Consider the following 72,089-nt stretch of genomic DNA (forward strand, 5'->3'; position numbering starts at 1 on the left):
AAACGCTAGAATTTGTTTCAGAACGTTTGTAAACGTTTCGATTAAATTGCTAAAAAGGTGAAACGTTTGGATTTGTTTCGTTTCGTTTGTAAGCTTTTGGCTTCAATCGTTAAAAAGGTGAAACGTTTGGATTTGTTTCGTAACGTTTGTAAACGTTTGGCTTAAATTGCTAAAAAGGTGAAACGCTTGGTTTTGTTTCGTAATGTTTGTAAGGGTTTGGCTTAAATCTCTAAAAATATGAAACGTTTGGATTTGTTTCGTAACATTTTAAACGTTCGGTTTTGTTTCGTAACTTTTGTAAACATTTGGCTTAAATCGCTAAATAGGTGAAACGTTTGGATTTTTTTTATAACGTTTGTAAACGTTTGGCTTAAATCGCTAAAAAGGTGAAACGTTTCGATTTGTTTCGTAACGTTTGTAAACGTTTGGCTTAAATCGCTAAAAAGGTGAAACTTTTGGATTTGTTTCGTAACGTTTGTAAACGTTTGCCTTAAATCACTAAAAAGGTGAAACGTTTAGGTTTGTCTCGTAACGTTTGGCTTAAATTGCTAAATATGTGAAACGTTTGGACTTGTTTCGTAACGTATTAAACGTTTAGTTTAAATTGCTAAAAAGGTGAAAATTTTTGATATTTTTCTTAACCTTTGTAAACGTTTGGCTTAAATCGCGAAAGAGGCGAAATGTTTCGTAACGTTTGTAAACGTATGGCTTAAATCGCTAAAAAGGTGAAACGCTTGGATTTGTTTCGTAACGTTTGTAAACGTTTTGCTTAAATTGCTTAAAAGGTGAAACACTTGGTTTTGTTTTGTAATGTTTGTAAATGATTGGCTTAAATCGTTAAAAATGTGAAACGTTTGGATTTATTTCATAACGTTTTAAACGTTTCGTTTAGTTTCATACGTTTGTAAACGTTTGGCTTAAATCGCTAAAAAGGTGAAATGTTTAGATTTGTTTCGTAACATTTGTAAACGTTTGGATTTATTTCATAATGTTTGTAAACGTTTGGCTTCAATCGCAAAAAAGGTGAAACGTATGAATTTGTTTCGAAGCGTTTGTAAATGTTTGGCTTAAATCGCTAAAAAGGTGAAACGTTTGGATTTGTTTGATAACCTTTGTAAACGTTTGGCTTAAATTGTTAAAAAGGTGAAACGCTTTGATTTGTTTCGTAACGTTTTATACGTTTGGCTTAAATTGCTAAAAAGGAGAAACGCTTGGATTTGTTTCGTAAAGTTTGTAAACGTTTGGCTTAAATTGCTAAAAAGGTGAAACGTTTGGATTTGTTTCGTAGTGTTTATAAACGTTTGGCTTAGATCGCTAAAAAGGTGAAAAGTTTATATTTGTTTCGTATCATTTGTAAATGTTTGGCTTAAATCGCTAAAAAGGTTAAACGTTTCAATTTGTTTCGTAACGTTTGGGCTTAAATTGCTAAAAAGGTTGAAACTCATGGATTTGTTTCGTAACGTTTGTAAACGTTTGGCTTAAATTGTAAAAAATGTGTAACGTTTAGATTTCTTTCTTAACGTTTTTAAACGTTTGGCTTTAATCGCTAAAAAGGTGAAACGTTTGGATTTTTTTCGTAAAGTTTTAAACGTTTGGTTTTGTTTCGTAACGTTTGGCTTAAATTGCTAAAAAGATGAAACGTTTGGAATTTTTTCGTAACCTTTGTAAACGTTTGGCTTAAATCGCTAAATGGTGAAACGTTTGGATTTGTTTCGTAACATTTGTAAGCGTTGTGCTTAAATCGCTAAAAAGGTTAAACGTTTGGCTTTGTTCCGTAACGTTTGAAAACATTTGGCTTATATCGCAAAAAAGGTGAAACGTTTGGTTTTGTTTCGTAATGTTTGTAAACGTTCGGCCTAAATTGCTAAAAAGGTGAATCGTTTGGGTTTGTTTTGCAACATTTGTAAATATTTGGCTTAAATCGCTAAAAAGGTGAAACGTCAAGATTTGTTTCGTAACATTTGTAAACTTTTGGCTTAAATTGCTAAAAATGTGAAACGTTTGGATTTGTTTCGTAAAGTTTTAAACGTTTGGTTTAAATTGCTAAAAAGGTGAAACGCATGGATTTTTTTCGTAACGTTTGTAAACGTTTGGCTTAAATTACTAAAAAGGTGAAACGCTTGGATTAGTTTCGGAACGTTTGTAAACGTTTGGCCTAAGATACTAAAATGGTGAAACGCTTGGATTTGTTTCGTAACGTTTGTAAACGTTTGGCTTAAATCGCTAAAAAGGCGAAACATTTGGATTTGTTTCGTAGCGTTTGTAAAAGTTTGTCTTAAATCGCTAAAAAGGTGAAACGTTTGGATTTGTTTCGTAAAATTTGTAAACGTTTTGCTTAAATTGCTAAAAAGGTGACACGTTTAGATTTGTTTCATTACCTTTGTAAACGTTTGGCTTAATTCGCTAAAAAGGTGAAACGTTTGGATTTGTTTTGTAACATTTGTAAACGTTTGGCTTAAATTGCTAAAAAGCTGTAACGTTTGGATTTGTTTCGTAACGTTTGTAAACGTTTGACTTAAATCGCTAAAATGGTGAAACATTTGGATTTGTTTCGTAACGTTTTAGACGTTTGGCTTAAATCGCTTAAATGGGGAAACGTTTGGATTGGTTTTGTAATGTTTGGAAACGTTCGGTTTAAATAGCTAAAAAGGTGAAACGTTTGGATTTGTTTCGTAGCGTTTGTAAACGTTTGGCTTATATTTCTAAAAAGGTTAAACGCTTGGATATGTTTCGTAACCTTTGTAAACGTTTGGTTTAAATTGCTAAAAAGGTCAAACGTTTGGATTTGTTTCGTAACATTTATAAACGTTTCGCTTAAATCGCTAAAAAGGTGATATGTTTTGATTTGCTTCGTAACGTTTGTAAACGTTTTTCTTAAATTGCTAATAAAAGGTGACACGTTTGGATTTGTTTCGTTACCTTTGTAAACGTTTGGCTTAAATCGCTAAAAAGGTGAAACGTTTGGATTTGTTTTGTAACGTTTGTAAACGTTTGACTTAAATCTCTAAAAAGGTGAAACGTTTGAATTTGTTTCATAACGTGTGTAAACGTTTGGCTTAAATCGCTAAAAAGGTAAAACGTTTGGATTTGTTCCGTAATGTTTGAAATCGTGTGGCTTAACTCGCAAAAAAGGTGAAACGTTTGGTTTTTTTTGTAACATTTGTAAACGTTTGGCTTAAATCGCTAAAAAGGTGAAACATTTGGATTTGTTTGGTAACGTTCGGCTAATATTGCTAAAAAGTTGAAACGCTTGGATTTGTTTCGTAACGTTTGTAAACATTTGGCTTAAATCGCTAAAACTGTGAAACGTTTTGATTTGTTTCGTAACGTTTCTAAACGTTTGGCTTAAATTGCTAAAAAGGTGAAACGTTTGGTTTTGTTTCGTAACGTTTGTAAACGTTCGGCTTAAATCGCTAAAAAGGTGAAACTTTTGGATTTGTTTCGTAACGTTTGTAAACGTTTGACTTAAATTGCTAAAAAGGTGAAACGCTTTGATTTGTTTCGTAAGGTTTATAAATGTTTGGCTTAAATTGCTAAATAGGTGAAACGCTTGTATTTGATTCCTAACGTTTGTAAATGTTTGGCTTAAATCGCTAAAAAGGTGAAGCGTTTGGATTTGTTTTGTAACATTTGTACATGTTTGGCTTAAATCGCTAAAAAGGTGAAACGTTTGGATTTGTTTGTAAACGTTTGGCTTTAATCGCTAAAAAAGTGAAACACTTGGATTTGTTTCGTAACGTTTGTAAACGTTTGGCTTATATTGCTAAAAAGGTGAAACGTTTGGATTTGTTTCATAACGTTTTAAACATTTGGTTTTATTTTGTAACGTTTGTAAACGTTCGGCTTAAATCGCTCAAAATGTTAAACGTTTGTATTCGTTTCGTAACTTTTGTAAACATTTGACTTATACCGCTAAAAGGTGAAACGTTTGGATTTGTTTCGTAACATTTATAAATGTTTCGCTTTAATCGCTAAAAAGATGATACATTTGGATTTGCTTCGTAACGTTTGTAAACGTTTTTCGTAAATTGCTAAAACACGGTGACACGTTTAGATTTGTTTCGTAACCTTCGTAAACGTTTGGCTTAAATCGCTAAACAAGTGAAACGTGTGGATTTGTTTCGTAACGTTTGTAAACATTTGGCGTAAATCGCTAAAAAGGTGAAACGCTTGGATTTGTTTCGTAACATTTGTAAACGTTGTGCTTAAATCGCTAAAAAGGTGAAACGTTTGGATTTGTTTTATAACTTTTGTAAACGTTTGGCTTAAATCGGTAAAAAGGTGAAATGTTTGGATTTGTTCCGTAACGTTTGAAAACGTTTGGCTTAAATCGCAAAAAAGGGAAAACGTTTTGTTTTATTTCGTAACGTTTGTAAACGTTCGCCTTAAATTGTTAAAAAGGTGAAACGTTTGGGTTAAACATTTGGTTTCTTTCGTAAGGTTTGTAAACGTTTGGCTTGAATGGCTAAAAAGGTGAAACTTTTGGATTTATTTGGTAAAGTTTGTTAACGTTTGGCTTAAATTGCTAAAAAGGCAAAACGTTTAGATTTATTTCGTAACATTTTGTAAACATTTCTCTTAAATCGCTAAAAAGGTCAAACTTTTGGATTTGTTTCGTTTCGTTTGTAAATGTTTGGCTTAAATTACTAAAAAGGCAAACCGTTTGGATTTGTTTGCTAACGTTTGTAAGCGTTTGGCTTAAATCGCTAAAAAGGTGAAACGTGTGGATTTGTTTCGTAACGTTTGTAAACTTTTGGCTTAAATCGCTAAAATGGTGAAACGTTTGGTTTTGTTTCATAATGGTTGTATACGTTTGGCTTAAATCGATAAAAACGTGAAACGTTTGGATTTGTTCCGTAACGTTTGAAAATGTTAGGCCTAAATCGCAAAAAAGGTGAAACGTTTGGTTTTGTTTCGTTACTTTTGTATACGTTCAGCTTAAATCGCTAAAAAAGGGAAACGTTTGGATTTGTTTTGTAAGTTTGAAAACGTTTGGCTTAAATCGCCAAAAAGGTAAATCGTTTAGATTTCTTTCGTATCGTTTGTAAACGTTTTGCCTAAATTGCTCAAAATATCAAACGTTTGGATTCTTTTCGTAAAGTTTTAAACGTTTGGTTTAGATTGCTAAGAAGTTCAAACGCTTGGATTTGTTTTGTAACGTTTATAAACGTTTAGCTTAGATTGCTAAAAAGTTGAAACGCTTAGATTTGTTTCGTAACGTTTGTACATGTTCGGCTTAACCGCTAAACATGTGAAACGTTTGGATTTGTTTAGTATGGTTTGTAAACGTTTGGCTTGAATTGCTAAAAAGGTGAAACATTTGGTTTTGTTTTGTAACGTTTGTAAACGTTCAGCTTAAATCGCTAAAAAGATGAAACTTTTGGATTTGTTTTGGAACGTTTGTAAACATTTGGCTTAAATTGCTAAAAAGGTGAAACGCTTGGATTTGTTTCGTAATGTTTGTAAACGTTTGGCTTAACCGCTAAACATGTGATACGTTTGGATTTGTTTCGTATCATTTGTAAACGTTTGACATAAATCGATATAAAGGTGAAACGTTTGGATTTGCTTCGTAACGTTTGTAAATGTTTGGCTTAATTCACTAAAATGGTGAAACGTTTGAAATTTCGTAAAGTTTGTAAACGTTTGGCTTTAATTGCAAAAAAGATGAAACACTTGGATTTGTTTCATAACCTTTGTAAACGTTTGGCTTAAATCACTAAAAAGGTGATACGTTTGGATTTAATTCGTAACGTTTGTAAACGTTTTCCTTAAATTGCTAAAAAGGTGACAAGTTTGGATTTGTTTCGTAACCTTTGTAAACGTTTGGCTTAAATCGCTAAAAAGGTGAAACGTTTGGATTTGTTTCTTCACGTTTGTAAACGTTTGGCATAAATCGCTTAAAAGGTGAAACGTTTGGATTTGTTTCATATCGTTTGTTAATGTTTGGCTTAAATCGCTAAAAAGATGAAACGTTTGGATTTGTTCCGTAACATTTGCAATGTTTGGTTTTGTTTCTTAATGTTTGTAAAGGTTCAGCTTATATTGCTAAGAAGGTGAAACGTTTGGATTTGTTTTGTAGAGTTTGTAAACATTTGGCTTAAACCGCTAAAAAGGTGAAACATTTAGATTTGTTTCGTAACGTGGGTTAAATTGCTAAAAATGGGAAACGTTTGGATTTGTTTCGTAACGTATTAAACGTTTGGTTTAAATTGCTAAAAAGGTGAAACGCTTGGATTTGTTTCGTAACGTTTGCAAACGTTTGGTTTAAATTACAAAAAAGGTGAAATGCTTGGATTTGTTTGGGAACGTTTGTAAACGTTTGGCTCAAATTGCTAAAAAGGTGAAACGCTTGGATTTGTTTCGTAACGTTTGTAAACGTTTGGCTTAAATTGCTAAAAAGGTGAAACACTTGGTTTTGTTTCGTAACGTTTGTAAAGGTTTGGCTTAAATCGCTAAAAATGTGAAACGTTTGGATTTGTTTCGTAACGTTTTAAACGTTCGGTTTTGTTTCGTAACGTTAGTAAAAGTTTGGCTTAAATTTCTGAAAAGGCGTAACGTTTGGATTTGCTTCGTAACACTTTATAAACATTTGGCTTAAATCGCTAAAAAGGTGAAATGTTTGGATTTGTTTCGTTACGTTTGTAAATGTTTGGCTTAAATCGCTAAAAAGGTGAAACGTTTGGATTTGTTTGGTAACATTTGTAAACGTTTGGCTTAAAACGTTAAAAATGAGAAACGTTTGGATTTGTTTCGTAACGTTTGTAAACGTTTGGCTTAAATCGCTAAAAAGATGAAACAATTGGATTTGTTTCATGATGTTTGTAAACGTTTGGCTTAAATTGCTAAAAAGGTGAAACACTTGGATTGGTTTCGTAACGTTTGTAAGCATTTGGCTTAAATTGCTAAAATGGTGAAACAATTGAATTTGTTTCCTAACTTTTGTAAAAGTTTGGCTTAAATCTCTTTAAAGATGAAACGTTTGGATTTGTTTCGTAAAAATTGTAAACTTTTGGCTTAAATCGCTAAAAAGATAAAACGTTTGGATTTATTTTGTAACGTTTGTAAACGTTTGGCATAAATTGCTAAAAAGTTGAAATGTTAGGATTTGTTTCGTAACGTTTTAAATGTTTGGCTTAAATCGCTAAAATGGGGAAACGTTTGGATTTGTATCGTAACTTTTGTAAACGTTTGGCTTAAATTGATGAAAAGGTGAAATGTTTGGTTTTGTTTCGTAAAGTTTGTAAAAGTTCGGCTTAAATTGTTAAAAAGATGAAACGTTTGGATTTGTTTCGTAACGTTTGTAAACGTTTGGCTTAAATTGCTAAAAAGGTGAAACGCTTGGATTTGTTTCGTAACGTTTGTAAACGTTTGGCTTAAATTGCTAAAAAGGTGAAACACTTGGATCTGTTTCGTAACGTTTGTAAATGTTTGGCTTCAATTACTAAAAAGGTGAAACGCTAGAATTTGTTTCAGAACGTTTGTAAACGTTTCGATTAAATTGCTAAAAAGGTGAAACATTTGGATTTGTTTCGTACCGTTTGTAAGCTTTTGGCTTCAATCGTTAGAAAGGTGAAACGTTTGGATTTGTTTTGTAACGTTTGTAAACGTTTGGCTTAAATTGCTAAAAAGGTGAAACGCTTGGTTTTGTTTCGTAATGTTTGTAAGGGTTTGGCTTAAATCTCTAAAAATATGAAACGTTTGGATTTGTTTCGTAACATTTTAAACGTTCGGTTTTGTTTCGTAACTTTTGTAAACATTTGGCTTAAATCGCTAAATAGGTGAAACGTTTGGATTTTTTTTATAACGTTTGTAAACGTTTGGCTTAAATCGCTAAAAAGGTGAAACGTTTCGATTTGTTTCGTAACGTTTGTAAACGTTTGCCTTAAATCGCTAAAAAGGTGAAACTTTTGGATTTGTTTCGTAACGTTTGTAAACGTTTGCCTTAAATCACTAAAAAGGTGAAACGTTTAGGTTTGTCTCGTAACGTTTGGCTTAAATTGCTAAATATGTGAAACGTTTGGACTTGTTTCGTAACGTATTAAACGTTTAGTTTAAATTGCTAAAAAGGTGAAAAATTTTGATATTTTTCTTAACCTTTGTAAACGTTTGGCTTAAATCGCGAAAGAGGCGAAATGTTTCGTAACGTTTGTAAACGTTTGGCTTAAATCGCTAAAAAGGTGAAACGCTTGGATTTGTTTCGTAACGTTTGTAAACGTTTTGCCTAAATTGCTTAAAAGGTGAAACACTTGGTTTTGTTTTGTAATGTTTGTAAATGATTGGCTTAAATCGTTAAAAATGTGAAACGTTTGGATTTATTTCAGAACATTTTAAACGTTTCGTTTAGTTTCATACGTTTGTAAACATTTGGCTTAAATCGCTAAAAAGGTGAAATGTTTAGATTTGTTTCGTAACATTTGTAAACGTTTGGATTTATTTCACAATGTTTGTAAACGTTTGGCTTCAATTGCAAAAAAGGTGAAACGTATGAATTTGTTTCGAAGCGTTTGTAAATGTTTGGCTTAAATAGCTAAAAAGGTGAAACGTTTGGATTTGTTTGATAACCTTTGTAAACGTTTGGCTTAAATTGTTAAAAAGGTGAAACGCTTTGATTTGTTTCGTAACGTTTTATACGTTTGGCTTAAATTGCTAAAAAGGAGAAACGCTTGGATTTGTTTCGTAACGTTTGTAAACGTTTGGCTTAAATTGCTAAAAAGGTGAAACGTTTGGATTTGTTTCGTAGTGTTTATAAACGTTTGGCTTAGATCGCTAAAAAGGTGAAAAGTTTATATTTGTTTCGTATCATTTGTAAATGTTTGGCTTAAATCGCTAAAAAGGTTAAACGTTTCAATTTGTTTCGTAACGTTTGGGCTTAAATTGCTAAAAAGGTTGAAACTCATGGATTTGTTTCGTAACGTTTGTAAACGTTTGGCTTAAATTGTAAAAAATGTGAAACGTTTAGATTTCTTTCTTAACGTTTTTAAACGTTTGGCTTTAATCGCTAAAAAGGTGAAACGTTTGGATTTTTTTCGTAACGTTTGTAAACGTTTGGTTTAAATTGCTAAAAAGGTGAAACGTTTGTATTTGTTTCGTAATGTTTTAAACGTTTGGCTTAGATCGCTAAAATGAGGAAAGGTTTCAATTTTTTTCTCGTAATGTTTGTAAACCTTTGGCTAAAATCGCTAACATGGTGAAACGTTTGGATTTGTTTCGTAACGTTTGTAAATGTTAGGCTTAAACTGCTAAAAAGGTGAAACTCCTGGATTTGTTTCGTAACGTTTGTAAATGTTAGGCTTAAACTGCTAAAAAGGTGCAACTCTTGGATTGGTTTCGTAAGGTTTTTAAACGTTTGGCTTATATTGCTAAAAAGGTGAAACGCTTGGATTTGTTTCGTAACGTTTGTAAATGATTGCTTTAATGTGCTAAAAAGGTGAAACGCTTGGATTTGTTTCTTAACGTTTGTAAACATTTGGCTTAAATTGCTAAAAAGGTGAAACATTTGAATTCGTTTCATAACCTTTGTAAACGTTTTGCATAAATCGCTAAAAGGTGAAACGTTTGGATTTGTTTCGTAACAATTGTAAACGTTTGGCATAAATCGCTAAAAAGGTTAAATGTTTAGATTTTTTTCGTAACGTTTTAAACGTTTGGCTTAGATCGCTAAAATGAGGAAACGTTTGAATTTGTTTCGTAAAGTCTGTATACGTTTGGCTTAAATTGCTAAAAAGGTAAAACGTTTGGATTTGCTTCGTAACGTTTTAAACGGTTGGTTTTGTTTTATAACGTTTTAAACGTGTGGCTTATATCGCTAAAAATAGGAAACGTTTGGTTTGGTTTTGTTATGTTTGTAAACATTTCCCCAAATCGTTTCACCTTTTCACGTTTGGATTTGTTTCGTAACGTTTTAAACGTTTGAATTTGGATTTATTTTGTAACTTTTTAATAGTTTGGTTTTGTTTCGTAACGTTTTATAGTTTAGCTTAAATCGCTAAAAAGGTGACAAGTTTGGATTTGTTTCGTAACGTTTGTAAACGTTTGGCTTGAATTGCTACAAAGGTAAAAACGCTCTGATTTGTTTCGTAACGTTTGTAAACGTTTGGTTTTGTTTTGTAACATTTGTAAACGTTTGGCTTCAATTACTAAAAAGGTGAAACACATGGATTTTTTTCGTAACGTTTCGAAACGTTTGGTTTTTTTTCCGTAACGTTTGTAAACGTTTGGATTTATTTCGTATTTTAAATGTTTGGCTTAAATCGCTAAAAAGGTGAAATGTTTGGATTTGTTCCGTAAAGTTTGTAAACGTTTGGCTTAAATTGTTATAAAGGTGAAACGCTTGGATTTGTAAACGTTTGGCTTAAATCGCTATAAAGGTGAAACGTTTGTATTTGTTTCGTAACGTTTTAAACGTTTTGGTGAAACATTTGGATTTGTTTGTAAACGTTGGTTTTGTTTCGTAACGTTTCTAAATGTTTATAAACGTTACAAAACAAATCCAAACATTTCACATTTTTAGCGATTTAAGCCAAACGTTACGAAACAAAACCAAACGTTTACAAAGGTTAACAAAACCAAACGTTTCACCTTTTTAGCGATTTCAGCCAAACATTTACAAACTACTGAACAAAAACAAACGTTTCAAATTCTTTGCAATTTAAGCCAAACGTTTACAAACGTTACAGAACAAAACCAAACGTTTTAAACGTTACGAAATAAATCCAAAAGTTTCACCTATTTTGCTATTTAAGCCAAAAGTTTACAAACGTTACAAAATAAAACCAAACGTTTACAAACATTACGAAACAAAACCAAACGTTTCAAAATGTTAAGAAACAAATCCAAACATTTCATCTTTTTAGCAATTGAAGCCAAACGTTTACAAACATTACGAAACAAAACCAAACGTTTACAAAGGTTGCAAAACAAATCCAATCGTTTCACCTTTTTAGCAATTTAAGCGAAACGTTTACAAACGTTGCGAAACAAATCCAAACATTTCACCTTTTTAGCAATTGAAGCCAAATGTTAACAAACGTTATGAAACAAAACCAAACGTTTACAAACGTTACAAAACAAATCCAAGCGTTTCACCTTTTTAGCAATTTAAGCCAAACGTTTACAAACGTTGTGAAACGAATCCGAACGCTTCACCTTTTTAATGATTAAATCCAAACGTTTACAAACGTTACGAAACAAATCCAAACGTTTCACATTTTTAGCGATTTAAGGCAAACGTTTACAAACGTTACGAAACAAAGCCAAAAGTTTACAAATGCTACGAAACAAATCCAAGTGTTTCACCTTTAATCCAAACGTTTATAAACGTTACGAAACAAATCTAAATGTTTCCCCATTTTAGCGATTTAAGCCAAATGTTTAAAGCGTTACGAAGCAAATCCAAACGATTTAAGCCAAACACTTACAAAGTTACAAAACAAATCCAAACGTTTACAAAGTTACAAAGTTTGGATTTGTTTCGTAATGTTTGTAAACGCTCGGCTCAAATCGCTAAAAAGGTGAAATGTTTGGTTTTGTGTCGCAACGTTTGTAAACGTTTAGCTTTCCCCATTTTAGCGATTTAAGCCAAACATTTTACAAACGTTTAAACAAATCCAAATGTTTCACATTTTTAGCGATTTAAGCCAAACGTTTACAAATGTTACGAAATAAAGCCAAACGTTTAGAAACGTTATGAAACAAATCCATGCGTTTCGCCTTTTTAGTAATTTAAGTCAAACATTTACAAACGTTACGAAACAAATCCAAGCGTTTCACCTTTTTAGTGATTTAAGCCAAACGTTTATAAAGGTTACGAAACAAAACCAAACGTTTCACCTTTTTGTTTCATAACGTTTGTAAACGTTTGGCTTAAATCGTTTGGATTTGTTTCGTAACATTTTCAACGTTAGTCTTAAATCGCTAAAATAGGGAAATGTTTGGATTTGTTTCGTAACGTTTGTAAACGTTTGGTTTAAATTGCTAAAAAGGTGAAACGTTTCGATTTACTTCGTAACGTTTGTAAACGTTTTGCTTCAATCACTATAAAGGGGAAACATTTGGATTTGTTTCGTAACGTTTACAAACATTTGGCTTCAATCACTAAAAAAGTGAAAAGTTTGATTTATTTCGTAACGATTGTAAACAAATTGGCTTAAATCGCTAAAAAGGTGAAACAAATGGTTTTGTTTCGTAACATTTGTAAACGTTCGGCTTCAATCACTAAAAAGGTGAAACGTTTGGTTTTGTATCGTAACGTTTTTAAACGTTTGGCTTGAATTTATTTCGTTACGTTTATAAACGTTTGGCTTCAATTGCTAAAATGGGAAAACGTTTGGATTTGTTTCTTAACATTTGTAAACGTTTGGCTTAAATCGCTTAAAAGGTGAAACGTTTGGATTTGTTTTATAACATTTGTAAACTTTTGGCTTATCTCGCTAAAACGGTGAAACGTTTGGATTTGTTTCGTAACGTTTGCAAACATTTAGCTTAAATAACTAAAAGGGGAAACACTTTGATTTGTTTCGTAACGTTTATAAATGTTCGGCTTAAATCGCTAAAAAGATGAAACGTTTGGTTTTGTTTCGTAACGTTTGTAAACGTTCGTCTTAAATTGCTAAAAATATAAAACGTTTGGTTTTGTTTCATAACCTTTGTAAATGTTTGGCTTAAATTGTTAGTAGTATGTGCCCTAGGGCCATTTGATCATGTATATTTGTAGAAATAATCCCAATGGCAAAGATATATATGTTCTAATTGAACTAAGTGTCTCATCAACTAAGTGTTCATTTATTACGTATTGTCCTTATCACATTGTGATAGAATCTATTCTTAAGGTGTTAAGAATATGAGTTACAGATTTTATTATACATGTGATCTAAATAACAGTTCATGATCGATGGGGTCCTACGAATAAGGGCATCGTATTATCCCGGAAAGATTGTCACCTCTGTTTATTCTCCTGATTAGTAAGGAGTTACTAATTATAGGAAGTAGTGAGTATCATACTTCTTGATGGAGATCAGGATAAACATGTGGACACTCAAGATGTTGAGTGGGTCGAACAAGTGACGCTAGATGACTTATACATGGTATTTCATCAAAGTCAATTTAATGTCATCTATTTCATAATTGTACATATGTCCTTTGACTTGCGGTGACACTATCTTGTATATAGGTGATTAGAGTTTGATACTCCTTATCCCTAGATCTTTCATAAGCTAGGGTCGCAGGATGTGTTGGCTCTAGTTAGTTGTATATGGAGATAGGGGTTTAACCAAGAGAGGATTTATCACTCCGGATGAACGGAGAAAAGATTCTATGCTATCTCAAATTGTTCTTGATGGATGATAAAACCTGCGCGGGTGTATATGACTTACTTAGAAAGTTGTTTCTAGTGGAAGTCATATTTATCAAGAATAAGAACTGAGATGAGGTCATATGATTAAGACAAACAGTGTTTGACTTAACCGTGACACTAGTCGAGATCGGAATCTTAGATGAAGGGAATTTTGAGTGTACGGTAATTATGAACATTGGTTCATAAAGAATGCATCGAAACATTCATATCTATTTGGGGGTCGTGATATGTTGCTAGACGTCACTCACGATCTACGAGAATTAATAATTAATGGGATTTAATTATTTAATATAAGAAAGGCGTTTCTTATGACTCTCGTTGCCATATAGATGTGAACCTAGTTAGTCACACACAATAGGGTGTGCAACCGATTGAGTTTACGAGAGATCGATTTCATATAGATACTAGCATATCTCGGAAATTAATCTAAGATGAAAAACAAGTATAAATTAGGGACTAATTTGTAAGAGTTATAAATTAGTAGGCACCTAATTGTATTTTATCCAAGTTAATGTGATGATGTCACGATGATGTCATGTGATGATATCACGATGATGTCATGTGATGATGTCACGATGATGTCATGTGATGATGTCACGATGATGTCATGTGATGATGTCACGATGATGTCATGTGATGATGTCACGATGATGTCATATGATGATGTCACGTGATGATGTCATGTATGTCTCTGTATGTGACACCTAGCATCCGACGTGTCAGAAGATGGCAATACCTATGCTTGATGTGTGACACCTAGCATATGATGTGTCGAATGGTGGCAACACCTTTGCTTAGCGTGTGACACCTAGCATGTGAGGTGTTGCATTCTTAAGCAAAGCTCTACCCTATAAATAGAGGTTGCCTTTGCTCATTCTAAACAACACCACACTTAAGAGACCATATTTGAAGGAGTTCAAGTAGTCATCAATCACAGAAAAGCTTGGAGAAAGTTTTTTTATACATCCCAGCAAAGACGTAATCGAGGCAAGAGTTTGAGCTTAGGGTTGCTCGGCAAGAGGAACTCTTGCAGATTACTTCAAGGCGAGGATTCAATCGGACGCATACTCGTGTGGACGAGCTTGAGGTCGTCGTACTATCGGGACTACAAGAATCGTTGGAGAATCGACATAGGTATTCTTCTTACGGTTTCTAGATGCGTGCTTTAATTACTAGATGATACGACGATCCATTTGTTATTGATATGATCAATTTCTGGATCCGAATTGTTGGAATTCCAATTTTAAATTGAAATATACGATTCGGACCCTCACGTCCCGCTGCACCAACATAAATCACTAAAAAGGTGAAACGTTTGAATTTTTTTCATAACGTTTATAAACGTTTTGTCTAAGTTGCTAAAATGTTTAAACGCTTGGATTTGTTTCGTAACATTTGTAAATGTTAGGCTTTGTTTTGTAACGTTTGTAAACGTTTGGCTTAAATCGCTAAAAAGGTGAAACGTTTTTTTTTTTTTCATAAAGCTTTAAATGTTCAGATTTGTTTCTTAATGTTTCTAAACGTTTGGCTTAAATTGCTAAAAAGGTGAAACGTTTGGTTTTGTTTCATAGCCTTTGTAAAAGTTCGGCTTAAATCGCTAAAATGGTGAAACATTTGGATTTGTTTCGTAACGTTTTAAACGTTTGGCTTAAATCGCTAAAATGGGGAAACGCTTGGATTTTTTTTGTAATGCTTGGATTTGTTTCGTAACGTTTTAAACGTTTGGCTTAAATCGCTCAGTTTATAAACATTTACGAAACAAATCCAAATGTTTCCCTATTTTAGCGAATAAAGCCAAACGTTTACAAATTTTACCAAAAAAATCTAAGTGTTTCACCTTTTTAGCAATTTAAGTCAAACGTTTACAAACTTTACGAAACAAAACCAAACGTTTCACATTTAATTAAACATTTAAACCAAACGTTTAAAAACGTGAAACGCTTGGATTTTTTTTCGTAATATTTGTAAACATTTGGCTTAAATCGCTAAAATGGTGAAACGTTTGGTTTAGTTTCGTAACATTTGTAAACGATTGGCTTAAATAGCTAAAAAGGGGAAACGTTTGGTTTTGTTTCCTAACGTTTGTAAATGTTTGGCTTAAATTGCTAAAAAGGTGAAACACTTTGATTTGTTTCGTAATGTTTGTAAACGTTCGGCTTAAATTGCTAAAAAGGTTAAACGTTTGGTTTTGTTTCGTAAATTTGCAATAGTTTGGCTTAAATCACTAAAAATATGAAACATTTGGATTTGTTTCGTAACGTTTTGCATAAATCGCTAAAAAGTTGAAACGTTTGGATTTGTTTCGTAACCTTTTAAACATTTGGCATAAATCGCTAAAATGGTGAAACATTTTGATTTGTTTCGTAACGTTTGTAAAAGTTTGGCTCAAATCTCTAAAAAGGTGAAATGTTTGGATTTGTTTTGTACCGGTTGTAAACGTTTGGCTTAAATCGCTAAAAAGGTGAAATGTTTGGATTTGTTTCGTAATGTTTCTAAACGTTTGGTTTAAATTGCTAAAAAGGTGAAACGCTTGGATTTGTTTCTTAACGTTTTAAACATTTTGCTTAAATCATTAAATGGTGAAACGCTTTGATTTGTTTAGTAACGTTTGTAAACATTTGGCTTATATCGCAAAAAAGGTGAAACGTTTTGATTTGTTTCGAACCGTTTGTAAATATTTGTCTTATATCGCTAAAAAGGTGAAATGTTTGGATTTGTTTCGTAATGTTTGTAAACGTTTGGCTTAAATTGCTAAAAAGGTGAAACGCTTGGATTTGTTTCGAAACATTTGTAAACATTTCTCTTAAATTGCTAAAAGGGTGAAACGCTTGGATTTGTTTCATTACATTTGTAAACGTTTGGCGTAAATCGCTAAAAAGGTGAAACGTTTGGTTTTGTTTCGTAACGTTTGTAAATGTTCGGCTTATATCGCTAAAAAGGTGAAACGTTTAGATTTGCTTCGTAACGTTTGTCAACGTTTGGCTTATACTGCTAAAAAGAAGAAAGGCTTGGATTTATTTCGTAACGTTTGTAAATGTTTGACTTATATTGCTAAAAAGGTGAAACGCGTGGATTTGTTTTATAACGTTTGCAAACGTTTGGCTTAAATTGCAAAAAAGGTGAAATGCTTGGATTTGTTTTGTAACGTTTGGCTTAAATTGCTAAAAAGGAAAAACGTTTGGTTTTGTTTCGTAACATTTGTAATGGTTTGGCTTAAATCGCTAAAATTGGGAAACGTTTGGATATGTTTCATAACATTTTATACGTTTGGTTCTGTTTCGTAACGTTTGTAAAGGTTTGGCTTAAATCGCTAAAAAGGGAAAACGTTTGGATTTGTTTCGTAACATTTGTAAACGTTTGGCTTAAATTGCTAAAAAGGCGAAACCTTTGGATTTGTTTCGTGACATTTTATAAACGTTTGGCTTAAATCGCTAAAAAGATGAAACGTTTGGGTTTGTTTCGTAATGTTTGTAAATGTTTGGCTGAAATTGCTAAAAAGGTGAAACGCTTGGATTTGTTTTGTAACGTTTGTAAACGTTTGGCTTAAATCGCTAAAAAGGTGAAACATTTTGATTATTTTTCGTAACGTTTGTAAACGTTTGTCTTAAATCGCTAAAAAGGGGAAACGTATGGATTTGTTTCGTAACGTTTGTAAACGTTTGGCTTAAATTGCTAAAAAGGCAAAACATTTGGATTTGTTTCGTAACTTTTGTTAACGTTTGGCTAAAATCATTAAAAAAGGTGAAACGCTTGGATTTGTTTCATAACATTTGTAAACAATTGGCTTAAATTGCTAAAAATGTGAAACGCTTGGATTTGTTTCGTAACCTTTGTAAATGTTTGGCTGAAATTGCTAAAAAGGTGAAATGTTTGGATTTGTTTCGTAACGTTTGTAAACGTTTGGTTTAAATTGCTAAAAAGGTACAATGCTTGGATTTGATTCGTAACGTTTGTAAACGTTTGGCTTAAATTGCTAAAAAGTTGAAACTCTTGGATTTGTTTCGTAACGTTTGTAAACATTTGGCTTAAATTGATAAATAGGTGAAACACTTGGTTTTGTTTCGTAACGTTTGTAAAGGTTTGGCTTAAATCGCTAAAAATGTGAAACGTTTCGATTTATTTCGTAACGTATTAAACGTTTGGTTTTGTTTCGTAACGTTTGGCTTATATCGCTAAAAAGGTGAAATGTTTGGATTTGTTTTGTAACATTTTGTAAATGTTTGGCTTAAATCGCTAAAAAGGGGAAACGTTTGGATATGTTTCGTAACATTTGTAAACGTTTGGCTTAATTTTCTTAATAGGTGAAACGTTTGGTTTTGTTTCGTAACGTTTGTAAACGTTTGGCTTAAATAGCTAAAAGTGGAAATTAGACCCATCACCTCAAAATGCCTAAATATTTTCACAGCTACCACGCGGCCCACGTTCTTCTTTTTTTACGATTATCATCTTCTTTTTTTCCCTTTTTACGATTATCATGAAAGGTTACTGAAACATGTGTTCGAAGACTCATTAGAAAGCGACGCTGACGACGAACAACAACAATTACCATCCTGCAAGTAAACGGTCATGAATCTCATTCAACCATCAATCAAGCTACAAACCGTACATGGCAACCAATTAAGCAAATCAACGGCTTGTGGCTTTGCGGGGACTTTCTATCTTCCCAACAACAGTCTACGCTGCTTTCCCATATTCAAAACGGTTGAGTTTCACTCCATTTCCCCATTCTTCCTTCTTTTCCATTCTTAAATTGTCAATTTTGAATTAATTTTTGATACATACAGAGGGATGGTTCACCGAGTCCACAAACAATCAGGTATAGCAGTAGTCAGTAAACAAACCTCAATCCAGCTACTCGAAGCACAACAAGTTCGTTTTTCTTGTTCCTGTTCGGGTTTCGGTTCCGGTTTTTGCAAGCATTAATCAAAATGATGTGGGATTCAATTTTTTAAGGTAATGTGTGGCTCTTCATGCTTCTTTATTTTGCATTGCTTTACATAGCTCATCAGATGAAAAGTCTTGTGATTGTTATATTATGTATGTTGAGCAATTATGCTTATTTGCTTGAGATGAGCCGGTCAAATTTCTTGATTTTAGAATTTAGAGATAAAATAAATATAATTGTTCTTTTATTCAGTTTTCTATTTTTGCTTGTGAATTTGAATATTAATTTCAAATTGATTTATGTTTCTATGTTTGTTTGGTTTCAAATTCTTTATTTGTGGAGACAAGTTTTTTAGTAATGCTCGTTAGGTGTTTGATGAAATACCTCAACAGAAATTGTGGTTCTAGATTTTAATTACGCTGTTTAATTATATATTGACTAGAACTTTAAGTAAACCGACAGTACATTTTAAGTAAACTGATAGTAGTATGAAAGTATCGACGGAAATATGTGAAAAGTGCTGCGTATTTTAAAAATATATCACCTTGTTCACTTAAAGTGCTGTGTATTTTAAGCTGGTAACCGACTTTTTTCGCGCAGATAACCGCAGCTTGAACGTGGGAAATCTGTTTGGGAGTTACAATAATCGTTGGCTTCGAAGTTGCAGTTGAGTTCATTCGTGAATACCCAAGTAATTAGACTCAACTAAAGATGGGAATTTTAGTTTCAATATCTCTGAGCTTGAAGCCTTGCTACTATATGGTTTTTGGATTACACAGTATAGGATATGGTTTGTTTTCTTTTTTTGATTGTGTGGTCTTTATTTATCATCTGCAATGAGTTTTGTATTCATGATTTGGTTTTTAATTTTTGTTTTATTGTAGGAACTGTAGCTGCAATAGTTGGGTTATCTTAGGAAAGCAACTCTGCATGTTTAAATTTCATTAATCAATTGCTTATAATTATATACAAGAAGCAATACAGAGCTTAAAGATTTCATGCATATGTAAGGCATCGATTTGTGTCTGATAAAAGAAAGTTAGTCCTTTATTTCAACGAGTAACATGTTGGCTTGTAGTAATGCATTTGCTGCGTATTGGATGTGGCAAAGAGTCCATTAAAGTCAATGTTTCATATTGAAGCAACTGGTTTTATATAACTCTATCTTGGTGTCTTTTGATTATGCATTTTGGATTGGGTGAACAAATATCGAAAAAGAGCTAAAGAATTCATGAATGCTGGCCAAAGAGTTGCACTATCTTTTCATTGTTTTCTAGTTGTGTTGTAGTCATTAGTAAACCGATATAAATAAACTAGTTAGTAAACCGATATAATATATTCTACTAAATAGTTTCCAACAGTTCACTAAAGGGTTACTAAACTAAAACTTGTGAAGGGATTGGATCCACGTGATGACAAGTTTGGTGAAAGTATTATTTATGCTGATCACCATTGAGAGCGTATTGTATTTTTTTTGTATCAATATGGGAACATGAAAATGGCTGAAAATATTGAGAGTGACGAAGAGGTTGAAGTTAAGAAGACGAATGCGCAAGCGAGAAAGGCAAAAATGAAGGGAAAAAATAATTAAAAGTTGTGATTGTCTAATATATGGATATTCAGTTTTAGTTGTTTGTTTGGATTATTTTGTTATATAGGATTGTTTTCTAAACCTATGAATAGTGATAGTTATTTTTGTTTAGTTTTATAAATTCAGTATCTATTTAGTACTTTGTTAGTTAACTAGTAGTAAACTATACTTTAGTATATATTTTATTTTATTTTAAATTATAGGTAAATATTTGATAATCTAATAGTAAACTTCTTATATATAATTTAATAAACTTTTACGTAGTATACTTGTAATTATAGTAATTGTCTAATGATTATTATTATTTTTGTGTTATCTGTTGGTAACTATTAAGTAACTATTTAGTAAGCTTTTGGTTACCATTTATGATTTCATTTTACTTTTTAAAGTTTTTTGGCTTTTAATAATAGTAATATTGGTAAACTTTTAGGTAAACTATTAGAATATTTGAATTTTGGGTAAAATAAATTTTATTAGTAAATTGAAAATGCGGTAGTAAACTTATATTTTAGTAAATAAAATTAAACCGATAGTAAACTTATATTTAGTAAACTGATAGTCAATTGTTGGTAAACTTATATTTAGTAAACCGATATAAGCCATAAATTTATTTTTTAATTTTTTTTAAAAATAAACAATGGTAAATTGTTTTTCGAGTAAACTGATAGTCAGCCGTTGGTAAACTTATATTTAGTAAACCGATATAAATCATAAGTTTAATATTTTATATTTTTTTTTAAAATAAGCAATAGTAAATTGTTTTTTGAGTAAACTGATAGTCAACTGTTGGTAAACTTATATTTAGTAAACCAATATAAACCATAAATTTAATATTTTATAATTTTAAAAAATAAAAAATAGTAAATTATTTTTTAAGTAAACTGCTAGTAAACCGTTGGTAAATTTATATTTAGTAAACTAATATAAACCATAAATTTAATAATTTATAATTTTTAGAAAATAAACAATAATAAATTATTTTTAAGTAAACTGATAGTCAACCGTTGGTAAACTTATATTTAGTAAACCGATATAAACTATAAATTTAATATTTTATAATCTTAAAAAATAACCCAATAGTAAATTGTTTTTTTAAGTAAATTGATGGTTAACAGTTGGTAAACTTATATTTAATAAACAGATATAAACCATATGTTTAATATTTTATAATTTTTTTTTAAAAAATAAACAATAGCAAATTGTATTTTTTTTTTAAAGTAAACCGATAGTTAACCGTTGGTAAATTTATATTTAGTAAATTTTATATTTTGTAGTAAGCTCCAAACAATCATCTCTACTAACATACCCATCAACTCATTTATTTAATTCTAAAGTTTGATACAACTGAGATAATGATAAGCATTATAACCTTATCAGATTTTACATTTTCATCTGTTTGGATAAATGTAAAGCTTCTAACAAAGACCCATTAATTATTCAAACAAGAAATCACAGAAGACCATAAAACCAAGTTTCTATCAGGCATTTCATCGAACAACTTGAAAGCAATAAAGAGTAGGCCATCTTACAATCTCACAGAGTTAAAAGTGCAAAAACAATAAAGCCACAATCAACAAATGGAAGTTGGTTGAGTAAGAAAGTATTTAAATGACAACTGCATTCTACTAAACCCATCATTCTTTTTCGAAATTGAATTAAAAAGTGACAAATAGCATTGATAATGCAAGACAAACAAAATATTATTTCTTTAAGCTGAAGGGTCATCTGTTTCAGATGATGCAAGTCCAAGGCCATATCTTTTACTAAACCAAAATTTCAATTACACTAACCCCAACTTAATTCAATCTAAAAACAACAAATTCACACGATCCTTACATCAACTTCAAGTTTTCGAAGGTTTTGGCTACAACGATTGATGGCTTTCTCCGAGAATCAAACCTCTGATTTGACCGCTCCGTCGATTTCCTCCACCAATTGTTGATTTAAGCTTGCCGATTGAAAAATTTATGATCAAACTATGTTTAATTGTTTGTTTGAGTGAGGAAATTGGATTAAGAAGATTAAGTTTAAGGTTTGGTGATGAAGTTGGACTTTGCTCTGTTTGTGCGTGAAATAAAAGAAGAGCATAGGAAATTCTAATTGGTATTCAACCACCACTTGTTGTGGCTAGTCTAACATCAGCTCCGCGGCGTTAAAGATTTGTCGAACAAATGAACTGTACAATCAGAAGTTTAATTTTGCAATTAATTTTGGTCAATCCGTAAAAATCAAGTAGTTTTAGTTAATAGGTGCTCTTGAGAATATTTATATGTTTTAAGGGTATTTGTCTAAAAAACTCTAGCTAAAAAGGTAAAACGCTTGGATTTATTTCGTAACGTTAGTAAACGTTTGGCTTAAATTGCTAAGAAGGTGAAACGCTTTGATTTGTTTCGGAACGTTTGTAAACGTTTGGATTAAATTGCTAAAAAGATGAAATGCTTGGATTTGTTTCATAACGTTTGTAAACGTTTGGCTTAAATTGCTAAAAAGGTGAAATGCTTGGTTTTGTTTCGTAAAGTTTGTAAACGTTTGGCATAAATTGCTAAAAAGGTGAAACGTTTGGATTTGTTTCGTAACGTTTGTAAATGTTTGTCTTAAATTGCTAAAAAGGTGACAGGATTGGATTTGTTTCGTAACCTTTGTAAACGTTTTGCTCAAATTGCTAAAAAGGTGAAACATTTGGTTTTGTTTCATAACCTTTTTAAATGTTTGGCTTATATCGCTAAAAAGGTGAAATGTTTATATTTGTTTCGTAACGTCTGTAAACGTTTTGCTTAAATTTCTAAAAAGGTGACACGTTTGGATTTGTTTCATAACGTTTGTAAACGTTTGGCTTAAATTGCTAAAAAGGTGAAACGCTTGGATTTGTTTCGAAACATTTGTAAACATTTGTCTTAAATTGCTAAAAGGGTGAAACGCTTGGATTTGTTTCATTACATTTGTAAACGTTTGGCTTAAATTGCTAAAAAGGTGAAACGCTTGGTTTTTGTATCGTAACGTTTGTAAACGTTTGACTTAAATTGCAAAAAATGTGAAACGTTTGGATTTGTTTCGTAACGTTTGTAAAAGTTTGGCTTCAATCGCTAAAAAGGGGAAACGTTTGGATTTGTTTTGTAACGTTTGGCATAAATCGCTAAAAAGGTGAAACGTTTGGATTTGTTTCGTAACATTTTAAACAATTAGCTTAAATTGCTAAAATGGGAAAACGTTTGGATTTGTTTCATAACGTTTGTAAACGTTTGGCTTAAATTGGTAAAAATGGGAAATGTTTGGATTTGTTTCGTAACGTTTGTAAATGTTTGGCTTCAATCGCTAAAAAGGGGAAACGTTTTGATTTTTTTTGAAACGTTTGGCGTAAATCGCTAAAAAGGTGAAACGTTTGCTTTTGTTTCGTAACGTTTGTAAATGTTCGGCTTATATCGCTAAAAAGGTGAAACGTTTAGATTTGCTTCGTAACGTTTGTCAACGTTTGGCTTATACTGCTAAAAAGAAGAAAGGCTTGGATTTATTTCGTAACGTTTGTAAATGTTTGACTTATATTGCTAAAAGGGTGAAACGCGTGGATTTGTTTTATAACGTTTGCAAACATTTGGCTTAAATTGCAAAAAAGGTGAAATGCTTGGATTTGTTTTGTAACGTTTGGCTTAAATTGCTAAAAAGGAAAAACGTTTGGTTTTGTTTCGTAACATTTGTAATGGTTTGGCTTAAATCGCTAAAATTGGGAAACGTTTGGATTTGTTTCATAACATTTTATACGTTTGGTTCTGTTTCGTAACGTTTGTAAAGGTTTGGCTTAAATCGCTAAAAAGGGAAAACGTTTGGATTTGTTTCGTAACATTTGTAAACGTTTGGCTTAAATTGCTAAAAAGGCGAAACCTTTGGATTTGTTTCGTGACATTTTATAAACGTTTGGCTTAAATCGCTAAAAAGGGGAAACGTTTGGGTTTGTTTCGTAATGTTTGTAAATGTTTGGCTGAAATTGCTAAAAAGGTGAAACGCTTGGATTTGTTTTGTAACGTTTGTAAACGTTTGGCTTAAATCGCTAAAAAGGTGAAACATTTTGATTATTTTTCGTAACGTTTGTAAACGTTTGGCTTAAATCGCTAAAAAGGGGAAACGTATGGATTTGTTTCATAACGTTTGTAAACGTTTGGCTTAAATTGCTAAAAAGGCAAAACATTTGGATTTGTTTCGTAACTTTTGTTAACGTTTGGCTAAAATCATTAAAAAAGGTGAAACGCTTGGATTTGTTTCATAACATTTGTAAACAATTGGCTTAAATTGCTAAAAATGTGAAACGCTTGGATTTGTTTCGTAACGTTTGTAAACAATTGGCTTAAATTGCTAAATAGGGGAAACGTTTTGATTTGTTTCGTAACATTTTAAACGTTTGGTTTTGTTTCGTAACGGTTGTAAAAGTACGGCTTAATCGCTAAAATATGAAACGTTTGTATATGTTTCGTAACGTTTGTAAATGTCTGGCTTAAATTGCTAAAAAGCTTAAACATTTCGATTTGTTTCGTAACGTTTGTAAATGTTTGGCTTAATTTGCTTAAAAGGTGAAAGGTTTGGATTTGTTTTGTAACCTTTGTAAACATTTCGCTCAAATCACTAAAAAGGTGAAACATTTGGTTTTGTTTCATAACATTTGTAAATGTTTTGCTTACATCGCTAAAAAGGTGAAACGTTTGGATTTGTTTCGTAACATCTGTAAACATTTTGCTTAAATTGCTAAAAAGGTGACACATTTGGATTTGTTTCGTAACCTTTGTAAACGTTTGGTTTAAATCGCTAAAAAGGTGAAACGTTTGGATTTGTTTCGTAACGTTTGCCTTAAATCGCTAAAAAGGTGACACCTTTGGATTTGTTTCGTAACCTTTGTAAATGTTTGGCTTAAATCGCTAAAAAGGTGAAACGTTTGGATTTGTTTCACAACGTTTATAAACGTTGGGCTTAAATCGCAAACAAAGGTGAAACGGTTGGATTTGTTCCGTAACGTTTGAAAACGTTCGGCTTAAATCGCAAAAAATGTGAAATGTTTGGTTTTGTTTCGTAACATTTATAAATGTTCGGCTTAAATTTCTAAAAAGGGGAAACGTTAAGATTTGTTTCTTAACGTTTATAAACGTTTGGATGAAATTGCTAAAAATGTGAAATGTTTGGATTTGTTTCGTAACGTTTGTAAATGTTTGGTTTAAATTGCTAAAAAGGGGCAACGCTTGGATTTGATTCGTAACGTTTGTAAACATTTGGCTTAAATTACTAAAAAGTTGAAACTCTTGGATTTGTTTTGTAACGTTTGTAAATATTTGGCTTAAATTGCTAAATAGGTGAAACGTTTGGATTTGTTTCGTAACGTTTATAAACGTTTGGCTTAAATTGCTAAAAAGGGGAAACATTTGGATTTGTTTCGTAACATTTGTAAATGTTTGGCTGAAATTGCTAAAAAGGTAAATTGTTTGGATTTGTTTCGTAATGTTTGTAAACGTTTGGTTTAAATTGCTAAAAAGGTACAATGCTTGGATTTGATTCGTAACGTTTGTAAACGTTTGGCTTAAATTGCTAAAAAGTTGAAACTCTTGGATTTGTTTCGTAACGTTTGTAAACATTTGGCTTAAATTGCTAAATAGGTGAAACACTTGGTTTTGTTTCATAACGTTTGTAAAGGTTTGGCTTAAATCGCTAAAAATGTGAAACGTTTCGATTTGTTTCGTAACGTATTAAACGTTTGGTTTTGTTTCGTAACGTTTGGCTTATATCGCTAAAAAGGTGAAATGTTTGGATTTGTTTTGTAACATTTTGTAAATGTTTGGCTTAAATCGCTAAAAAGGGGAAACGTTTGGATATGTTTCGTAACATTTGTAAACGTTTGGCTTAATTTTCTAAAAAGGTGAAACGTTTGGTTTTGTTTCGTAACGTTTGTAAACGTTCGGCTTAAATAGCTAAAAAGGTAAAACGCTTGGATTTATTTCGTAACGTTAGTAAACGTTTGGCTTAAATTGCTAAGAAGGTGAAACGCTTTGATTTGTTTCGGAACGTTTATAAACGTTTGGATTAAATTGCTAAAAAGATGAAATGCTTGGATTTGTTTCATAACGTATGTAAACGTTTGGCTTAAATTGCTAAAAAGGTGAAATGCTTGGTTTTGTTTCATAAAGTTTGTAAACGTTTGGCAAAAATTGCTAAAAAGGTGAAACGTTTGGATTTGTTTCGTAACGTTTGTAAATGTTTGTCTTAAATTGCTAAAAAGGTGACAGGATTGGATTTGTTTCGTAACCTTTGTAAACGTTTTGCTCAAATTGCTAAAAAGGTGAAACATTTGGTTTTGTTTCATAACCTTTTTAAATGTTTGGCTTACATCGCTAAAAAGGTGAAATGTTTATATTTATTTCGTAACGTCTGTAAACGTTTTGCTTAAATTTCTAAAAAGGTGACACGTTTGGATTTGTTTCATAACGTTTGTAAACGTTTGGCTTAAATTGCTAAAAAGATGAAACGTTTGGATTTGTTTCGTAATGTTTGTAAACGTTTGGCTTAAATCGCTAAAAAGGTGACACGTTTGGATTTGTTTCGTAACCTTTATAAACATTTGGTTTAAATCGCTAAAAAGGTGAAACGTTTGGATTTGTTTCACAATATTTGTAAACGTTTGGCTTAAATCGCTAAAAAGGTGAAACTGTTGGATTTGTTCCATAACGTTTGAAAACGTTCGGCTTAAATCGCAAAAAAGGTGAAACGTTTAGTTTTGTTTCGTAGCGTTTGTAAACGTTTGGCTTAAATTGCAAAAAAGGTGAAACATTTGGTTTTGTTTCGTAACATTTATAAATGTTTGGCTTAAATTGCTAAAAAGGGGAAACGTTTGGATTTGTTTGGTATCGTTTGTAAATGTTTGTCTGAAATTGCTAAAAATGTGAAACGTTTGGATTTGTTTCGTAACGTTTGTAAACGTTTGGTTTAAATTGATAAAGAGGTGCAATGCTTGGATTTGATTCGTAACGTTTGTAAATGTTTGGCTTGAATTGCTAAAAAGTTGAAACTCTTGGATTTGTTTCGTAACCTTTATAAACGTTTGGCTTAAATTGCTAAATAGGTGAAACGCTTGGTTTTGTTTCGTAACGTTTGTAAAGGTTTGGCTTAAATCGCTAAAAATTGGAAACGTTTCAATTTGTTTCGTAACATATTAAACGTTTGGTTTTGTTTCGTAACGTTTGGCCTAATTCGCTAAAAAGGTGAAACATTTGGATTTGTTTTGTAAGGTTTGTAAAATTTTGGCTTAAATTGCTAAAAAGGTGAAATATTTGGATTTGTTTCGGAACATTTTGTAAACATTTGGCTTAAATCGCTAAAAAGGTGAAACGTTTGGATTTGTTTCGTAACGTTTGTAAACATTTGGCTTAAATTGCTAAGAAGGTGAAACGCTTTGATTTGTTTCGGAACGTTTGTGAACGTTTGGCTTAAATTGCTAAAAAGATGAAATGCTTGTATTTGTTTCGTAACGTTTGTAAACGTTTGGTTTAAATTGCTAAAAAGGTGAAACGCTTGGTTTTGTTTCGTAACGTTTGTAAACGTTTGGCTTAAATTGCTAAAAAGGGGAAACGTTCAGATTTGTTTCATAACGTTTAGCTTAAATTGCTAAAAAGGTGAAACGTTTGGATTTGTTTTGTAACGTTTGTAAACGTTTGGCTTAAATTGCTAAAAAGGTAAAACGCTTGGATTTGTTTTCTAACGTTTGTAAACATTTGGCTGATATTGCTAAAAAGGTGAAACGCTTTGATTTGTTTCGGAACGTTTGTAAACATTTGGCTTAAATTGCTAAAAAGTTGAAATGCCTGAATTTGTTTTATAACGTTTGTAAACGTTTGCTTAAATTGCTAAAAAGGTGAAACGCTTGGTTTTGTTTCGTAACGTTTGTATAGGTTTGGCTTAAGTCGCTAAAAATGTGAAACGTTTGGATTTGTTTCGTAACGTTTTAAACGTTTGGTTTTTTTTCGTAACAATTGGCTTAAATCGCTAAAAAGGTGAAACATTTGGATTTGTTTCTTAAAGTTTGTAAAATTTTGGCTTAAATTGCAAAATAGGTGAAACGTTTGGATTTGTTGAATAACATCTGGTAAATGTTTGGCTTAAATCGATAAAAAGGTGAAACGTTTGGATTTGTTTCGTTACATTCGTAAATGCTTGGCTTAAATCACTAAAAAGGTGAAAAGTTTGGATTTGTTTTATTACGTTTGTAAACGTTTGTCTTAAATCGCTAAAAAGGTGAAACGTTTGGATTTGTTTCGTAATGTTTGTAAACGTTTGGCTTAAATTGCTAAATAGGTGAAACGCTTGGATTTGTTTCGTAAAGTTTGGCTTAATTTGCTAAAAAACGTGAAACACTTGGATTTGTTTCGTAACGTTTGGCTTAAATTGCTAAAAAGGCGAAACATTTCGATTTGTTTCATAATCTTTGTAAACGTTTTGCTTAAATAGCTAAAAATGGGGAAATGTTTGGATTTGTTTCGTGACTTTTGTAAACGTTTGGCTTAAATCGCTAAAAATGTGAAACGTTTGGATTTGTTTTGTAACATTTTAAACATTTTGTTTTGTTTCAGAAAATTTGGCTTGAATTCCCAAAAAGGTGAAACGTTTGGATTTATTTCGTAACGTTTGTAAATGTTGGCTTAAATCGCTAAAAAGGCAAAACATTTGGATTTATTTGGTAACGTTTGTAAACGTTTGGCTTCAATCACTAAAAAGGTTAAACGTTTGGATTTGTTTTGTAACGTTTGTAAATGTTTGGCATGAATCGTTAAAAAGGTTAAATGTTTGGATTTGTTTCGTAACGTTTTAAACGTTTTGCTTAAATAGCTAAAATGGGGAAACGCTTGGTTTTGTTTCGTGACGTTTGTAAACGTTCGGCTTAAATCGCTAAAAAAGGTGAAACGTTTGGTTTTGTTTCTTAACATTTTTTAACGTTTGGCTTAAATTGCTAAAAAGGTGAAACGCTTGGATTTGTTTCATAACGTTTGTAAACGTTTTGCTTAAATTACTAAAAAGGTGAAACGCTCGAATTTGTTTCGGAACGTATGTAGATGTTTGGTTTATATTTTCTAAAAAGGTGAAACGCTTGGATTTGTTTCGTAACGTTTGTAAACGTTTAGCTTAAATTGCTAAATAGGTGAAACGCTTAGTTTATTTCGTAATGTTTGTTAGGGTTTTTCTTAAATCGCTAAAAATATAAAACTTTTGGTTTTGTTTCGTAACATTTTCAACGTTTGCTATTATTTCGTAACTTTTGTAAACGTTTGGCTTAAACCACTAAGAAGGTGAAACGTTTGGATTTGTTTCGTAACGTTTGTAAACGTTAGGCTTAAATTGCTAAAAAGGCGAAACGTTTGGACTTGTTTCATAATGTTTGTAAACTTTTGGTTTAAATCACTAAAAAGGGGAAACATTTTGGATTTTTTTCGTAACGTTTGTAAACATTTGGCTTAAATCGCTAAAAAGGTGAAACGTTTGAAATTTCTTAACGTTTGTAAACGTTTGACTTAAATTGCTAAAATCGTGAAACGTTGGATTTGTTTTCTAACGTTTGTAAACGTTTGGCTAAAAATGCTAAAAAGGTGAAATGTTTAGATTTGTTTCGAAACGTTTTAAACGTTTGGATTTGTTTCGTAACGTTTTAAACGTTTGGTTTTGTTTCGTAACGTTTGTGAACGTTCGGCTTAAATCGCTAAAAAGGTGAAACGTTTTTATTTGTTCCGTAACGTTTGTAAACGTTTGGCTTAAATTGCTACAAAGGTGAAACGTTTGGATTTGTTTGGTAGCGTTTGTAAAAGTTTTGCTTAAATTGCTAAAAAGGTGACACGTTTGGATTTGTTTCTTAAACTTTTTTTAATACTCTAAAAAGATGACACATTTGGATTTATTTCATAACCTTTGTAAACGTTTGGCTTAAATCGCTAAAAAGGTGAAACATTTGGATTTGTTTCGTAATATTTTCTAAACATTGGCTTAAATCGCTAAAAAGATGAAACGTGTGGATTTGTTTCGTAATGTTTGTAAACGTTTGTCTTAAATCGCTAAAAAGATGAAACGTGTAGATTTGTTTCGTAATGTTTGTAAACGTTTGGATTTGTTTCGTAACATTTGTAAACGTTTGGCTTATATCGCTAAAAAGGTGAAACATTTGGATTTGTTTCACAACGTTTGCAAACGTTTGGCTTAAATCGCTAAAAAGGCAAAACGTTTGGAATTGTTTAGTAATCTTTGTAAATGTTCGGCTAAAATAGCTAAAAAGGTGAAACGTTTAGATTTATTCCGTAACGTTTGTAAACGTTCGGCTTAAATCGATAAAAAGGTGAAACATTTAGATTTGTTCCGGAACGTTTGTAAACGTTCGGCTGAAATTGCAAAAAAGGTGAAACGTTTAGATCTGTTTCGTAACGTTTGTAAACGTTTGGCGTAAAATGCTTAAACGTTGTGCTTAAATCGCTCAAAAGGTGAAACGTTTGGATTTGTTTCATAATGTTTGTAAACGTTCGGCTTAAATTGCTAAGAAGGTGAATCGTTTGGGTTTGTTCCATAACGTTTGAAAACGTTTGGCTTAAATCTCTAAAAAGGTGAAATGTTTGGTTTTATTTCGTAACGTTTGTAAACGTTCGGCTTAAATTGCTAAAAATGTGAAACGTTTGGATTTGTTTCGTAATGTTTTAAAGGTTTGGCTTAAGTTGCTAAAAAGGTGAGACGCTTGGATTTGTTTCGTAATGTTTGTAAACGTTTGGCTTAAATTGCTAAAAATGTGAAACGTTTGAATTATTTTCAGAACGTTTGTAAACGTTTGGTTTAAGTTGCTAAAATGGTGAAACGTTTGGCTTAAATCGCTAAAAAGGTGAAACGTTTGGATTTGTTTCGTATCGTTTGTAAACATTTTGCTTAAATTGCTAAAAAGGTGACACGTTTGGATTCGTTTCGTTACCTTTGTAAACGTTTGGCTTAAATCGCTAAAAAGGTGAAATGTTTGGATTTGTTTTGTGACGTTTGTAAACATTTGGCTTAAATCGCTAAAAAGGTGAAACGTTTGGATTTGTTCCGTAACGTTTGAAAACGTTTGGCTTAAATAGCAAAAGGGGAAACATTAGGTTTTTTTTGTAACGTTTGTAATCGTTTGGCTTATATCGCAAAAAAGGTGAAACGTTTGGATTTGTTTAGTAATATTTGTAAATGTTCGGCTTAAATCACTAAAAAGGTGAAACGTTTGGATTTGTTTCGCAACGTTTGTAAACATTTGGTTTAAATTGCTAGAAATGTGAAACGTTTGGATTTGTTTCGTAACGTTTTAAACGTTTGGATTAAATTGAGAAAAAGTTGAAACGCTTGGATTTGTTTGTAACGTTTGTAAACGTTTGGCTTACATTGCTAAAAAGTTGAAACGCTTGGATTTGTTTCGTAACGTTTGTAAACGTTTGGCTTAAATCGCTAAAAATGGGAAACGTTTTCATTTGTTTCGTAACATTTCTAAACGTTTGGCTTAAGTTGCTAAAAAGGTGAAACGTTTGGTTTTTTTTCGTAATGTTTGTAAACGTTCGGCTTAAATCATTAAAAAGGTGAAACTTTTCGTAACGTTTGTAAACGTTTGGCTTAAAATGCTAAAAAGGTGAAACGCTTGGATTTGTTTCGTAATGTTTGTAAATATTTGGCTTGAATCGCTAAAAAGGTGAAACATTTGGATTTGTTTCGTAACGTTTGTAAATATTTGGCTTCAATCGCTAAAAAGGTGAAACGTTTGGTTTTGTTTAGTAACGTTTGTAAACGTTTGGAATAAATTGCTAAAAAGTTGAAATGTTTGGATTTGTTTCGTAACATTTTAAACGTTTTGCTTAAATCGCTAAAATGGGAAAATGTTTGGATTTGTTTCGTAACTTTTGTAAACGTTTGACATAAATTGCTGATAAGGTGAAATGTTTGGTTTTGTTTCGTAAAGTTTGTAAACGTTCGGCGTAAATCGCTAAAAATGTGAAACGTTTGGATTTGTTTCGTAACGTTTGTAAACGTTTGGCTTAAATTGCTAAACAGGGGAAACACTTGGATTTGTTTCGTAACGTTTGTAAATGTTTGGCTTCAATTACTAAAAAGGTGAAACCCTTGAATTTGTTTCGGAATGTTTGTAAACGTTTCGATTAAATTGCTAAAAAGGTGAGACATTTGGATTTCTTTCGTAGCGTTTGTAAACATTTGCCTTACATCGCTTAAAAGGTGAAACGTTTAGAATTGCTTCGTACCGTTTGTACGTGTTTGGCTTAAATCGCTAAAAAGGTGAAACGTTTGGATTTGTTTCGTAACGTTTGTAAACATTTGGCTTAAATTGCTAAAAAGGTGAAACGCTTGGTTTTATTTTGTAACGTTTGTAAGGATTTGGCTTAAATCTCTAAAAATATGAAACATTTGGATTTGTTTCGTAACGTTTTAAACGTTTTATTTCGTCTCGTAACTTTTGTAAACGTTTGGCTTAAATTGCTAAAAACGTGAAACGTTTGGATTTGTTTTGTAACGTTTGTAAACGTTCGGCTTAAATTGCTAAAATGGTGAAACGTTTGAATTTGTTTCGTAACGTTTGTAAAGGTTTGGCTTAAATCGCTAAAAATGTGAAATGTTTCGATTTGTTCCGTAACGTTTGTAAGCGTTTGGTTTAAATCGCTAAAAAGGTGAAACGTTTGGATTTGTTTCGTAAGGTTTGTAAACGTTTTGCTTAAATTGCTAAAAAGGTGAAACGCTTGGATTTGTTTCGTAACGTTTGTAAACGTTTGGCCTAAATTGCTAAAAAGGTGAAAAGTTTGGATTTGTTTCGTAACGTTTGTAAACGTTTGGCTTAAATCGCTAAAAAGGTGAATCTTTTGGATATTTTTCGTTACATTTGTAAACGTTTGGCTTAAATCGTTAAAAAGGCTAAATGTTTGGATTTGTTTCGTAACGTTTGTAAATGTTTGGCTTAAATCGGTAAAAAGGTGAAACATTTGGATTTGTTTCGTAACGTTTATCAACGTTTAGCTTAAATTGCTAAAAAAGGTGAAACGCTTTGATTTGTTTCGTAACGTTTCTAAACGTTTGGCTTAAATTGCTAAAAGGGTGAAACGCTTAGTTTTGTTTTGTAATGTTCGTAAACGATTGGCTTAAATCGCTAAAAATGTGAAACGTTTGGGTTTATTTTGTGAGGTTTTAAACGTTTGGTTTAGTTTTGTAACGTTTGTAAACGTTTGGGTTAAATTGCTAAAAAGGTGAAATGTTTAGATTTGTTTCGTAACATTTGTGAACGTTTGGCATAAATTGCTAAAAAGATGAAACGTTTGGATTTGTTTCGCAACGTTTGTAAACGTATGGCTTAAATCGAAAAAAAAGGGGAAACGTATGGATTTGTTTCGTATAGTTTGTAAATGTTTGGCTTAAATCGCTAAAAAGATGAAACGTTTGGATCTTTTTCATAACCTTTGTAAACGTTTGGCATAACTTGCTCAAAAGGTGAAACACTTTGATTTGTTTCGTAACGTTTTATACGTTTGGCTTAAATTGCAAAAACGGAGAAACGCTTGGATTTGTTTCGTATCGTTTGTAAACGTTTGGGTTAAATTGCTAAAAATGTGAAACGTTTAGATTTGTTTCGTAGCGTTTCTAAACGTTTGGCTTAAATCGCTAAAAATGTGAAAAGTTTGTATTTGTTTCGTACCGTTTGTAAACGTTTGGCTTAAATCGCTAAAACGGTTAAACGTTTCGATTTGCTTCGTACCGTTTGTAAACGTTTTGGCTTAAATTGCAAATAAGGTGGAAACTCTTGGATTTGTTTCGTAACGTTTGTAAGCGTTTGGCTTAAATTGCTAAAAAGGTGAAACGCCTGGTTTTGTTTCGTAACGTTTGTAAACGTTTGCCATAAATTTTTAAAAATGTGAAACGTTTGGATTTCTTTCGTAACCTTTGTAAACGTTTGTCTTTAATCTCTAAAAAGGTGAAACGTTTGAATTTGTTTCATAACGTTTGTAAACGTTTGGTTTAAATCGCTAAAAAGGTGAAACGTTTGTATTTGTTTCGTAACGTTTTAAACGTTTGGCTTAGATCGCTAAAATGAGGAAACGTTTGAATTTGTTTCGTAATGTTTATAAAAGTTTGGCTAAAATCGCTAAAAAGGTGAAATGTTTGGTTTTGTTTCATAACGTTTGAAAACGTTAGACTTAAATCGCTAAAAAGGTGAAACGTTTGGATTTGTTTCATAACGTTTGTAAACGTTTGTATTAAATCGCTAAAAAGGTGAAACGTTTGGATTTGTTCCGTAACGTTTGAAAACGTTTGACTTAATCACAAAAAAGGTGAAACGTTCCGTTTTGTTTCATAAAGTTTGTAAACGTTCGGCTTAAATTGCTAAAAAGGTGAAACGTTTGGGTTTGTTTCGTAACATTTGTAAACATTTGGATTAAATCGCTAAAAAGGTGAAACGTTTAAATTTGTTTCGTAACGTTTGTAAATGTTTGGCTTAAATTTCTAAAAAAGTTAAACGCTTGGATTTGTTTCATAACGTTTTAAAACGTTTGGTTTAAATTATTAAAAAGGTGAAACGCTTGGATTTGTTTCGTAACGTTTGTAAATGTTTGGCTTAAATTACTAAAAAGGTGAAACTTTTGGATTTGTTTCGAAACGTTTGTAAACGTTTGGCCTAAATTGCTAAAAAGGTGAAACGCTTGGATATGTTTCGTAACGTTTGTAAACGCTTGGCTTAAATTGTTAAAAAGGTGCAACGCTTGGTTTTGTTTCGTAATATTTTTATAGGTTTTGCTTAAATCGCAAAAAATGTGAAACGTTTGGATTTCTTTTGTAACGTTTAAAACATTTGGTTTTGTTTCGTAACATTTGTAAACGTTTGGCTTAAATCGCTAAAAAGGTAAAACGCTTGGATTTGTTTCGTAACGTTTGTAAACATTTGGCTTAAATTGCTAAAAAGATTAAATGCATGGATTTGTTTCATAACGTTTGTAAACGTTTGGCTTAAATTGCTAAAAAGGTGAAACGCTTGGTTTTCTTTCGTAACGTTTGTAAACGTTTGGCTTAAATTGCTAAAATGGTGAAACGTTTGTATTTTTTTCGTATCGTTTATAAATGATTGGCTTAAATTGCTTAAAAGGTGAAAGGTTTGGATTTGTTTCGTAACCTTTGTAAACGTTTCGCTCAAATTGCTAAAAAGGTGAAATGTTTGATTTTGTTTCATAACCTTTGTAAATGTTCGGCTTACATCGCTAAAAAGGTGAAACGTTTGGATTTGTTTCGTAACGTGTGTAAACGTTTTGCTTAAATCGCTAAAAAGGTGGCACGTTTGGATTTGTTTCGTAACCTTTGTAAACGTTTGGCTTAAATCGCTAAAAAGGTGAAAAGTTTGGATTTGTTTCGTAACGTTTGTAAACGTTTGGCTTAAATCGCTAAAAAGGTGATACACTTTGATTTGTTTCGTAACCTTTGTAAACTTTTGGCATAAATCGCTAAAAGGTGAAACGTTTGGATTTGTTTCACAACGTTTGTAAACGTTGGGCTTAAATCGCTAAAAAGGTGAAACTGTTGGATTTGTTCCGTAACGTTTGAAAACGTTCGGCTTAAATCGCAAAAAAGGTGAAACGTTTCGTTTTGTTTCGTAATGTTTGTAAACGTTCGGCTTAAATCCCAAAAAAGGTGAAACGTTTGGTTTTGTTTCGTAACGTTTATAAACGTTTGGCTTAAATTGCTAAAAAGGGGGAACGTTCTGATTTGTTTCGTAACATTTGTAAACGTTTGGCTGAAATTGCTAAAAAGGTGAAATGTTTGGATTTGTTTCGTAACGTTTGTAAACGTTTGGTTTAAATTGCTAAAAAGGTACAATGCTTGGATTTGATTCGTAACGTTTGTAAACGTTTGGCTTAAATTGCTAAAAAGTTGAAACTCTTGGATTTGTTTCGTAACGTTTGTAAACATTTGGCTTAAATTGCTAAATAAGTGAAACGCTTGGTTTTGTTTCGTAACGTTTGTAAAGGTTTGGCTTAAATCGCTAAAAATGTGAAAAGTTTAGATTTTTTTCGTAAAGTTTTTACGTTTGGTTTTGTTTCGTAACGTTTGGCTTAAATCGCTAAAAAGGTGAAATGTTTGGATTTGTTTTGTAACGTTTGTGAAATTTTGGCTTAAATTGCTAAAAAGGTAAAACATTTGGATTTGTTTTGTAACATTTTGTAAACGTTTGGCTTAAATTGCAAAAAAGGTGAAACGTTTGAATTTGTTTCGTTACGCTTGAATATGTTTGGCTTAACTGCTAAAAAGGGGAATCGTTTAGATTTGTCTCATAACGTTTATAAACGTTTGGCTTAAATTGCTAAAAAGGGGAAACGTTTGGATTTGTTTCGTAACGTTTTCAACGTTTGGTTTAAATTCCTAAAAAGGTGAAACCCTTGGATTTGTTTCGTAACGTTTGTAAACGTTTGGCTTAAATTGTAAAAAAGTTGAAACGCTTGGATTTGTTTCGTAATGTTTGTAAACATTTGGCTTAAATCGCTAAAAAGGTAAAACGTTTGGATTTGTTTCGTAACGTTTGTAAACGTTTGGCTTATATTGCTAAAAAGGTGAAACGTTTGGTTTTGTTTCGTAAAGTTTGTAAACGTTCGGCTTAAATAGCTAAAAGGGGTAACGTTTGCTAATGTTTGGCTAAAATTGCTAAAAAGGTAAAACGCTTGGATTTGTTTCGTAACGTTTGTAAACGTTTGGCTTAAATTGCTAAAAAGGTGAAACTCTTTGATTTGTTTCGGAACGTTTGTAAATGTTTGGCTTAAGTTGCTAACAAGATGAAATGCTTGAATTTGTTTCATAACATTCGTAAACATTTGGCTTAAATTGCTAAAAAGGTGAAACGCTTGGTTTTGTTTCGTAACGTTTGTAAAGGTTTGTTTAAATCGCTAAAAATGTGAAACGTTTGGATTTTTTTCGTAACGATTTAAACGTTTGGTTTTGTTTCGTAACAATTGGCTTAAATCGCTAAAAAGGTGAAACGTTTGGATTTGTTTCGTAACGTTTGTAAAATTTTGGCTTAAATTGCTAAAAAGGTGAAACGTGTGGATTTGTTTCATAACGTTTGTAAACATTTGGCTTAAATTGCTAAAAACGTGAAACGTTTGGATTTGTTTCGTAACTTTTGTAAACGTTTGGCATAAATTGCTAAATAGGTCAAACGCTTGGATTTGTTTCGTATGTTTGTAAATCTTTGGCTCAAATTGCCAAAAAGATGAAACGCTTGGATTTATTTCGTAACGTTAGTAAACGTTTGGCTTAAATTGCTAAGAAGGTGAAACGCTTTGATTTGTTTCGGAACGTTTGTAAACGTTTGGCTTAAATTGCTAAAAAGATGAAATGCTTGGATTTGTTTCATAACGTTTGTAAACGTTTGGCTTAAATTGCTAAAAAGGTGAAATGCTTGGTTTTGTTTCGTAATGTTTGTAAACGTTTGGCATAAATTGCTAAAAAGGTGAAACGTTTGGATTTGTTTCGTAACGTTTGTAAATGTTTGGCTTAAATTGCTAAAAAGGTGACAGGTTTGGATTTGTTTCGTAACCTGTGTAAACGTTTTCCTCAAATTGCTAAAAAGGGGAAACATTTGGTTTTGTTTCATAACCTTTTTAAATGTTTGGCTTACATCGCTAAAAAGGTGAAATGTTTATATTTGTTTCGTAACATCTGTAAACGTTATGCTTAAATTGCTAAATAGGTGACACGTTTGGATTTCTTTCGTAACGTTTGTAAACGTTTGGCTTAAATCGCTAAAAAGATGAAAAGTTTGGATTGGTTTCGTAATGTTTGTAAACGTTTGGCTTAAATCGCTAAAAAGGTGACACGTTTGGATTTGTTTCGTAACCTTTATAAACATTTGGCTTAAATTGCTAAAAAGGTGAAACGTTTGGATTTGTTTCACAACATTTGTAAACGTTTGGCTTAAATCGCTAAAAAGGTGAAACTGTTGGATTTGTTCCATAACGTTTGAAAACGTTCGGCTTAAATCACAAAAAAGGTGAAACGTTTAGTTTTGTTTCGTAGCGTTTGTAAATGTTTGGCTTAAATTGCAAAAAAGGTGAAACATTTGGTTTTGTTTCGTAACATTTATAAACGTTTGGCCTAAATTGCTAAAAAGGGGAAACGTTTGGATTTGTTTTGTATCGTTTGTAAATGTTTGTCTGAAATTGCTAAAAATGTGAAACGTTTGGATTTGTTTCATAACGTTTGTAAACGTTTGGTTTAAATTGATAAAGAGGTCCAATGCTTCGATTTGATTCGTAACGTTTGTAAACGTTTGGCTTGAATTGCTAAAAAGTTGAAACTCTTGGATTTGTTTCGAAACGTTTGTAAATGTTTGGCTTAAATTGCTAAATAGGTGAAACGCTTGGTTTTGTTTCGTAACGTTTGTAAAGGTTTGGCTTAAATCGCTAAAAATGGGAAACGTTTCGATTTGTTTCGTAACATATTAAACGTTTGGTTTTGTTTCGTAACGTTTGGCCTAATTCGCTAAAAAGGTGAAACATTTGGATTTGTTTTGTAACGTTTGTGAAATTTTGGCTTAAATTGCTAAAAAGGTGAAATATTTGGATTTGTTTCGGATCATTTTGTAAATATTTGGCTTAAATCGCTAAAAAGGTGAAACATTTGGATTTGTTTCGCTACGCTTGTATACGTTTGGCTAAATAGCTAAAAAGATAAAACACTTGGATTTGTTTCGTAACGTTTGTAAACATTTGGCTTAAATTGCTAAGAAGGTGAAACGCTTTGATTTGTTTCGGAACGTTTGTGAACGTTTTGCTTAAATTGCTAAAAAGATGAAATCCTTGTATTTGTTTCGTAACGTTTGTAAACGTTTGGCTTAAATTGCTAAAAAGGTGAAACGCTTGGTTTTGTTTCGTAATGTTTGTAAACGTTTGGCTTAAATTGCTAAAAAGGGGAAACGTTTGGATTTGTTTCGTAACGTTTCTAAACGTTACGCTTAAATTGCTAAAAAGGTGAAACGTTTGGATTTGTTTTGTAACGGTTGTAAACGTTTGACTTAAATTGCTAAAAAGGTAAAACGCTTGGATTTGTTTTGTAACGTTTGTAAACATTTGGCTTATATTGCTAAAAAGGTGAAACACTTTGATTTGTTTCGGAACGTTTGTAAACATTTGGCTTAAATTGCTAAAAAGTTTAAATGCTTGAATTTGTTTAAAACGTTTGTAAACGTTTGCTTAAATTGCTAAAAAGGTGAAACGCTTGGTTTTGTTTCGTAACGTTTGTATAGGTTTGGCTTAAATCGCTAAAAATGTGAAACGTTTGGATTTGTTTCGTAACGTTTTAAACGTTTGTTTTTTTTCGTAACAATTGGCTTAAATCACTAAAAATGTGAAACGTTTGGATTTGTTTCGTAAAGTTTGTAAAATTTTGGCTTAAATTGCTAAAAAGGTGAAACGTTTGGATTTGTTGAATAACATCTTGTAAATGTTTGGCTTAAATGGTTAAAAAGGTGAAACGTTTGGATTTGTTTCGTTACATTCGTAAATGCTTGGCTTAAATCGCTAAAAAGGTGAAAAGTTTGGATTTGTTTTATTACGTTTGTAAACGTTTGTCTTAAATCGCTAAAAAGGTGAAACGTTTGGATTTGTTTCGTAATGTTTGTAAACGTTTGGCTTAAATTGCTAAATAGGTGAAACGCTTGGATTTGTTTCGTAAAGTTTGGCTTAAATTGCTAAAAACGTGCAACACTTGGATCTGTTTCGTAACATTTGTAAACGTTTGGCTTAAATTGCTAAAAAGGTGAAACATTTAGATTTGTTTCATAATCTTTGTAAACGTTTTGCTTAAATAGCTAAAAATGGGGAAATGTTTGGATTTGTTTCGTGACTTTTGTAAACGTTTGGCTTAAATCGCTAAAAATGTGAAACGTTTGGATTTGTTTTGTAACATTTTAAACATTTTGTTTTGTTTCAGAACGTTTGGCTTGAATTTCCAAAAAGGTGAAACGTTTGGATTTATTTCGTAACGTTTGTAAATGTTGGCTTAAATCGCTAAAAAGGCAAAATATTTGGAATTATTTGGTAACGTTTGTAAACTTTTGGCTTCAATCACTAAAAAGGTTAAACGTTTGGATTTGTTTCGTAACGTTTGTAAATGTTTGGCATGAATCGTTAAAAAGGTTAAATGTTTGGATTTGTTTCGTAACGTTTTAAACGTTTTGCTTAAATCGCTAAAATGGGGAAACGCTTGGTTTTGTTTCTTGACGTTTGTAAACGTTCGGCTTAAATCGCTAAAAAAGGTGAAACGTTTGGTTTTGTTTCTTAACATTTTTTAACGTTTGGCTTAAATTGCTAAAAAGGTGAAATGTTTGGATTTGTTTTGTAACGTTTGTGAAATTTTGGCTTAAATTGCTAAAAAGGTAAAACATTTGGATTTGTTTCGTAACATTTTGTAAACGTTTGGCTTAAATTGCAAAAAAGGTGAAACGTTTGAATTTGTTTCGTTACGCTTGAATATGTTTGGCTTAACTGCTAAAAAGGGGAATCGTTTAGATTTGTCTCATAACGTTTATAAACGTTTGGCTTAAATTGCTAAAAAGGGGAAACGTTTGGATTTGTTTCGTAACGTTTTCAACGTTTGGTTTAAATTCCTAAAACGGTGAAACCCTTGGATTTGTTTCGTAACGTTTGTAAACGTTTGGCTTAAATTGTAAAAAAGTTGAAACGCTTGGATTTGTTTCGTAATGTTTGTAAACATTTGGCTTAAATCGCTAAAAAGGTAAAACGTTTGGATTTGTTTCGTAACGTTTGTAAACGTTTGGCTTATATTGCTAAAAAGGTGAAACGTTTGGTTTTGTTTCGTAAAGTTTGTAAACGTTCGGCTTAAATAGCTAAAAGGGGTAACGTTTGCTAATGTTTGGCTAAAATTGCTAAAAAGGTAAAACGCTTGGATTTGTTTCGTAACGGTTGTAAACGTTTGGCTTAAATTGCTAAAAAGGTGAAACTCTTTGATTTGTTTCGGAACGTTTGTAAATGTTTGGCTTAAGTTGCTAACAAGATGAAATGCTTGAATTTGTTTCATAACATTCGTAAACATTTGGCTTAAATTGCTAAAAAGGTGAAACGCTTGGTTTTGTTTCGTAACGTTTGTAAAGGTTTGTTTAAATCGCTAAAAATGTGAAACGTTTGGATTTTTTTCGTAACGATTTAAACGTTTGGTTTTGTTTCGTAACAATTGGCTTAAATCGCTAAAAAGGTGAAACGTTTGGATTTGTTTCGTAACGTTTGTAAAATTTTGGCTTAAATTGCTAAAAAGGTGAAACGTGTGGATTTGTTTCATAACGTTTGTAAACATTTGGCTTAAATTGCTAAAAACGTGAAACGTTTGGATTTGTTTCGTAACTTTTGTAAACGTTTGGCATAAATTGCTAAATAGGTCAAACGCTTGGATTTGTTTCGTATGTTTGTAAATCTTTGGCTCAAATTGCCAAAAAGATGAAACGCTTGGATTTATTTCGTAACGTTAGTAAACGTTTGGCTTAAATTGCTAAGAAGGTGAAACGCTTTGATTTGTTTCGGAATGTTTGTAAACGTTTGGCTTAAATTGCTAAAAAGATGAAATGCTTGGATTTGTTTCATAACGTTTGTAAACGTTTGGCTTAAATTGCTAAAAAGGTGAAATGCTTGGTTTTGTTTCGTAATGTTTGTAAACGTTTGGCATAAATTGCTAAAAAGGTGAAACGTTTGGATTTGTTTCGTAACGTTTGTAAATGTTTGGCTTAAATTGCTAAAAAGGTGACAGGTTTGGATTTGTTTCGTAACCTGTGTAAACGTTTTCCTCAAATTGCTAAAAAGGGGAAACATTTGGTTTTGTTTCATAACCTTTTTAAATGTTTGGCTTACATCGCTAAAAAGGTGAAATGTTTATATTTGTTTCGTAACATCTGTAAACGTTATGCTTAAATTGCTAAATAGGTGACACGTTTGGATTTCTTTCGTAACGTTTGTAAACGTTTGGCTTAAATCGCTAAAAAGATGAAAAGTTTGGATTGGTTTCGTAATGTTTGTAAACGTTTGGCTTAAATCGCTAAAAAGGTGACACGTTTGGATTTGTTTCGTAACCTTTATAAACATTTGGCTTAAATTGCTAAAAAGGTGAAACGTTTGGATTTGTTTCACAACATTTGTAAACGTTTGGCTTAAATCGCTAAAAAGGTGAAACTGTTGGATTTGTTCCATAACGTTTGAAAACGTTCGGCTTAAATCACAAAAAAGGTGAAACGTTTAGTTTTGTTTCGTAGCGTTTGTAAACGTTTGGCTTAAATTGCAAAAAAGGTGAAACATTTGGTTTTGTTTCGTAACATTTATAAACGTTTGGCCTAAATTGCTAAAAAGGGGAAACGTTTGGATTTGTTTTGTATCGTTTGTAAATGTTTGTCTGAAATTGCTAAAAATGTGAAACGTTTGGATTTGTTTCATAACGTTTGTAAACGTTTGGTTTAAATTGATAAAGAGGTCCAATGCTTCGATTTGATTCGTAACGTTTGTAAACGTTTGGCTTGAATTGCTAAAAAGTTGAAACTCTTGGATTTGTTTCGAAACGTTTGTAAATGTTTGGCTTAAATTGCTAAATAGGTGAAACGCTTGGTTTTGTTTCGTAACGTTTGTAAAGGTTTGGCTTAAATCGCTAAAAATGGGAAACGTTTCGATTTGTTTCGTAACATATTAAACGTTTGGTTTTGTTTCGTAACGTTTGGCCTAATTCGCTAAAAAGGTGAAACATTTGGATTTGTTTTGTAACGTTTGTGAAATTTTGGCTTAAATTGCTAAAAAGGTGAAATATTTGGATTTGTTTCGGATCATTTTGTAAATATTTGGCTTAAATCGCTAAAAAGGTGAAACATTTGGATTTGTTTCGCTACGCTTGTATACGTTTGGCTAAATAGCTAAAAAGATAAAACACTTGGATTTGTTTCGTAACGTTTGTAAACATTTGGCTTAAATTGCTAAGAAGGTGAAACGCTTTGATTTGTTTCGGAACGTTTGTGAACGTTTTGCTTAAATTGCTAAAAAGATGAAATCCTTGTATTTGTTTCGTAACGTTTGTAAACGTTTGGCTTAAATTGCTAAAAAGGTGAAACGCTTGGTTTTGTTTCGTAATGTTTGTAAACGTTTGGCTTAAATTGCTAAAAAGGGGAAACGTTTGGATTTGTTTCGTAACGTTTCTAAACGTTACGCTTAAATTGCTAAAAAGGTGAAACGTTTGGATTTGTTTTGTAACGGTTGTAAACGTTTGACTTAAATTGCTAAAAAGGTAAAACGCTTGGATTTGTTTTGTAACGTTTGTAAACATTTGGCTTATATTGCTAAAAAGGTGAAACACTTTGATTTGTTTCGGAACGTTTGTAAACATTTGGCTTAAATTGCTAAAAAGTTTAAATGCTTGAATTTGTTTAAAACGTTTGTAAACGTTTGCTTAAATTGCTAAAAAGGTGAAACGCTTGGTTTTGTTTCGTAACGTTTGTATAGGTTTGGCTTAAATCGCTAAAAATGTGAAACGTTTGGATTTGTTTCGTAACGTTTTAAACGTTTGTTTTTTTTTCGTAACAATTGGCTTAAATCACTAAAAATGTGAAACGTTTGGATTTGTTTCGTAAAGTTTGTAAAATTTTGGCTTAAATTGCTAAAAAGGTGAAACGTTTGGATTTGTTGAATAACATCTTGTAAATGTTTGGCTTAAATGGTTAAAAAGGTGAAACGTTTGGATTTGTTTCGTTACATTCGTAAATGCTTGGCTTAAATCGCTAAAAAGGTGAAAAGTTTGGATTTGTTTTATTACGTTTGTAAACGTTTGTCTTAAATCGCTAAAAAGGTGAAACGTTTGGATTTGTTTCGTAATGTTTGTAAACGTTTGGCTTAAATTGCTAAATAGGTGAAACGCTTGGATTTGTTTCGTAAAGTTTGGCTTAAATTGCTAAAAACGTGCAACACTTGGATCTGTTTCGTAACATTTGTAAACGTTTGGCTTAAATTGCTAAAAAGGTGAAACATTTAGATTTGTTTCATAATCTTTGTAAACGTTTTGCTTAAATAGCTAAAAATGGGGAAATGTTTGGATTTGTTTCGTGACTTTTGTAAACGTTTGGCTTAAATCGCTAAAAATGTGAAACGTTTGGATTTGTTTTGTAACATTTTAAACATTTTGTTTTGTTTCAGAACGTTTGGCTTGAATTTCCAAAAAGGTGAAACGTTTGGATTTATTTCGTAACGTTTGTAAATGTTGGCTTAAATCGCTAAAAAGGCAAAATATTTGGAATTATTTGGTAACGTTTGTAAACTTTTGGCTTCAATCACTAAAAAGGTTAAACGTTTGGATTTGTTTCGTAACGTTTGTAAATGTTTGGCATGAATCGTTAAAAAGGTTAAATGTTTGGATTTGTTTCGTAACGTTTTAAACGTTTTGCTTAAATCGCTAAAATGGGGAAACGCTTGGTTTTGTTTCTTGACGTTTGTAAACGTTCGGCTTAAATCGCTAAAAAAGGTGAAACGTTTGGTTTTGTTTCTTAACATTTTTTAACGTTTGGCTTAAATTGCTAAAAAGGTGAAATGTTTGGATTTGTTTTGTAACGTTTGTGAAATTTTGGCTTAAATTGCTAAAAAGGTAAAACATTTGGATTTGTTTCGTAACATTTTGTAAACGTTTGGCTTAAATTGCAAAAAAGGTGAAACGTTTGAATTTGTTTCGTTACGCTTGAATATGTTTGGCTTAACTGCTAAAAAGGGGAATCGTTTAGATTTGTCTCATAACGTTTATAAACGTTTGGCTTAAATTGCTAAAAAGGGGAAACGTTTGGATTTGTTTCGTAACGTTTTCAACGTTTGGTTTAAATTCCTAAAAAGGTGAAACCCTTGGATTTGTTTCGTAACGTTTGTAAACGTTTGGCTTAAATTGTAAAAAAGTTGAAACGCTTGGATTTGTTTCGTAATGTTTGTAAACATTTGGCTTAAATCGCTAAAAAGGTAAAACGTTTGGATTTGTTTCGTAACGTTTGTAAACGTTTGGCTTATATTGCTAAAAAGGTGAAACGTTTGGTTTTGTTTCGTAAAGTTTGTAAACGTTCGGCTTAAATAGCTAAAAGGGGTAACGTTTGCTAATGTTTGGCTAAAATTGCTAAAAAGGTAAAACGCTTGGATTTGTTTCGTAACGGTTGTAAACGTTTGGCTTAAATTGCTAAAAAGGTGAAACTCTTTGATTTGTTTCGGAACGTTTGTAAATGTTTGGCTTAAGTTGCTAACAAGATGAAATGCTTGAATTTGTTTCATAACATTCGTAAACATTTGGCTTAAATTGCTAAAAAGGTGAAACGCTTGGTTTTGTTTCGTAACGTTTGTAAAGGTTTGTTTAAATCGCTAAAAATGTGAAACGTTTGGATTTTTTTCGTAACGATTTAAACGTTTGGTTTTGTTTCGTAACAATTGGCTTAAATCGCTAAAAAGGTGAAACGTTTGGATTTGTTTCGTAACGTTTGTAAAATTTTGGCTTAAATTGCTAAAAAGGTGAAACGTGTGGATTTGTTTCATAACGTTTGTAAACATTTGGCTTAAATTGCTAAAAACGTGAAACGTTTGGATTTGTTTCGTAACTTTTGTAAACGTTTGGCATAAATTGCTAAATAGGTCAAACGCTTGGATTTGTTTCGTATGTTTGTAAATCTTTGGCTCAAATTGCCAAAAAGATGAAACGCTTGGATTTATTTCGTAACGTTAGTAAACGTTTGGCTTAAATTGCTAAGAAGGTGAAACGCTTTGATTTGTTTCGGAACGTTTGTAAACGTTTGGTTTAAATTGCTAAAAAGATGAAATGCTTGGATTTGTTTCATAACGTTTGTAAACGTTTGGCTTAAATTGCTAAAAAGGTGAAATGCTTGGTTTTGTTTCGTAATGTTTGTAAACGTTTGGCATAAATTGCTAAAAAGGTGAAACGTTTGGATTTGTTTCGTAACGTTTGTAAATGTTTGGCTTAAATTGCTAAAAAGGTGACAGGTTTGGATTTGTTTCGTAACCTGTGTAAACGTTTTCCTCAAATTGCTAAAAAGGGGAAACATTTGGTTTTGTTTCATAACCTTTTTAAATGTTTGGCTTACATCGCTAAAAAGGTGAAATGTTTATATTTGTTTCGTAACATCTGTAAACGTTATGCTTAAATTGCTAAATAGGTGACACGTTTGGATTTCTTTCGTAACGTTTGTAAACGTTTGGCTTAAATCGCTAAAAAGATGAAAAGTTTGGATTGGTTTCGTAATGTTTGTAAACGTTTGGCTTAAATCGCTAAAAAGGTGACACGTTTGGATTTGTTTCGTAACCTTTATAAACATTTGGCTTAAATTGCTAAAAAGGTGAAACGTTTGGATTTGTTTCACAACATTTGTAAACGTTTGGCTTAAATCGCTAAAAAGGTGAAACTGTTGGTTTTGTTCCATAACATTTGAAAACGTTCGGCTTAAATCGCAAAAAAGGTGAAACGTTTAGTTTTGTTTCGTAGCGTTTGTAAACGTTTGGCTTAAATTGCAAAAAAGGTGAAACATTTGGTTTTGTTTCGTAGCATTTATAAACGTTTGGCCTAAATTGCTAAAAAGGGGAAACGTTTGGATTTGTTTTGTATCGTTTGTAAATGTTTGTCTGAAATTGCTAAAAATGTGAAACGTTTGGATTTGTTTCATAACGTTTGTAAACGTTTGGTTTAAATTGATAAAGAGGTCCAATGCTTCGATTTGATTCGTAACGTTTGTAAACGTTTGGCTTGAATTGCTAAAAAGTTGAAACTCTTGGATTTGTTTCGAAACGTTTGTAAATGTTTGGCTTAAATTGCTAAATAGGTGAAACGCTTGGTTTTGTTTCGTAACGTTTGTAAAGGTTTGGCTTAAATCGCTAAAAATGGGAAACGTTTCGATTTGTTTCGTAACATATTAAACGTTTGGTTTTGTTTTGTAACGTTTGGCCTAATTCGCTAAAAAGGTGAAACATTTGGATTTGTTTTGTAACGTTTGTGAAATTTTGGCTTAAATTGCTAAAAAGGTGAAATATTTGGATTTGTTTCGGATCATTTTGTAAATATTTGGCTTAAATCGCTAAAAAGGTGAAACGTTTGGATTTGTTTCGCTACGCTTGTATACGTTTGGCTAAATAGCTAAAAAGGTAAAACACTTGGATTTGTTTCGTAACGTTTGTAAACATTTGGCTTAAATTGCTAAGAAGGTGAAACGCTTTGATTTGTTTCGGAACGTTTGTGAACGTTTTGCTTAAATTGCTAAAAAGATAAAATCCTTGTATTTGTTTCGTAACGTTTGTAAACGTTTGGCTTAAATTGCTAAAAAGGTGAAACGCTTGGTTTTGTTTCGTAACGTTTGTAAACGTTTGGCTTAAATTGCTAAAAAGGGGAAACGTTTGGATTTGTTTCGTAACGTTTCTAAACGTTACGCTTAAATTGCTAAAAAGGTGAAACGTTTGGATTTGTTTTGTAACGTTTGTAAACGTTTGACTTAAATTGCTAAAAAGGTAAAACGCTTGGATTTGTTTTGTAACGTTTGTAAACTTTGGCTTATATTGCTAAAAAGGTGAAACGCTTTGATTTGTTTCGGAACGTTTGTAAACATTTGGCTTAAATTGCTAAAAAGTTGAAATGCTTGAATTTGTTTAAAACGTTTGTAAACGTTTGCTTAAATTGCTAAAAAGGTGAAACGCTTGGTTTTGTTTCGTAACGTTTGTATAGGTTTGGCTTAAATCGCTAAAAATGTGAAACGTTTGGATTTGTTTCGTAACGTTTTAAACGTTTGTTTTTTTTCGTAACAATTGGCTTAAATCACTAAAAATGTGAAACGTTTGGATTTGTTTCGTAAAGTTTGTAAAATTTTGGCTTAAATTGCTAAAAAGGTGAAACGTTTGGATTTGTTGAATAACATCTTGTAAATGTTTGGCTTAAATGGTTAAAAAGGTGAAACGTTTGGATTTGTTTCGTTACATTCGTAAATGCTTGGCTTAAATCGCTAAAAAGGTGAAAAGTTTGGATTTGTTTTATTACGTTTGTAAACGTTTGTCTTAAATCGCTAAAAAGGTGAAACGTTTGGATTTGTTTCGTAATGTTTGTAAACGTTTGGCTTAAATTGCTAAATAGGTGAAACACTTGGATTTGTTTCGTAAAGTTTGGCTTAAATTGCTAAAAACGTGCAACACTTGGATCTGTTTCGTAACATTTGTAAACGTTTGGCTTAAATTGCTAAAAAGGTGAAACATTTGGATTTGTTTCATAATCTTTGTAAACGTTTTGCTTAAATAGCTAAAAATGGGGAAATGTTTGGATTTGTTTCGTGACTTTTGTAAACGTTTGGCTTAAATCGCTAAAAATGTGAAACGTTTGGATTTGTTTTGTAACATTTTAAACATTTTGTTTTGTTTCAGAACGTTTGGCTTGAATTTCCAAAAAGGTGAAACGTTTGGATTTATTTCGTAACGTTTGTAAATGTTGGCTTAAATCGCTAAAAAGGCAAAATATTTGGAATTATTTGGTAACGTTTGTAAACGTTTGGCTTCAATCACTAAAAAGGTTAAACGTTTGGATTTGTTTCGTAACGTATGTAAATGTTTGGCATGAATCGTTAAAAAGGTTAAATGTTTGGATTTGTTTCGTAACGTTTTAAACGTTTTGCTTAAATCGCTAAAATGGGGAAACGCTTGGTTTTGTTTCTTGACGTTTGTAAACGTTCGGCTTAAATCGCTAAAAAAGGTGAAACCTTTGGTTTTGTTTCTTAACATTTTTTAACGTTTGGCTTAAATTGCTAAAAAGGTGAAACGCTTGGATTTGTTTCATAACGTTTGTAAACGTTTTGCTCAAATTACTAAAAAGGTGAAACACTCGAATTTGTTTCGGAATGTTTGTAGATGTTTGGCTTATATTTTCTAAAAAGGTGAAACGCTTGGATTTGTTTCGTAACGTTTGTAAACGTTTAGCTTAAATTACTAAATAGGTGAAACGCTTAGTTTATTTCGTAATGTTTGTTGGGGTTTGTCTTAAATCGCTAAAAATATAAAACGTTTGGTTTTGTTTCGTAACATTTTAAACGTTTGCTATTATTTCGTAACTTTTGTAAACGTTTGGCTTAAACCGCTAAGAAGGTGAAACGTTTGGATTTGTTTCGTAACGTTTGTAAACGTTTGGCTTAAATTGCTAAAAAGGCGAAACGTTTGGATTTGTTTCATAATGTTTGTAAACTTTTGGTTTAAATCACTAAAAAGGGGAAACGTTTGGATTTTTTTCGTAACGTTTGTAAACATTTGGCTTAAATCGCTAAAAAGGTGAAACGTTTGATTTGTTTCCTAACGTTTGTAAACGTTTGGCTAAAAATGCTAAAAAGGTGAAATGTTTAGATTTGTTTCGAAACGTTTTAAACGTTTGGATTTGTTTCGTAACGTTTTAAACGTTTGGTTTTGTTTCGTAACGTTTGTAAACGTTTGGCTTAAATCGCTAAAAAGGTGAAACGTTTTTATTTGTTCCGTAACGTTTGTAAACGTTTGGCTTAAATTGCTACAAAGGTGAAACGTTTGGATTTGTTTGGTAGCGTTTGTAAAAGTTTTGCTTAAATTGCTAAAAAGGTGACATGTTTGGATTTGTTTCTTAAACTTTTTCAACGTTTGGCTTAATCTCCAAAAAGGTGACACATTTGGATTTGTTTCATAACCTTTGTAAACGTTTGGCTTAAATCGTTAAAAAGGTGAAACATTTGGATTTGTTTCGTAACATTTGTACACATTGGCTTAAATCGCTAAAAAGGTGGAACGTTTGGATTTGTTTCGTAACATTTGTAAACGTTTGGCTTAAATCGCTAAAAAGGTGAAACATTTGGATTTGTTTCACAACGTTTGCAAACGTTTGGCTTAAATCGCTAAAAAGGCGAAACGTTTGGAATTCTTTAGTAATCTTTGTAAATGTTCGGCTAAAATCGCTAAAAAGGAGAAACATTTAGATTTATTCCGTAACGTTTGTAAACGTTCGGCTTAAATCGAAAAAAAGGTGAAACATTTAGATTTGTTCCGGAACGTTTGTAAACGTTCGGCTTAAATTGCAAAAAAGGTGAAACGTTTAGATCTGTTTCGTAACGTTTGTAAACGTTTGGCGTAAAACGCTTAAACGTTGTGCTTAAATCGCTAAAAAGGTGAAACGTTTGGATTTGTTTTAAAATGTTTGTAAACGTTCAGCTTAAATTGCTAAGAACGTGAATCGTTTGGGTTTGTTCCATAACGTTTGAAAACGTTTGGCTTAAATCGCTAAAAAGGTGAATCGTTTGGTTTTATTTCGTAACGTTCGTAAACGTTCGGCTTAAATTGCTAAAAATGTGAAACGTTTGGATTTGTTTCGTAATGTTTTAAAGGTTTGGCTTAAGTTGCTGAAAAGGTGAGACGCTTGGATTTGTTTCGTAACGTTTGTAAACGTTTGGCTTAAATTGCTAAAAATGTGAAACGTTTGAATTATTTTCAAAACGTTTGTAAACGTTTGGTTTAAGTTGCTAAAATGGTGAAACGTTTGGCTTAAATCGTTAAAAAGGTGAAACGTTTGGATTTGTTTCGTATCGTTTGTATACATTTTGCTTAAATTGCTAAAAAGGTGACACGTTTGGATTCGTTTCATTACCTTTATAAACGTTTGGCTTAAATCGCTAAAAAGGTGAAATGTTTGGATTTGTTTTGTGACGTTTGTAAACATTTGGCTTAAATCGCTAAAAAGGTGAAACATTTGGATTTGTTCCGTAACGTTTGAAAACGTTTGGCTTAAATAGCAAAAGGGGAAACATTAGGTTTTTTTTTTTGTAACGTTTGTAATCGTTTGGCTTATATTGCAAAAAAGGTGAAACGTTTGGATTTGTTTAGTAATGTTTGTAAATGTTCGGCTTAAATCGCTAAATAGGTGAAACGTTTGGATTAGTTTCACAACGTTTGTAAACATTTGGTTTAAATTGCTAGAAATGTGAAACGTTTGGATTTGTTTCTTAACGTTTTAAACGTTTGGTTTAAATTGAGAAAAAGTTGAAACGCTTGGATTTGTTTGTAACGTTTGTAAACGTTTGGTTTATATTACTAAAAAGTTGAAACGCTTGGATTTGTTTCGTAACGTTTGTAAACGTTTGGCTTAAATCGCTAAAAATGGGAAACGTTTTCATTTGTTTCGTAACATTTCTAAACGTTTGGCTTAAGTTGCTAAAAAGGTGAAACGCTTTGATTTGTTTCGGAACGTTTGTGAACGTTTGGCTTAAATTGCTAAAAAGATGAAATCCTTGTATTTGTTTCGTAACGTTTGTAAACGTTTGGCTTAAATTGCTAAAAAGGTGAAACGCTTGGTTTTGTTTCGTAACGTTTGTAAACGTTTGGCTTAAATTGCTAAAAAGGGGAAACGTTTGGATTTGTTTCGTAACGTTTCTAAACGTTTAGCTTAAATTCCTAAAAAGGTGACACGTTTGGATTTGTTTTGTAACGTTTGTAAACGTTTGACTTAATTTGCTAAAAAGGTAAAACGCTTGGATTTGTTTTGTAACGTTTGTAAACATTTGGCTTATATTGCTAAAAAGGTGAAACGCTTTGATTTGTTTCGGAACGTTTGTAAACATTTGGCTTAAATTGCTAAAAAGTTGAAATGCTTGAATTTGTTTTATAACGTTTGTAAATGTTTGCTTAAATTGCTAAAAAGGTGAAACGCTTGGTTTTGTTTCGTAACGTTTGTATAGGTTTGGCTTAAATCGCTAAAAATGTGAAACGTTTGGATTTGTTTCGTAATGTTTTAAACGTTTGGTTTTTTTTTCGTAACAATTGGCTTAAATCACTAAAAAGGTGAAACGTTTGATTTGTTTCGTAAAGTTTGTAAAATTTTGGCTTAAATTGCTAAAAAGGTGAAACGTTTGGATTTGTTGAATAACATCTTGTAAATGTTTGGCTTAAATCGTTAAAAAGGTGAAACGTTTGGATTTGTTTCGTTACATTCGTAAATGCTTGGCTTAAATCGCTAAAAAGGTGAAAAGTTTGGATTTGTTTTATTACGTTTGTAAACGTTTGTCTTAAATCGCTAAAAAAGTGAAACGTTTGGATTTGTTTCGTAATGTTTGTAAACGTTTGGCTTAAATTGCTAAATAGGTGAAACGCTTGGATTTGTTTCGTAAAGTTTGGCTTAAATTGCTAAAAACGTGAAACACTTGGATCTGTTTCGTAACGTTTGTAAACGTTTGGCTTAAATTGCTAAAACGGTGAAACATTTGGATTTGTTTCATAATCTTTGTAAACGTTTCGCTTAAATAGCTAAAAATGGGGAAATGTTTGGATTTGTTTCGTGACATTTGTAAACGTTTGGCTTAAATCGCTAAAAATGTGAAACGTTTGGATTTGTTTTGTAACATTTTAAACATTTTGTTTTGTTTCAGAACGTTTGGCTTGAATTCCCAAAAAGGTGAAACGTTTGGATTTATTTCGTAATGTTTGTAAATGTTGGCTTAAATCGCTAAAAAGGCAAAACATTTGGAATTATTTGGTAACGTTTGTAAACGTTTGGCTTCAATCACTAAAAAGGTTAAACTTTTGGATTTGTTTCGTAACGTTTGTAAATGTTTGGCATGAATCGTTAAAAAGGTTAAATGTTTGGATTTGTTTCGTAACGTTTTAAACGTTTTGCTTAAATCGCTAAAATGGGGAAACGCTTGGTTTTGTTTCGTGACGTTTGTAAATGTTCGGCTTAAATCGCTAAAAAGGGTGAAATGTTTGGTTTTGTTTCTTAACATTTTTTAACGTTTGGCTTAAATTGCTAAAAAGGTGAAACGCTTGGATTTGTTTCATAACGTTTGTAAACGTTTTGCTTAAATTACTAAAAAGGTGAAACGCTCGAATTTGTTTCGGAACGTTTGTAGATGTTTGGCTTATATTTTCTAAAAAGGTGAAACGCTTGGATTTGTTTCGTAACGTTTGTAAACGTTTAGCTTAAATTGCTAAATAGGTGAAACGCTTAGTTTATTTCGTAATGTTTGTTAGGGTTTGTCTTAAATCGCTAAAAATATAAAACGTTTGGTTTTGTTTCGTAACATTTTAAACGTTTGCTATTATTTCGTAACTTATGTAAACGTTTGGCTTAAACCGCTAAGAAGGTGAAACGTTTGGATTTGTTTCGTAACGTTTGTAAACGTTAGGCTTAAATTGCTAAAAAGGCGAAACGTTTGGATTTGTTTCATAATGTTTGTAAACTTTTGGTTTAAATCACTAAAAAGGGGAAACGTTTGGATTTTTTTCGTAACGTTTGTAAACATTTGGCTTAAATCGCTAAAAAGGTGAAACGTTTGAAATTTCTTAACGTTTGTAAACGTTTGACTTAAATTGCTAAAATCGTGAAACGTTGGATTTGTTTCCTAACGTTTGTAAACGTTTGGCTAAAAATGCTAAAAAGGTGAAATGTTTAGATTTGTTTCGAAACGTTTTAAACGTTTGGATTTGTTTCGTAACGTTTTAAACGTTTGGTTTTGTTTCGTAACGTTTGTAAACGTTCGGCTTAAATCGCTAAAAAGGTGAAACGTTTTTATTTGTTCCGTAACGTTTGTAAACGTTTGGCTTAAATTGCTACAAAGGTGAAACGTTTGGATTTGTTTGGTAGCGTTTGTAAAAGTTTTGCTTAAATTGCTAAAAAGGTGACACGTTTGGATTTGTTTCTTAAACTTTTTCAACGTTTGGCTTAATCTCCAAAAAGGTGACACATTTGGATTTGTTTCATAACCTTTGTAAACGTTTGGCTTAAATCGCTAAAAAGGTGAAACATTTGGATTTGTTTCGTAACATTTGTAAACATTGGCTTAAATCGCTAAAAAGGTGGAACGTTTGGATTTGTTTCGTAACATTTGTAAACGTTTGGCTTAAATTGCTAAAAAGGTGAAACATTTGGATTTGTTTCACAACGTTTGCAAACGTTTGGCTTAAATCGCTAAAAAGGCGAAACGTTTGGAATTGTTTAGTAATCTTTGTAAATGTTCGGCTAAAATCGCTAAAAAGGTGAAACGTTTAGATTTATTCCGTAACGTTTGTAAACGTTCGGCTTAAATCGAAAAAAAGGTGAAAAATTTAGATTTCTTCCGGAACGTTTGTAAACGTTCGGCTTAAATTGCAAAAAAGGTGAAACGTTTAGATCTGTTTCGTAACGTTTGTAAACGTTTGGCGTAAAACGCTTAAACGTTGTGCTTAAATCGCTAAAAAGGTGAAAAGTTTGGATTTGTTTCAAAATGTTTGTAAACGTTCGGCTTAAATTGCTAAGAAGGTGAATCGTTTGGGTTTGTTGCATAACGTTTGAAAACGTTTGGCTTAAATCGCTAAAAAGGTGAATCGTTTGGTTTTATTTCGTAACGTTCGTAAACGTTCGGCTTAAATTGCTAAAAATGTGAAACGTTTGGATTTGTTTTGTAATGTTTTAAAGGTTTGGCTTAAGTTGCTAAAAAGGTGAGACGCTTGGATTTCTTTCGTAATGTTTGTAAACGTTTGGCTTAAATTGCTAAAAATGGGAAACGTTTGAATTATTTTCAAAACGTTTGGTTTAAGTTGCTAAAATGGTGAAACGTTTGGCTTAAATCGCTAAAAAGGTGAAACGTTTGGATTTGTTTCGTATCGTTTGTAAACATTTTGCTTAAATTGCTAAAAAGGTGACACGTTTGGATTCGTTTCGTTACCTTTATAAACGTTTGGCTTAAATCGCTAAAAAGGTGAAATGTTTGGATTTGTTTTGTGACGTTTGTAAACATTTGGCTTAAATCGCTAAAAAGGTGAAACGTTTGGATTTGTTCCGTAACGTTTGAAAACGTTTGGCTTAAATAGCAAAAGGGGAAACATTAGGTTTTTTTTTGTAACGTTTGTAATCGTTTGGCTTATATTACAAAAAAGGTGAAACGTTTGGATTTGTTTAGCAATGTTTGTAAATGTTCGGCTTAAATCGCTAAAAAGGTGAAACGTTTGGATTTGTTTCACAACGTTTGTAAACATTTGGTTTAAATTGCTAGAAATGTGAAACGTTTGGATTTATTTCGTAACGTTTTAAACGTTTGGTTTAAATTGAGAAAAAGTTGAAACGCTTGGATTTGTTTGTAACGTTTGTAAACATTTGGTTTATATTGCTAAAAAGTTGAAATGCTTGGATTTGTTTCGTAACGTTTGTAAACGTTTGGCTTAAATCGCAAAAAATGGGAAACGTTTTCATTTGTTTCGTAACATTTCTAAACGTTTGGCTTAAGTTGCTAAAAAGGCGAAACATTTGGTTTTGTTTCGTAATGTTTGTAAACGTTCGTCTTAAATCGCTAAAAAGGTGAAACTTTTCGTAACGTTTGTAAACGTTTGGCTTAAAATGCTAAAAAGGTGAAACGCTTGGATTTGTTTCGTAATGTTTGTAAACATTTGGCTTGAATCGCTAAAAAGGTGAAACATTTGGATTTGTTTCGTAACGTTTGTAAACGTTTGGCTTCAATCGCTAAAAAGGTGAAACATTTGGTTTTGTTTCGTAACGTTTGTAAACGTTTGGAATAAATCGCTAAAAAGTTGAAATGTTTGGATTTGTTTCGTAACATTTTAAACGTTTTGCTTAAATCGCAAAAATGGGAAAATGTTTGGATTTGTTTCGTAACTTTTGTAAACGTTTGACATAAATTGCTGAAAAGGTGAAATGTTTGGTTTTGTTTCGTAAAGTTTGTAAACGTTCGGCTTAAATCGCTAAAAATGTGAAACTTTTGGATTTGTTTCGTAACGTTTGTAAACGTTTGGCTTAAATTGCTAAACAGGGGAAACACTTGGATTTGTTTCGTAATGTTTGTAAATGTTTGGCTTCAATTACTAAAAAGGTGAAACCCTTGAATTTGTTTCGGAATGTTTGTAAACGTTTCGATTAAATTGCTAAAAAGGTGAGACGTTTGCATTTCTTTCGTAGCGTTTGTAAACATTTTCCTTACATCGCTTAAAAGGTCAAACGTTTGGAATTGCTTCGTACCATTTGTACGTCTTGGGCTTAAATCGCTAAAAAGGTGAAACGTTTGGATTTGTTTCGTAACGTTTGTAAACATTTGGCTTAAATTGCTAAAAAGGTGAAACGCTTGGTTTTGTTTTGTAACGTTTGTAAGGATTTGGCTTAAATCTCTAAAAATATGAAACATTTGGATTTGTTTCATAACGTTTTAAACGTTTGGTTTCGTCTCGTAACTTTTGTAAACGTTTGGCTTAAATCGCTAAAAAGGTGAAACGTTTGGATTTGTTTTGTAACGTTTGTAAACGTTCGGCTTAAATCGCTAAAATGGTGAAACGTTTGAATTTGTTTCGTAATGTTTGTAAAGGTTTGGCTTAAATCGCTTAAAAGGTGAAATGTTTGGATTTGTTCCGTAACGTTTGTAAGCGTTTGGTTTAAATCGCTAAAAAGGTGAAACATTTGGATTTGTTTCGTAACGTTTGTAAACGTTTTGCTTAAATTGCTAAAAAGGTGAAACGCTTGGATTTGTTTCGTAAAGTTTGTAAACGTTTGGCCTAAATAGCTAAAACGGTGAAAAATTTGGATTTTTTTCGTAACGTTTGTAAACGTTTGGCTTAAATCGCTAAAAAGGTGAAACGTTTGGATATTTTTCGTTGCATTTGTAAACGTTTGGCTTAAATCGTTAAAAAGGCTAAATGTTTGGATTTGTTTATTAACTTTTGTAAATGTTTCGCTTAAATCGGTAAAAAGGTGAAACGTTTGGATTTGTTTCGTAACGTTTATCAACGTTTAGCTTAAATTGCTAAAAAGGTGAAACGCTTGGATTTGTTTCGTAACGTTTGTAAACGTTTGGCTTAAATTGCTAAAAGGGTGAAACGCTTAGTTTTGTTTTGTAATGTTCGTAAACGATTGGCTTAAATCGCTAAAAATGTGAAACGTTTGGATTTATTTCGTGACGTTTTAAACGTTTGGTTTAGTTTTGTAACGTTTGTAAACATTTGGGTTAAATCGCTAAAAAGGTGAAATGTTTAGATTTGTTTCGTAACATTTGTGAACGTTTGGCATAAATTGCTAAAAAGATGAAACGTTTGGATTTGTTTCGCAACATTTGTAAACGTTTGGCTTAAATCGCAAAAAAGGGGAAACGTATGGATTTGTTTCGTATAGTTTGTAAACGTTTGGCTTAAATCGCTAAAAAGGTGAAACGTTTGGATTTGTTTCATAACCTTTGTAAACGTTTGGCATAACTTGCTAAAAAGGTGAAACGCTTTGATTTGTTTCGTAACGTTTTATACGTTTGGCTTAAATTGCAAAAACGGAGAAACGCTTGGATTTGTTTCGTATCGTTTGTAAACGTTTGGGTTAAATTGCTAAAAAGGTGAAACATTTAGATTTGTTTCGTAGCGTTTCTAAACGTTTGGCTTAAATTGCTAAAAAGGTGAAAAGTTTGTATTTGTTTCGCACCGTTTGTAAATGTTTGGCTTAAATCGCTAAAACGGTTAAACGTTTCGATTTGCTTCGTAACGTTTGTAAACGTTTTGGCTTAAATTGCAAAAAGGTGGAAACTCTTGGATTTGTTTCGTAACGTTTGTAAGCGTTTGGCTTAAATTGATAAAAAGGTGAACTGCCTGGTTTTGTTTCGTAACGTTTGTAAACGTTTGCCTTAAAGTTTTAAAAATGTGAATCATTTGGATTTCTTTCGTAACCTTTGTAAACGTTTGACTTTAATCGCTAAAAATGTGAAACGTTTGGATTTGTTTCGTAACGTTTGTAAACGTTTGGTTTAAATCGCTAAAAAGGTGAAACTTTTGTATTTGTTTCGTAACGTTTTAAACGTTTGGCTTAGATCGCTAAAATGAGGAAACGTTTGAATTTGTTTCGTAATGTTTATAAAAGTTTGGCTAAAATCGCTAAAAATGTGAAATGTTTGGTTTTGTTTCATAACGTTTGAAAACGTTCGACTTAAATCGCTAAAAAGGTAAAACGTTTGGATTTGTTTCATAACGTTTGTCAACGTTTGTATTAAATCGCTAAAAAGGTGAAACGTTTGGATTTTTTCCGTAACGTTTGAAAACGTTTGACTTAAATCACAAAAAAGGTGAAACGTTCGGTTTTGTTTCGTAAAGTTTGTAAACGTTCGGCTTAAATTGCTAAAAAGGTGAAACGTTTGGGTTTGTTTCGTAACATTTGTAAACATTTGGATTAAATCGCTAAAAAGGTGAAACGTTTAGATTTGTTTCGTAACGTTTGTAAATGTTTGGCTTAAATTTCTAAAAAAGTGAAACGCTTGGATTTGTTTCATAACGTTTTAAAACGTTTGGTTTAAATTATTAAAAAGGTGAAACGCTTGGATTTTTTTCGTAACGTTTGTAAATGTTTGGCTTAAATTACTAAAAAAGGTGAAACTTTTGGATTTGTTTCGGAACGTTTGTAAACGTTTGGTAAATTGCTAAAAAGGTGAAACGCTTGGATATGTTTCGTAACGTTTCTAAACGCTTGGCTTAAATTGCTAAAAACGTGAAACGCTTGGTTTTGTTTCGTAATATTTTTATAGGTTTGGCTTAAATCGCAAAATATGTGAAACGTTTGGATTTATTTTGTAACGTTTAAAACATTTGGTTTTGTTTCGTAACGTTTGTAAACGTTTGGCTTAAATCGCTAAAAAGGTAAAACGCTTGGATTTGTTTCGTAACGTTTGTAAACATTTGGCTTAAATTGCTAAAAAGATGAAATGCATGGATTTGTTTCATAACGTTTGTAAACGTTTGGCTTAAATTGCTAAAAAGGTCAAACGCTTGGTTTTCTTTCGTAACGTTTGTAAACGTTTGGCTTAAATTGCTAAAAAGGTGAAACGTTTGGATTTGTTTCGTATTGTTTATAAATGATTGGCTTAAATTGCTTAAAAGGTGACAGGTTTGGATTTGTTTCGTAACCTTTGTAAACGTTTCACTCAAATTGCTAAAAAGGTGAAATGTTTTGTTTTGTTTCATAATCTTTGTAAATGTTCGGCTTACATCGCTAAAAGGTGAAACGTTTGGATTTGTTTCGTAACGTGTGTAAACGTTTTGCTTAAATTGCTAAAAAGGTGGCACGTTTGGATTTGTTTCGTAACCTTTGTAAACGTTTGGCTTAAATCGATAAAAAGGTGAAAAGTTTGGATTTGTTTCGTAACGTTTGTAAACGTTTGGCTTAAATCGCTAAAAAGGTGATACGTTTTGATTTGTTTCGTAACCTTTGTAAACCTTTGGCATAAATCGCTAAAAGGTGAAACGTTTGGATTTTTTCACAACGTTCGTAAACGTTGGGCTTAAATCGCTAAAAAGGTGAAACTGTTGGATTTGTTCCGTAACGTTTGAAAACGTTCGGCTTAAATCGCAAAAAAGGGGAAACGTTTCGTTTTGTTTCGTAGCGTTTGTAAACGTTCGGCTTAAATCCCAAAAAAGGTGAAACGTTTGGTTTTGTTTCGTAACGTTTATAAATGTTTGGCTTAAATTGCTAAAAAGGGGAAACGTTTGGATTTGTTTCGTAACATTTGTAAACGTTTGGCTGAAATTGCTAAAAAGGTGAAATGTTTGGATTTGTTTCGTAACGTTTGTAAACAGTTGGTTTAAATTGCTAAAAAGGTACAATGCTTGGATTTGATTCGTAACGTTTGTAAACGTTTGGCTTAAATTGCTAAAAAGTTGAAACTCTTCGATTTGTTTCGTAACGTTTGTAAACGTTTGGCCTAAATTGCTAAAAAGGTGAATCGTTTGGGTTTGTTCCGTAACGTTTGAAAATGTTTGGCTTAAATCGCTAAAAAGGTGAAACGTTTGGTTTTGTTTCATAACGTATCTAAACGTTCGGCTTAAATTGTAAAAAATGTGAAACATTTGGATTTGTTTCGGAACGTTTGTAAACGTTTGGTAAATTGCTAAAAAGGTGAAACGCTTGGATATGTTTCGTAACGTTTCTAAACGCTTGGCTTAAATTGCTAAAAACGTGAAACGCTTGGTTTTGTTTCGTAATATTTTTATAGGTTTGGCTTAAATCGCAAAATATGTGAAACGTTTGGATTTATTTTGTAACGTTTAAAACATTTGGTTTTGTTTCGTAACGTTTGTAAACGTTTGGCTTAAATCGCTAAAAAGGTAAAACGCTTGGATTTGTTTCGTAACGTTTGTAAACATTTGGCTTAAATTGCTAAAAAGATGAAATGCATGGATTTGTTTCATAACGTTTGTAAACGTTTGGCTTAAATTGCTAAAAAGGTCAAACGCTTGGTTTTCTTTCGTAACGTTTGTAAACGTTTGGCTTAAATTGCTAAAAAGGTGAAACGTTTGGATTTGTTTCGTATTGTTTATAAATGATTGGCTTAAATTGCTTAAAAGGTGACAGGTTTGGATTTGTTTCGTAACCTTTGTAAACGTTTCGCTCAAATTGCTAAAAAGGTGAAATGTTTTGTTTTGTTTCATAATCTTTGTAAATGTTCGGCTTACATCGCTAAAAGGTGAAACGTTTGGATTTGTTTCGTAACGTGTGTAAACGTTTTGCTTAAATTGCTAAAAAGGTGGCACGTTTGGATTTGTTTCGTAACCTTTGTAAACGTTTGGCTTAAATCGATAAAAAGGTGAAAAGTTTGGATTTGTTTCGTAACGTTTGTAAACGTTTGGCTTAAATCGCTAAAAAGGTGATACGTTTTGATTTGTTTCGTAACCTTTGTAAACCTTTGGCATAAATCGCTAAAAGGTGAAACGTTTGGATTTTTTTCACAACGTTCGTAAACGTTGGGCTTAAATCGCTAAAAAGGTGAAACTGTTGGATTTGTTCCGTAACGTTTGAAAACGTTCGGCTTAAATCGCAAAAAAGGGGAAACGTTTCGTTTTGTTTCGTAGCGTTTGTAAACGTTCGGCTTAAATCCCAAAAAAGGTGAAACGTTTGGTTTTGTTTCGTAACGTTTATAAATGTTTGGCTTAAATTGCTAAAAAGGGGAAACGTTTGGATTTGTTTCGTAACATTTGTAAACGTTTGGCTGAAATTGCTAAAAAGGTGAAATGTTTGGATTTGTTTCGTAACGTTTGTAAACAGTTGGTTTAAATTGCTAAAAAGGTACAATGCTTGGATTTGATTCGTAACGTTTGTAAACGTTTGGCTTAAATTGCTAAAAAGTTGAAACTCTTCGATTTGTTTCGTAACGTTTGTAAACGTTTGGCCTAAATTGCTAAAAAGGTGAATCGTTTGGGTTTGTTCCGTAACGTTTGAAAATGTTTGGCTTAAATCGCTAAAAAGGTGAAACGTTTGGTTTTGTTTCATAACGTATCTAAACGTTCGGCTTAAATTGTAAAAAATGTGAAACATTTGGATTTGTTTCGTAACGTTTTAAAGGTTTGGCTTTGCTAAAAAGGTGAAACGCTTGGATTTGTTTCGTAACGTTTGTAAACGTTTGGCTTAAATTGCTAATATTGGGAAACGTTTGGATTATTATCAAAACGTTTGTAAACGTTTGGTTTAAGTTGCTAAAATGGTGAAACGTTTGGCTTAAATCGCTAAAAAGGTGAAATGTTTGGATTTCGTAACGTTTGTAAACATTTTGCTTAAATTGCTAAAAAAGGTGACACGTTTGGATTCGTTTCGTTACCTTTGTAAACGTTTGGCTTAAATCACTAAAAAGGTGAAAGGTTTGGATTTGTTTTGTAACATTTGTAAACATTTGGCTTATATCGCTAAAAAGGTGAAACATTTGGATTTGTTTCATAACGTGTGTAAATGTTTGGCTTAATTCGCTAAAAAAGTGAAACGTTTGGATTTTTTCCGAAACGTTTGAAAACGTTTGGCTTAAATAGCAAAAAAGGGGAAAACGCTTGTTTTTTTTTTGTAATGTTTGTAATCGTTTGGCTTAAATCGCTAAAAAGGTGAAACGTTTGGATTTGTTTAGTAACTTTTGTAAACGTGCGGCTTAAATCGTTAAAAAGATGAAACAATTGGATTTGTTTCGTAACGTTTGTAAACATTTGGTTTAAATTGCTAGAAATGTGAAAGATCAGGATTTGTTTCGTAACGTTTTAAACGTTTGGTTTAAATTGTGAAAAAAGTTTAAACATTTGGATTTGTTTCGTAACGTTTGTAAACGATTCGCTTAAATTGCTGAAAAGGTGAAATGTTTGGTTTTGTTTCGTAAAGTTTGTAAACGTTCGGCTTAAATCGTTAAAAAGGTGAAACGTTTGGATTTGTTTCGTAACGTTTGTAAACGTTTGGCTTAAATTGCTAAAAAGGGGAAACACTTGGATTTGTTTCGTAAGTTTGTAAATGTTTGGCGTAAATCTCTAAAAATATGAAACATTTAGATTTGTTTCGTAATGTTTTAAACATTTGGTTTCGTCTCTTAACTTCTGTAAACGTTTGGCTAAAATCGCTAAATAAGTGAAACGTTTGGATTTTTTTGTAACATTTGTAAACGTTCGGCTTAAATCGCTAAAATGGTGAAACGTTTGAATTTGTTTCGTAACGTTTGTAAACGTTTGGCTTTAATCGCTAAAAAGGTGAAACGTTTGGATTTGTTCTATTACGTTTGTAATTGTTTGGTTTAAATCGCTAAAAAGGTGAAACGTTTGGATTTGTTTCGTAACGTTTGTAAACGTTTGGCTTATATTGATAAAAAGGTGAAACGCTTGGATTTGTTTCGTAACGTTTGTAAACGTTTGGCCTAAATTGCTAAAAAAGTGAAAAGTTTGGATTTGTTTCGTAACGTTTGTAAACGTTTGGCTTAAATCAATAAAAAAGGTGAAACGTTTGGATATTTTTCGTTACATTTGTAAACGTTTGGCGTAAATCGTTAAAAAGGCTAAATGTTTGGATTTGTTTCGTAACGTTTGTAAACGTTTGGCTTAAATCAGTAAAAAGGTGAAACATTTGGATTTGTTTCGTAACGTTTATCAATGTTAGGCTTAAATTGCTAAAAACGGTGAAACGCTTGGATTTGTTTTGTAATGTTTGTAAACGTTTGGCTTAAATTGCTAAAAAGGTGAAATACTTAGTTTTGTTTTGTAATGTTTGTCAACGAATGGCTTAAATCGCTAAAAATGTGAAACGTTTGGATTTATTTTGTAACGTTTTAAACGTTTTTTTTTAGTTTCGTAACGTTTGTAAACGTTTGGCTTAAATCGCAAAAAAGGTGAAACGTATGGATTTGTTTCGTATAGTTTGTAAACGTTTGACTTAAATTGCTAAAAAGGTGAAACATTTGGATTTGTTTCATAACCTTTGTAAACGTTTGGCATAAATTGCTAAAAACGTGAAACGCTTTGATTTGTTTCGTATCGTTTTATATGTTTGGCTTAAATTGCAAAAAAGGAGAAACACTTTGATTTGTTTCGTAACGTTTATAAACGTTTGGCTTAAATTGCTAAAAAGGGGAAACGTTTGGATTTGTTTCGTAGCGTTTCTAAACGTTTGGCTTAAATCGCTAAAAAGGTGAAAAGTTTCGATTTGTTTTGTACTGTTTGTAAACGTTTGGCTTAAATCGCTAAAACGGTTAAACATTTCGATTTGTTTCGTAACGTTTTGGCTTAAATTGCAAAAAAGGTGGAAACTCTTGGATTTGTTTCGTAACGTTTGTAAGCGTTTGGCTTAAATTGCTAAAAAGGTGAATCGCCTGGTTTGGTTTCGTAACGTTTGTAAACGTTTGGCTTAAATTGTTAAAAATGTGAAACGTTTGGATTTCTTTCGTAACGTTTTTAAACGTTTGGCTTTAATCGCTAAAAAGGTGAAACGTTTGGATTTGTTTCGTAACGTTTGTAAACGTTTGGTTTTTATCGCTAAAAAGGTGAAACGTTTGTATTTATTTCGTACGTTTTAAACGTTTGGCTTAGATCGCTAAAATGAGGAAATCTTTAATTTTGTTTCGTAATGTTTATAAAAGGTTGGCTAAAATCGCTAAAAAGGTGAAATATTTGGTTTTGTTTCATAACGTGTGTAAACTGTTAGTAGTATATGCCCTAGGGCCATTTGATCGTGTATATTTGTAGAATTAATCCCAATGGCAAAGATATATATGTTCTATTTGAACTAAGTGTCTCATCAACTAAGTGTTCATTTATTACGTATTGTCCTTATCACATTGTGATAGAATATATTCTTAAGGTGTTAAGAATATGAGTGATAGATTCTATTATACAAGTGATCTAAATAACCGTTCGCGATCGATGGGGTCCTGCGAATAAGGGCATTGCATTATCCCAGAAAGATCGTCACCTCTGTTTATTCTCCTGATTAGTAAAGAGTTACTAAATTATAGGAAGTAGTGAGTCTCATACTACTTGATGGGGATCAGAATAAACACGTGGACACTCAAGGTGTTGAGTAAGTCGAACAAGTGACGCTAGATGACTTATACATGGTAATTCATTAAAGTAAATTTAATATCATCTAGTTCATAATTGTACATATGTCCTTTGACTTGCGGTGACACTATCTTGTATATAGGTGATTAGAGTTTGATACTCCTTAACCCTAGATCTTTCATGAGCTAGGGCCGCGGGATGTGTTGGCTCTAGTTAGTTGTATATGGAGATAGGGGTTTAACCTAGAAAGGATTCATCACTCTGGATGAACGGAGACAATATTCTGTGCTATCTCAAATTGTTCTTGATGGATGATAAAACCTGCGCAGGTGTATATGACTTACATAGAAAGTTGTTTCTAGTGGAAGTCATATTTATCAAGAATTAGAACTGGGAGATGAGGTCATATAATCAAGACATACAGTGTTTGACTTAACCGTGACACTAGTCGAGATTGGAATCTTAGATGAAGGGAATTTTGAGTGTACGGTAATTATGAACATTGGTTCAAAAAGAATGCATCGAAACATTCATCTCTATTTGGGGGTCGTGATATGTTGCTAGACGTCACTCTCGATCTACGAGAATTAATAATTAAATGGGATTTAATTATTTAATATAAGAAAGGCGTTTCTTATGTCTCTCGTTGCCATATAGATGTGAACCTAGTTAGTCACACACAATAGAGTATGCAACCGATTGAGTTTACGAAAGATGGATTTCATATAGATACTAGCATATCTCGGAAATTAATCTAAGATGAAAAACAAGTACAAATTAGGGACTAATTTGTAAGAGTTATAAATTAGTAGGAACCTAATTGTATTATGTCCATATTAATTAGGGACTAATTTATAAGAGTTATAAATTAGTAGGAACCTAATTATATTTTAACCAAGTTTTATGATTAAAAGGTTTAAGTAATTAATTAGTGTAATTAATGATACTTAAATGACTAATCATTAGCTAATGGAATGATGATGTCATGGTGATGATGTAATGAGATAAGCCTATGTCATATATGTGATGTCATATGATGACATCACCTATATGATGTCACCTATGTGATGTCACCACATGAAAGGTGTCATATGGTGGCAACACCTTTGCTTGGTGTGTGACACCTAGCATGCAAGGTGTTGCATTCTTAAGGCATGCTCTAGCCTATAAATAGAGCATGTCCTTGCTCATTTCACAAGACCACACAACACACATCTCACTACAAAGTTGTAGAGAGAGAAAGCACTTGAAGGAGTTCAAGTTGTCATCAATCACGGGAAAAACTTGTCGACGTTTTTCATACATCCGAGCAAGGTAGTGATCGCGGCGAGAGTTTGAGCTTAGGGCTGCTCGGCAAGAGGAACTCTTGCAGGATTACTTCAAGGAGAGGATTCAATCGGACGCATACTCGTGTGGACGAGCTTGAGGTCGCCGTACTTTCGGGACTACAAGAATCGTTGGAGAATCGACATAGGTATTCTTCTTACGATTCTTAGATGCGTGCTTTAATTACTAAATGATACGACGATCCATTTGTTGTTGATATGATCAACTTTAGGATCCGGATTGTTAGAATTTCGATTTTGAATTGAAATATACGATCCGGACCCGCGCCTCCCGCTGCGCCAACAGTGGTATCAAAGCCACCGTATCATCGAGTATTAACGCTTTACGATTGAATATATGTATAAATAATCATGGACTTAGGAATTATTATTGGGCATGTAATTTATAATTCTGAGGGCTTATTTTTTCCAAAACGAACAATCGCTATTGTGATATTAATTACATTTGATTAAATTATGTCTAGGAGATTGGTACTTAAGTGGTCCGCTCGTGACCCTCCAATCTATCCTGGGAATTTTTCTAATGTGATCATTTAACACAATATGTGATTCGCTTGTGCATTATGTTGTCATCAACGGGATGTGTGGAAAAAGGCGAAACCCGAAAAAAAAACCCGGAAAAAAAAATAATATTTTTTTTCATAAAAACCAAAAATGCTGAAAAATGGGTTTTACACCCGGGAAAAAGTTTTCGGCCCGAAAAAAAAATATTTTTTTTTCCGTAAAAAACCGAAATGCTGAAAAAGGGGTTTTACACCCGGAGAAAAGTTTCCGACTCGAAAAAAAAAACCATAAAAAAAAAACGTAAAAAAAATTAATTTTTTTTTTCGAGCATCAGCAATCGGTTGAGGCTTTCGGAGGTTCGAGGATGAATCCTCGATACCTAAAGAAAGTAGATATTACATAGTAAATGATTAGAGAATCATTTCCGAGACATGTAATAGTTTGCTCATTCTTTTGTGGCTAAAGAATGAGACCTAGGAAGTCCATGATCATACATGTGTGATTGCATGATTCATTTTAGCTTTAATATGTATGAGATGCATGCTAAAATGTGTTGTGTGCTTGGTGAGACCTGAATAACTTTAAACCCTACGAAATCTTCCTAAAAGTTTAAAGATTAAGTTTATATTGATTAATCATTAAATTGATTTATCAATGGCTCTCCATTGGAGCAATAAACTAACACACTTTGAGTTATCATTTTGTCGGCTATGGATACATAGGGGTGAGATGATATCGTCAAGAGGCTGTTGTTGAGTTTATTGTTAAGCATGAGATGTTACAGGTGTATCGATATAGTACACGGCAATAACGGCAATTAGGCGTACCTGAGTCGTGTATTATTCAAATTGATTCATCTTAGTTGATTCAATGGGTTAAACTTAACTAATGCAGAAACCCAATAACGACAATGGGTATCTGAGGGTGAAAGCATTAGGAGCCGGAAATGATTGAACCTCATATGAGAAATGATGAACAAGTGTTGTTCAGTTGTAGTACATTGTGATCCCAATAACGGCAATTAGGCGTACCTGAGGGAAAGATCAATGACTATAAGAACTCAATCACCTGCTTGAAATATTTTCCAACAAAGATTCACGTTTACTATTTTGGAAGTGTAGGATTCGAAAAAGATAGTGGGAGGCCATTTTGATAAAGATCAAATCATTATGGTTAAATATACAAAATAACATGAATACTAATTAGAGATCTTTGCTATCTAAGGGATAATAAGATTAAATAGAATCCTTTTAAGTGACATTCACGATAGTAATCGGCTAGTGGTTTAAAACCATTTTTTTGATTGATTAAGATATTTAGATGCCTCCAAGGCTATTGCGAAAAAGAAATGCACATTGGTTAACAAAGAAAAGTGTTTTCGTTTGTTAAGATGTAGGACAGTATAAGTCATAGCCGGAAATATTTGGAATATTTAAAAGGCGGTTTGGTCAATAAAATAAATTGTTTCTTTTGTCAAAACAAAAGACATTGAAATGGAAATTGTATTAAGTATTATGAATGCTTAAAGGGCAATGACGAGAGGAACGACAATTCCATCAAGAATGTGTCTATCTCATGTTCCAATGTCAATTGCTCATTTAAAAGCTTAGGTATTGGATACCGATGCTAATTCTCACATTTGTTTATCTTTTACGGATTTAGTAAAAGTGAGAAATAAAGGAAAAAGATGAAGTAATCTTAAATCTCGGAAATGACGCAAGCGTTGCGACAAGAGCTATAGGATCAACTTCAATTTTCTTAAATAAACATAAGTTGTACTTAAACAAGTTTTTTTGTACTTACCCAATATATATAGAAATATCATATCCGAATTTATATGACAAATTTGGTAGTTGATTTTCTATTTACAAAGGATGTTTGTAGTATTATGTTTGATAATACGGAGTTGGGTATGGATATGTACAAAATGTTCTTTATGACTTGAATAAAGATGTTTAATGCAAAAGATGTTTTGGAAATTAATACCATAAGTAATCAAACTTCTAAACAACTTTGGCATTTATAATTAGGACATATTGCAAAAGATAGACATAACAAGTTAGATAGGATGGGAATCTTGAGCAATCAAGATTTTGCATCTCTTCCGATTTGTGAGTCGTATCTTAAAGGCAACATGGCCTGATTATTCTTTGTGGGACAAAGAGGTAGAGCTAAAGCCGTTTAAGAGATCATACATAGTGATGTATATGGTACGTTTAAAGAAACGGACCAAGGTAGATACTTATACTTCATTTTCTACATCGATGATTTATCACGATATAGTTAAGTTTGTCTTATGAAGAACAAACATGAAGATTTTGAAATGTTCAAATGACTTCAAGAATGAAGTAGAAAACCAAATTGGAAAAGGTATTAATACTTTACGATGTGATCGAAAAGGGAAGAATACTTGAGTACAGAATTTGGTATGTTCCTAAAAGGAATGTGGTATTATTTTTCAACTTACTCCTTGAGAACACCATGGTTGAATGGTGCGTTTGTCAAGAAGGACGTATCGTACATTGTGGGAAATAATACGATCAAGAATGAGCTATATACTGACTTATCCATCTCGTTATAGGGTCAAGCACTTCTTACCGCAAATAAAATTCTAAATTAAATTCCAACTAAATCCGCTCCATACATACCTTATGAGATATGGTATGGAATAAAGTCTTAAGGATGTTAAGATTTGAGGGTGTTCGGAACATATCATGTAACTGATATCCAGTAAATTTGGAATCAAAATCAATCATGGAAATATTATGTTGGATATCCTAAAGACAGTTTAGGATATTGTTTCTATATTCGAACCGAAAAAACAATCGTTGTTTATCGGTGGTAGTCTTTCTTAATAAAGCGTTTATTCAAGAGGGACACTAAGAAAGGAATATAGAATTAGATGAGGAGTCATCTAGTTACCAACAAAATAATGAATCAATGAAGATTGATCAAACCCACTAAAAGCCGGAGTTAGTAAAAGATGTATCTACATTAACAACTCGAAGATTAAGTAGAGTATCTCGTCCACTGGAGAGAGATGGTTTTCCCACATGATAAACAAGAGTTGTTTAGTCATGGAGTAAAAGATCAAATGTTGATCTCTCTACTTATGAGGAAACTATATGTGATATAGATTCTTCAAAATTGGTTTGAAGGAATAAAATCTGAAATGGATTCCATATAAAGAAACCAAATTTTAGGAGCTAGTCGATCCATCCAAAGGTATTATACCAATAAGGTTTAAATGGATCTTCAAGTGTAAAATTGGTACTAATGGAAAGGTGGAGACCTTTAAAGCTAAGCTTGTTGCAAAAGAGTTTTGCTAGAGGCAAGAAGTTGTATTGTGAATACACTTTATCGCCGGTAGCCATGCTTAAGTCCATCAAGATTTTTCTTACCAAGGCTACACATTCAGATTTTGTGGTTGGACATATGGTTGTAAGAACCACATTCCTTAATGGTTAAATTAAGGAGTATATCTATATGGAACAAGTCGAGGATTTTGAATCTGAAGAAGGTTCCAAGGCGTGTAAGCTAAAATGATCCCTAGTGGATGGAAAGAAAGCTTCGAGTTTCGTCATCTTGATAAATCCGTAAGGAGTTATGAATTTATTAAAAATGATGATTAACCCAATGTTTACAAGAAGGTTAGTGGGAGCAGACTCACTTTCATGATCTTGCATGTAGATAACTTATTACTAATAAATAATAATATCAGAATGTTAACTTTTGTAAAACTTTGGTTTATCTAATACGTACTCCATCAAAGACCTCGGAGAGGTAGCCTAAATTCTCAGTATTAGACTCTATAGAGATAGATCTAAGAGAATAATTGGTTTCTCCTAAAAGCTCTTCTTAGAAAAGATATTGAAGTAGTTCAATATGGAAGTTCTAAGAAGGATTGATACTAGTTAGGCATAAAATTCTTCTTTCAAAGGGAATGTCTTCCGAAACTTCTGAAGAAAGAAAGAATCTAGCAAAGATACCATAAGCTTCAGCAATTGGTAGTCTGAGGTATGTGTTGCCACATACAAAGCTAGAAAATGTCTATGCGGTTAGTGGGACTAATCGGTTTTAATCCAATCTATGTTGAGAACATTGGATGGTTGTTAAAGGTATCTTTAAGTACTTTTATAGAACTAAAGATATGGTATTAACAAATGGAGAACGAGATTTTTAAGTAGACCGTTTTACAGATTCTGATTAATAATCAGATATGGATAATAAATAGTCTATCTCCAGATTCATATTTATCTATAATGAAGGAGTAGTGAGCTAGCAGTGTTCTAAGCAAGAATCAACTCCATACTCCATTATAGAAGCCGAGTATATTATGACATGAGATGTCGTAATAGAAGGTGTTTGGATAAATTAGTTTATAACTGAACTAAGTACGGTTTTCTTCCATTAAGTCGAAAGTTCCTCTTTTCTGCGACCACAATGGTGCTACTGCCCTAGCAAAAGAAACCGGGTCTCACAAATTATCCGAACATAAAGAAAGGCATTATCATATTATCTAAAGAAATTGTTGGAAAGAGAAAATTATTTCTCTAAAAGATAGCATTAGCCAATAAGACGGCTAACCCACTGACAAAGCCCATGACTTGGAGTCATTAAGGTTTACATGACTTAGAGTCATTAAGGTTTACATGACTTAGAGTCATTAATATTTACATCTTGTGAAGATGGGGCTTAGATATAGTTGTCAATGGCACTAGTGCAAGTGGGAGATTGTTAGTAGTATATGCCCTAGGGCCATTTGATCGTGTATATTTGTAGAATTAATCCCAATGGCAAAGATATATATGTTCTATTTGAACTAAGTGTCTCATCAACTAAGTGTTCATTTATTACGTATTGTCCTTATCACATTGTGATAGAATCTATTCTTAAGGTGTTAAGAATATGAGTGATAGATTCTATTATACAAGTGATCTAAATAACCGTTCGCGATCGATGGGGTCCTGCGAATAAGGGCATTGCATTATCCCAGAAAGATCGTCACCTCTGTTTATTCTCCTGATTAGTAAAGAGTTACTAAATTATAGGAAGTAGTGAGTCTCATACTACTTGATGGGGATCAGAATAAACACGTGGACACTCAAGGTGTTGAGTGAGTCGAACAAGTGACGCTAGATGACTTATACATGGTAATTCATTAAAGTCAATTTAATATCATCTAGTTCATAATTGTACATGTGTCCTTTGACTTGCGGTGACACTATCTTGTATATAGGTGATTAGAGTTTGATACTCCTTAACCCTAGATCTTTCATGAGCTAGGGCCGCGGGATGTGTTGGCTCTAGTTAGTTGTATATGGAGATAGGGGTTTAACCTAGAAAGGATTCATCACTCTGGATGAACGGAGACAATATTCTGTGCTATCTCAAATTGTTCTTGATGGATGATAAAACCTGCGCAGGTGTATATGACTTACATAGAAAGTTGTTTCTAGTGGAAGTCATATTTATCAAGAATTAGAACTGGGAGATGAGGTCATATAATCAAGACATACAGTGTTTGACTTAACCGTGACACTAGTCGAGATTGGAATCTTAGATGAAGGGAATTTTGAGTGTACGGTAATTATGAACATTGGTTCAAAAAGAATGCATCGAAACATTCATCTCTATTTGGGGGTCGTGATATGTTGCTAGACGTCACTCTCGATCTACGAGAATTAATAATTAAATGGGATTTAATTATTTAATATAAGAAAGGCGTTTCTTATGTCTCTCGTTGCCATATAGATGTGAACCTAGTTAGTCACACACAATAGAGTGTGCAACCGATTGAGTTTACGAAAGATGGATTTCATATAGATACTAGCATATCTCGGAAATTAATCTAAGATGAAAAATAAGTACAAATTAGGGACTAATTTGTAAGAGTTATAAATTAGTAGGAACCTAATTGTATTATGTCCATATTAATTAGGGACTAATTTATAAGAGTTATAAATTAGTAGGAACCTAATTATATTTTAACCAAGTTTTATGATTAAAAGGTTTAAGTAATTAATTAGTGTAATTAATGATACTTAAATGACTAATCATTAGCTAATGGAATGATGATGTC

General features: G+C 32.2%; 1 long non-coding RNA gene across 2 annotated transcripts; it reads left to right on the top strand.

Annotated features, from left to right (window-relative positions):
- The first annotated feature begins 17,741 nt into the window (after positions 1 to 17,741).
- Positions 17,742 to 19,471, top strand: LOC126679058 (uncharacterized). Of its 2 annotated transcripts, XR_007640792.2 has the most exons (4): positions 17,742 to 18,055; positions 18,139 to 18,307; positions 18,840 to 19,029; positions 19,124 to 19,471. It is a non-coding gene; the product is annotated as an uncharacterized LOC126679058 (long non-coding RNA). The 2 variants fall into 2 exon arrangements; XR_007640791.2 differs by having other exon boundaries at positions 17,749 to 18,055; positions 18,840 to 19,126.
- Positions 19,472 to 72,089: the final 52,618 nt, after the last annotated feature.

Source organism: Mercurialis annua, linkage group LG4, assembly GCF_937616625.2.
Source record: "Mercurialis annua linkage group LG4, ddMerAnnu1.2, whole genome shotgun sequence".
NCBI lineage: Eukaryota > Viridiplantae > Streptophyta > Magnoliopsida > Malpighiales > Euphorbiaceae > Mercurialis > Mercurialis annua.